The sequence below is a fragment of the Mixophyes fleayi genome, chromosome 11 (assembly GCF_038048845.1).
Source record: "Mixophyes fleayi isolate aMixFle1 chromosome 11, aMixFle1.hap1, whole genome shotgun sequence".
Taxonomy (NCBI): Eukaryota; Metazoa; Chordata; class Amphibia; order Anura; family Limnodynastidae; genus Mixophyes; species Mixophyes fleayi.
The window spans coordinates 72,141,599-72,208,353 of record NC_134412.1 but is presented as its reverse complement, the minus strand read 5'-3'; the positions used below and the strand labels follow the sequence as shown (position 1 = coordinate 72,208,353).

The following is a 66,755-nucleotide window of genomic DNA, read 5'->3' as shown; positions in this document are numbered from 1 at the left end:
CTCGCCCGGCTGCCCAGTGTTGCCGGGACTCTGCGCTTCTTAGAAAGCGGCGGCTGTTGCTATGCCAGCCGGGACTCGGCTGGAGGAAGCGAGCCGCGGCTCGTAACAGTACCCCCCCTTGAGGAGCGGTTAAGGAACCCCGACACCCTGGTTTCCTAGGGAATTGTTTGAGGAACTCCTTGATAAGCCTATCAGCATGTAGACACTTACGCAGAACCCAGGAACGTTCCTCCAGGCTACGGCCCCTCCATTGGACCAAGAAGTGAATCTGCCCCTGGACTCTCTTGGAATCAAGTATCTTTTCTATCAAAAATTCCTGATGTCCTTCCACATTAACCAAGTGAGGCCTCTGAGATTGCAGACGTTTAAACTTGCTTGAATGAATGACAGGTTTGAGCAACAGGCAAAACATCGGAGTCCAGTATTCAAGCAGAGGTCAGGGCCACAAGCAAAACAGCAGAGTCCAGTATTTAAGCAAAGGTCAGGGCAACAGGCAAGGTCCAAGGTACAGGCAAGGATCACAACAGGAGGTCAGGAGACAAACAGCAGGTCAGCAAACAGCACAGACTGTGGACGCTATAACTGTCAGGGAGGTTAAGCCCTCCCTGCCTTTAATATAGAAAGCAGCGAATCAGACCCCTGTTCTGTTTGCATCTCCAGAGGCTGCCTAATTAATAAACTTATTTATTAGCCCGCAGGCTGTTTAACAATATGCACACGTGCCTGGCTGCGCAGTGTTGCCATGACGCGGTTCTACTTAGAAAGCGCCCCGACCATTGCCATGGTGACGGTCGGGATGGCAGAAACCAGAAGTGAAGTCCCGGCTGTTGCTATGACAGCCGAGATGCAGCTGGAGGAAATGAGCCACGGATCGCCGTGGCTCGCAACAGAAATACTGAAGAAACCTTAGGAACCAGTAGGATCTTTTAAGGGGCCATGGAAGATGTGCATCTATTGCCAACAATGGTGATGACTCCTAAACAGGTGCCTGCAATGTATGTTTATATATATTATTTTTTTTAAGCTACTTAGCTCCTGAGATCTCTCCCAGGAGGTAAGTAGCTAAATATATCAGGATATATTGGTCAAAACCTACAATTAAAACATCTTGGATACACAAATATTGAAATTACCAGTGTTCAATATTACCTTGTGTTTGCAGCAGACATGTCTAACTTATTTTTGTATTATTCAATTACTTTCTGGGTATTTGAGGTAACTTCCCATATGACAACTTGGATATTGCAGTAGCTGTTAGTTAATTAATGCAAAAATGGAGAGGTAAGAGGTGATAAAGGCCCAGTACATGTTTACTATGCCATTATTTATTTGCAGAGCCTGTTGCATAATGCTGTCCTCTTCTAATCACACTGACATATGTAATTTGAAGATAATGGTCTGCTCTAAAGCAGGTAAACAAGTGCAAAGGATGTGTATAGGTGTCACAGACTAGAGGCTTATTGATGACATACTAGAGCCTCTAATGAATGTCTGGGAGTCTAACATCATCAAACAAAACACCCCTGGGGTGGGAAGTGTAACCTGGGTGTAAAGTCCATGAGTTAATCTGCATTTCCTTATTTATGTAAGCAAGACCTGTGATTTTGTCAAGTGGATTCTGGTGTGTCTACACTATGATAACACGTACAAGGATTTCTCATAGTGGCAGACAATATTTATCACATGGGCAGCCAATTAAAAGGCAACATTGTTAATAAAAAAATGCAAACTTTTTCTTTGGCAGGGGTGTAACTAGGTATTACTGTGCCCCATAGCAAAATGTCAGCTATTCCCTAACCCATTATTCATTGTCACACCCAACCAACACATTCTGTCCCATTCCAAAGAAACACCCAAAAATGACACTTATGGCCAGGTGCTGCCTTATAGGTGACATCATCACAGTGACCACTGGCCCTGGTCATACTACATTTTCTGTTGTATTTAAAATCATTTCAGACAATTTAAAACTCAGTGCTGCATTGGCAATTGGATGTTCCCATTCTCAAATGATTGTAGGATGCCAACAGTGAAGTAGCGGTATGGTGCATTTAGTGTTTGTGATAGCAATACATTTTGCACTTTATCATCATCTATTTATTTTTATAGTGCCACCAGGGCCGGACTGGGACTAAAAATCAGCCCTGGCATTTAAAGCACACAGACCCACCTCTGTTGATAAGCTGGAGAAAAAAAATGTGTGCCGCAGTGCAGTGGCGGTGCCGCCAAAGGCGTAGCTACATTATGTTGGGGGCGTGGTCAAAATGGTGCGTTGATACATACATTATAATAAAACATTACATTTATCAGACCCTCCACATCCACATTACGCCACCCCCCCAGATACATTATGACACCCCCAGCCCACTGTACTTATCTATGCTTCTGATGCTGCTGACATTCCTGTAGAGTGAGCAGGGAAGCTCTTAGTCTCATGAGATTAATAAATCTCGTGAGACTTAGAGCTCCACGGCTTGCTCTGCAGGCTGTGCCCTGTCCGGGACGGAGCACAGATCCTCCTGCTGACCAACTGGATTAAGGCTCGGGCACTCAAGTCAGGGGGGCTCCTATGATGCAATTTGGCTATTAGACAAATTTTTGACAAATACAAAGGCAATACAGTGTGCACTACTGTTAGGTGCACGCAGTTCTGCCTTAACAAGCAGTACAGTGTGAAGCAAGACATATCTCCCAACTGTCCTTGTAGTCAGACCAAATCCTGACTAAGTGGGACAGTCACCCATCAAATTCAGAACAGTTGGCAGACTGTCCTGGTCTCTCCTACCTGTCTTGTCATGGTCACCACTTGTGGCTGCTGGTGTCTTTAGATCAGTTGCTGCTTGTCTGGATCCTGGAATGTTGGATGCCCTATTTGGAGAAAAAAATGAGCAGATGAAATTTAGCCCTTGTGTTAAATCAATATAGCATCCATGTTTTAAAATTAGGCCTCACTGCAGCCACAACATTAAAGTACTAGTATTCACATTTGATAAATAAAACTATTTCCCCCTCTCCAAACAACCCCAGCATTAAATTAAAAATCCAATCACTCCATCTGAAATTGATAGGCCCCACTATTAAATTGCCCCCATCTTCACCCCACAAATAGAATAGCACCCAATAATTAGCCCCTACCTGCAATTCCCTATTAGATTAACAGCCTACCTCCCACATTATATTAAGAGCTACCTATACACACATTATGGTCATACACCGGCCCACACACACATACTATAGTTATACTGTTACACACATACACACTATAATCATAACCTGTCACACACACACACACATACTATAGTTATACTGTTACACACATACACACTATAATCATAAAGGTCATTCTTTGGATATTTTTTTGGGGGGTTATTTTTGTGGTAATTTGTATTCATTGTCATTCAGAGCTTGATTTATATATTTTTTAACTTTGTCGATCCCATTTTTATTGGCGCCTGTCAGTAAATTCTGTGTTATTTTTTGTTACACTATAATCATACCCTGTCACACAAATAGATAGATACCCTGTCACACAAATAAATAGATACCCTGTCACACAAATAAATAGATACCCTGTCACACATATAGATCCCCAGTCACACATATAGCTCCCCTGTCCACTTATAGCTCCCCTGTCACACATATAGCTCCCCTGTCACACATATAGCTTCCCTGTCCACTTATAGCTCCCCTGTCACACATATAGCTCCCCTGTCCACATATAGATCCCCTGTCACACATATAGCTCCCCTGTCCACATATAGCTCCCCTGTCACACATATAGCTCCCCTGTCACACATATAGCTCACACAAACTACCGCCTCCCTCTTACCTTGTGCGCTCCGCAGCGCGCTGTACAGTCTCTCCTAACACATGGGACGGCACCTATCACATGGTGCTTGTCCCATGTGACATCTCCAGAGCCATTCATAGAAGATAGCTTCCCTGTCACACATATAGCTCCCCTGTCACACATATAGCTTCCCTGTTCACATATAGCTCCCCTGTCACACATATAGCTCCCCTGTCCACATATAGCTTCCCTGTCCACATATAGCTCCCCTGTCCACATATAGCTTCCCTGTCACACATATAGATCCCCTGTCCACATATAGCTCCCCAGTCACACATATAGATCCCCTGTCACACATATAGCTCCCCTGTCACACATATAGCTTCCCTGTCCACATATAGCTCCCCTGTCCACATATAGCTTCCCTGTCACACATATAGATCCCCTGTCACACATATAGCTCCCCTGTCCACATATAGCTCCCCTGTCACACATGTAGATCCCCTGTCACACATGTAGATCCCCTGTCACACATATAGCTCCCCTGTCACACATATAGCTTCCCTGTCACACATATAGCTCCCCTGTCCACATATAGCTCCCCTGTCACACATATAGCTCCCCTGTCACACATATAGCTCACACAAACTACCGCCTCCCTCTTACCTTGTGCGCTCCGCAGCGCGCTGTACAGTCTCTCCTAACACATGGGACGGCACCTATCACATGGTGCTTGTCCCATGTGACATCTCCAGAGCCATTCATAGAAGAGAGGGGAGGAGTGACCACACCAGGAAGTAAGTGTAGTGCCAACCCCACTGCTCAGCACACAGACTGTCATGCTGAATTCTGGCATGACAGTCTGTGTGCTGAGCGATGGGGCCGGCCAGCTAGCAACCGGCCCATCTGGCCATCGGCCCTTCTGGCATTTGCCAGAAGTGCCAGATGGCCAGTCCGGCCCTGAGTGCCACTAACTCCGCAGTGCTGTACAGAGAACTCATTCACATCAGTCCCTGCCCCATTGGAGCTTACAGTCTAAATCCCCTAACATGCACACAGACAGAACGAGAGAGACTAAGGGTAATTTAATAGCAGCCAATTAACCTACCAGTGTTTCTTTTTTTTTTGGGAGTGTGGGAGGCAAACGGAGTACCCAAAGGAAACTCACACAAACATGGGGAGAACATACAAACTCCACACAGATATGGCCATGGTCGGGAATTGAACTCACAACCCCAGTGCTGTGAGGCAGAAGTCCTAACCACTAAGCCACCTTGCTGCCCACCATGGCATTTAGCTCTTTCACCTCTCTACCTAACAGCTGTTCCTGCCAGTTTATAGGACTGTACAGAACCACCCTGTGTTAATTACTGGCAGCTATCAAACAGTAACATATTTTATATGTCAATTTGTACTCCCCATTTTTATTCAACAAGCATTGTGAGTTGTCAAATTAAATCCCATTTACTAACGTTCTATCTTTGTTTGGTTTACAGTGATTTAATTTAGGTGGTGATTACATTTTGGGATAAGTCAGGGAGTAATTGAATGCTCCCTAAGATTGTCAGCTCTTGAAGTAAATCATAGTGGTGGCAGGATTGTAATAGTTTGATGAGGGAGTTTAGTTTAATATTGAGTGTGAAATAGAGGTGGTTTAGTCAGTTATAGACATACCAGGTGGTTTTGTGTTGATTAACTCTTTCACACTTTACTGATGCTCAGGTGGTGTCATGGCACTGGATGATCCCAGGACAGAACCACTTGGCTGGGGCAGCTATCAGAGATACACCATGACCAGCCAAGCTGCTTAGTCCCGAGAGCACAAGTTGTGAGTTACAAAGCTAAAGTAGATGGTTGGAGAATGGATAATTGTGAGGGACAGAGCTGATGTTAATAAACTGCCAAATACAACAAGAATCTAGAATCTTATTTCCCCCACAGACCCACCCTCTAATCCATTAACCCCCACCTGCCCTCTAATACATCACCCCCCCACCTACCCTCTAATCCATTAACCCCCCCACCTACCCTCTAATCCATCAACCCCCCACACTACTCTCTAATCCATCAACCCCACCTACCCTCTAATCCATCAACCCCCACCTACCCTCTAATCCATCAACCCCCCACCAACCCTCCGATCCATCAACCCCACCTACCCTCTAATCCATCAACCCCCACCAACCCTCTAATCCATCAACCCCCTCACCAACCCTCTAATCCATCAACCCCACCTACTCTCTAATCCATCAACCCCCCACCTACTCTCTAATCCATCAACCCCCATCTACCCTCTAATCCATCAACCCCCACCAACCCTCTAATCCATTAACCCCCCCACCAACCCTCTAATCCATCAACCCCCCCCACCTACCCTCTAATCCATCAACCCCCCCCACCTACCCTCTAATCCATCAACCCCACCTACCCTCTAATCCATCAACCCGAACCTACCCTCTAATCCATCAACCCCCCACCAACCCTCCGATCCATCAACCCCACCTACCCTCTAATCCATCAACCCCCACCAACCCTCTAATCCATCAACCCCCTCACCAACCCTCTAATCCATCAACCCCACCTACCCTCTAATCCATCAACCCCCCCACCAACCCTCTAATCCATCAACCCCCTCACCAACCCTCTAATCCATCAACCCCACCTACCCTCTAATCCATCAACCCCCCACCTACTCTCTAATCCATCAACCCCCCCACCAACCCTCTAATCCATCAACCCCCCACCTACCCACTAATCCATAAACCCCCCAACAAACCCTCTAATCCATCAACCCCCCCACCAACCCTCTAATCCATCAACCCCCCCACCTACCCTCTAATCCATCAACCCCACCTACCCTCTAATCCATCAACCCGAACCTACCCTCTAATCCATCAACCCCCCACCAACCCTCCGATCCATCAACCCCACCTACCCTCTAATCCATCAACCCCCACCAACCCTCTAATCCATCAACCCCCTCACCAACCCTCTAATCCATCAACCCCACCTACCCTCTAATCCATCAACCCCCCCACCTACTCTCTAATCCATCAACCCCCATCTACCCTCTAATCCATCAACCCCCACCAACCCTCTAATCCATCAACCCCCCCACCAACCCTCTAATCCATCAACCCCCCACCTACCCACTAATCCATAAACCAACACCTACCCTCTAATCCATTAACCCCCCACCTACTCTCTAATCCATCAACCCCCACCTAGCCTCTAATCCATCAACCCCCCCCCCACCTTCCCTCTAATCCATCAACCCCCCATCTACCCTCTAATCCATCAACCCCCACCTTCCCTCTAATCCATCAACCCCCATCTACCCTCTAATTCATCAGTCCCTACCTTCCCTCTAATCCATCAACCCCAACCTACCCTCTTATCCATCAGCCACCACCTTCCCTTTAATCCATCAACCCCCCACCCTACCCTCTAATACATCAGCCCCCCACTTCCCTGTAATCCATCAACCCCAACCTATCCTATTATCCATCAACCCCCCACCTACCCTCTAATCCATCAGCACCACCTTCCCTTTAATCCATCAACCCCCCCACCATACATCATTCCCAATCCCTGTTATTCACATCACCACCCTTCATTATCTGCCTTCATCACCCTACACCTGTAATTAATCACTCCTTCTTTATTCCCTGCTATTGTTATTCATCCTGCCCTTCCTTCTGTCTCTTCATTGCCACCACACCTGTTACTTATTACCCCCTACATTATCTCCCTTCCTCATCCCCATAACCCTGTTATTCACCCCCCTCCATCATCATCCCTGCCACTGTTATTCAACACCATCAACCCCCACCCTACTCTCTAATCCATCAACCCCACCTAACCTTTAATCCATCAACCCCACCTACCCTGTAATCCATCAACCCCCACCTACCCTCTAATCCATCAACCCCCACCTACCCTCTAATCCATCAACCCCCACCTACCCTCTAATACATCAAATTGCAAAAGAAAATACTACTGCACTAGGTATCGCTATTCCAGTGTCATATTCACACACTCGTGCTGTTATATAACCCATACAAGGTTTGGTTATCTGAGAATGCTGAATAGAGACAAATAATGAGGAGTGATTGAGCACAGTAGAAACTCCATATAAATCAAAAACTCCTCATTATTTGTCTCTATTCAGCATTCTCAGATAACCAAACCTTGTATGGGTTATATAACAGCACGAGTGTGTGTGTGTGTGTGTGTGTGTGTATATGACTAAAAAACGGCAGGCTTCTAATTTAGAAGGAGCTCCAATAGATACATCAGATGTCTGTGTGATACCAGAATGACTAATCAATTCAACACACATGTGTAATTACTAGAGCAATATAGTGCTAGGGTATATAACTAAGCCAAACAACCGTCAGGCAGAGACCCTATTTTAAGCACTAGTAATCCCATTATTAATATAACAATAGCTTAAGCCCTTATTGGGCTCTATATGCAAGCAATTATATGGATCATGGTTATTACACTGAGAGTGTGTTTTTGATTCATATGGAGTTTCTATTATAACAGGATATCCCATTATCGATAATGTAGTTACTATAAAGGATTACTGGGATATTGGATTAAAGTAATAACTGCCAAATTAGTCTTTTTTATACCACACATACTTCAATTATTTTGATTTGGAATAGTATCCAATTGTGAGACTGGTCTAATATAGGAGTGATTATTATATTATATACTGAATACTTATATAGATATATATAAAGTAGCGGGGCATAGCAATTTATTTTGCTATTTTAATTCACTTTAATCACTTTGGTTTTAATATTTCGCTATCCAATTAAGAGGGATTTTCTTAAAGCATACCAATAAAGATATAGTTATTTTAATTTATTATTGATATCGCAGAGTGCCTTCGAATACACAATTTCTTCCTATCTTCTTTTCTTACCCTCTAATACATCAACCCCCACCTACCCTCTAATCCATCAACCCCACCTACCCTCTAATCCATCAACCCCCCCACCTGCCCTCTAATCCATCATCCCCACTTAACCTTTAATCCATCAACCCCACCTAACCTTTAATTCATCAACCCCACCTACCCTGTAATACATCAACCCCCACCTACCCTCTAATCCATCAACCTCCACCTACCCTCTAATCCATCAACCCCACCACCTACCCTCTAATCCATCAACCCCCCACCTACCCTCTAATCCATCAACCCCCCACCTACCCTCTAATCCATCAACCCCCCACCTATCCTCTAATCCATCAACCCCACCTACCCTCTAATCCATCAACCCCCACCTACCCTCTAATCCATCAACCCCCCACCTACCCTCTAATCCATCAACCCTACCTACCCTCTAATCCATCAACCCCCACCTACCCTCTAATCCATCAACCCCCCCACCAACCCTCCGATCCATCAACCCCACCTACCCTCTAATCCATCAACCCCCACCAACCCTCTAATCCATCAACCCCCTCACCAACCCTCTAATCCATCAACCCCACCTACCCTCTAATCCATCAACCCCCCACCTACTCTCTAATCCATCAACCCCCCATCTACCCTCTAATCCATCAACCCCCACCAACCCTCTAATCCATCAACCCCCCCACCAACCCTCTAATCCATCAACCCCACCTACCCTCTAATCTATCAATTCCCCACCTACCCACTAATCCATAAACCAACACCTACCCTCTAATCCATCAACCCCCCACCTACCCTCTAATCCATTAACCCCCCCAACCTTCCCTCTAATCCATCAACCCCCCATCTACCCTCTAATCCATCAACCCCCACCTTCCCTCTAATCCATCAACCCCCATCTACCCTCTAATTCATCAGTCCCTACCTTCCCTCTAATCCATCAACCCCAACCTACCCTCTTATCCATCAGCCACCACCTTCCCTTTAATCCATCAACCCCCCGCCCTACCCTCTAATCCATCAACCCCCCCACCTACCCTCTAATCCATCAACCCCAACCTATCCTATTATCCAGCAACTCCCCACCTACCCTTTAATCCATCAGCACCACCTTCCCTTTAATCCATCAACCCCCCCACCATACATCATTCCCAATCCCTGTTATTCACATCACCACCCTTCATTATCTGCCTTCATCACCCTACACCTGTAATTAATCACTCCTTCTTTATTCCCTGCTATTGTTATTCATCCTGCCCTTCCTTCTGTCTCTTCATTGCCACCACACCTGTTACTTATTACCCCCTACATTATCTCCCTTCCTCATCCCCATAACCCTGTTATTCACCCCCCTCCATCATCATCCCTGCCACTGTTATTCAACACCCCAATCCCTGTTATTCATTAACCCCCTTTGTTATTTCAACACCCTCTAGGGTCGGGTTGGACTGGAGCGTCAGGGCGATACATGCCTCTGGGCCATTTCCATATTATAGTCCTTCATGTCACTGCCAGGCATTTCTGTAGGCTGCATGGACAAAGCAAAAGTGACGCCTTAATCCCTCAACCCTTGTCTCTTGTTTTCATGGTAAGGACCATGCAACCAATGCTATGATGCTACAGTGCACGGCCCCTACCTCCTCTCTGGTGGCCACCCCTTTAAAGGCCGCAGCAGGACCTCTCCTTCTACAACACTTTGGGCTGCACTGTGTGTCGGCAACTCAGAAGTACCTCAGTGAACTACTATAAAGAATTTCTTTCCATGAGACTGAAGGATGTAATGATTGAGTGGGTTAATGAATAGGAAAATAACTAATTGATGATGTAGTGGCTAATTAGTGAAGGGGATGAGGGAGTTAATGATTATAAAGGGGCTTATGATATTGAAAGAGTCATTTTGATGAGGCTCAGGAAGTAATTAATTTTGAGGGGTTAATTAATGATGAGGGAGTTAATGATTATAAGTGGTTAATTATATTATTGGGATACAGTAATTGATGATGGGGGGTTGATATTGATGAAGAGGTTATAATGATGAGGCTGAGAGATTTAATGGTTATGAGGAGGTTAATGACTGAGGAAGAGAGCAATAATGAATATTAAGAGGATGTTAAATATGATGGTTAATTATGAGGATTTGGAGGTTACTTACAATGAAGATAAGGGGAACAATGACAAGAGTGAAAGTGAGGCTGATAAACACGGGATAACTGTGTGGAAAGAGGGCGTGAAGTGCTTTGAAGAGTTAGATAGAGGTTGAAGAAGGGGATTGAGAGGGAAGAGTGAGATGAAGAAATCTAGAAGGGTTGGTGGAAGAAATATGAGGATTAAAAGGGGTATGATATGGGTTGAAGGGCCAAAGCACCAGTCTGCATCACTCTCTCCAGCCTCATAAGCCCCATCATTCTGTGCCTGAGCCGTGCCAGAACTGTTTTCTACTGAGTGAGTCTCTTGGAGCCACCAAGCACAGCTCGAGGAGAGAAGATGTCAACATTTCAACAATACTAAACACAGTCCAGGCCTAGCCAGCCCAAGTAAGGTAATGATTAATATGTTTCAACGCTTTGCAAAGTACATTGTCCATGGCCGCATACTTACATTACCACCTTAACAACACCGATAACAGGGTCGTGTTCGCCAGTGACGTCATCAACTCTCGCCGGCCTCTTCATTCGTCGCGATGCTTTGCAGTCGGTTGTCACATCAGTCGTTCTGGAGCCTGGTCGGGAAGGAGCCGCTCGTTGTGAAGACTTCGGGGTAAGTCTTGTCGGAATAATCATCACCATTATTCCGTACCCCATCCCTGTATTGTGTGACAGTGACAAAGTTGCCCTCTGTATTGTGTGGTGGTGACAAGGTTGCCCTCTATATTTTGTGACAGTGAAAAGGGTGCAATGTGTTGTGTGGTGGACACAAGGGTGCTCTGTATTGTGTGCCAGTCACAAGAGTGCTGTGTGTTGTGTGGCGATCACAAGGGTGCTGTGTATTGTGTGACAGTCACAAGGGTGCTGTGTGTTGTGTGGCGATCACAAGGGTGTGCTCTGTATCATGTGGCAGTAAAAAGGGTGCATTGTGTTGTATGGTAGACACAAGGGTACTGTGTATTGTGTGTGGCGGTCACAAGGGTGCTGTGTATTGTGTGGCGGCCACAAGAGTGCTGTGTATTGTGTGACAGTCACAAGGGTGCTGTGTGTTGTGTGGCGATCACAAGGGTGTGCTCTGTATCATGTGGCAGTAAAAAGGGTGCATTGTGTTGTATGGTAGACACAAGGGTGCTGTGTATTGTGTGTGGCGGTCACACGGGTGCTGTGTATTGTGTGTGGCGGTCACAAGGGTGCTGTGTATTGTGTGGCGGCCACAAGAGTGCTGTGTATTGTGTGACAGTCACAAGGGTGCTGTGTGTTGTGTGGCGACCACAAGGGTGCCCTCTGTATCATGTGGTGGTCACAAGGGCACATGGGTGCTGTGTGGTCTTCTGCTGCTGTAGCACATCCACTTCAAGGTTGGATGTGCTGTGCATTCAGAGTGCTCTTCGGAATACCACCCACGGTTAACTGAACGTATATATACATATATATATATATATATATATATATATATATAAAAATATATATATACACACATTAGAGATGCTCGGGCTCGGTTCCCCGAGAGAACCAAACACACCCGAACTCAGCAGATCTGAGTACTCGGAACTTTCGCGTGCCCTCGGAATTAAAAACGAGGCAAAACGTCATTGTGACGTCGTCGGATCTCGCGAGTTTTGAATTCCATAAGTACCGCTCTCCACAGAATTCCAGCGCCATTTCACAGAGGGACACAGAGGAGGTAGCACAGTTCTTGACAATCTCTAGTGCAGTTGGGCAGCGTCATAGGTAGAAAAGTCTCCAGTGACATTCAGGAGACCTCCATTGCTCCATTGCTAATTGTCATTGCTGAAATAGAAATAGGGCTGGCAGGCTTGTTCTTTTAAATCTGCAATGACATTGTACTGTGTTATATAGGTAACACACAAAGAGGAGAGCTCCATTGCTCAATTGCTAATTGTCATTGCTGAAATACAAATGAAAGGGCTGGCAGTCTTGGTGTGAATCTGCAGTCACAATATACTGTGTTATATAGGTAACAGACACAGGGCCATCTTAACTACTTTATGGTCCCCCCGGGCAATGCAGTACACCGGGCCCCTAAAAAAAATTAATTATATATATATATATATATATTATTGTGTGTGTGTAAAAAAAATATATATGTATGTAAAAAAAAAAAAGTGATTTTATTTATATATATATATATATATATATACATATATACATACATATATATATATATATATATATATATATATAGGGGCCCCCTTAAGTCCGATCCCCTTCTCCTTTTTTCCGTGCCGCTGAGTCTCTTCTGCGCTCTTCCGTGCTGTGCTCCTAGTAAATGATGTCACGCCCAGCATTCACTGCGAGCACAGCACGGAAGAGGGGAGGCGGATCGCCGCTGACGTGACCGCAAGGTAAGTATTTTCATTTTTATTTTTTTTTCAGGATTTTTTTTTACAGAGCTACCTCAGACGGGCCCCCTTACCCGCAGGGCCCCCGGGCACCTGCCCATTGTGCCCAATGGAAGAGACGGCCCTGAACAGACAAAGAGGAGAGCTCCATTGTTCCATTGCTAATTGTCATTACTGAAATTGAAATACTAGGGCTGGCAGGCTTGGTCTTCTGAATTTGCAGTCAAATTGTATGGTGTTATATAGCTAACAGACAAAGGGCCTGATTCATTAAGGAAAGTTAAGTAAGTGTAAATTAGTTTTCCATTTTGCACATAAGTTAAATACTGACTGTTGAGTTTTCCAGCGGGTTTGAAAAGTGGAGATATTGCTTATAGCAACCAATCAGATTCTAGCTGTCATTTTCTAGAATGTACTAAATAAATGATAGCTAGAATCTGATTGTTTTTTTAAACCCGCCGGAAATCTCTCAGCTTGATACATTTACCCCGTGGTCTCCGTAGCTTCAAGACTATCTTTGCTGAACACGTCAGTGATGAATGCCAGAGGCGCTTCTATAGCAATTGGTATAAGTCTAAAGAGAAGGGATTCACAATGTACTGCAAGAAGTGACAAGATGAAGAGGGCAAGAAGCAGCTGGAGAAAGACTTCGCTAGTATTTAGAATTTATTGTATATACACACTATGGGGTAAATGTATGAAAGTCTGATTTTTTCAACTCGCCGTAAGAAATCGGACTTTCATACATTTACTACTATATGTGTGTGTATGTACGTACACACACACACACACACACACACACACACACACACACATACATATATATATATTATGATCCATATAGATACATACAATATATATCTAAATATTTACATATTTATATGTTTATTTATACATAGATTCATGTTTTATTTATTTTTATTTTTTTCTTAAGCTTTCAGCACCCTGTAGTTTGATTTTTCATGTATGTTTCTGTTAAAGCACTTTATAAATAAAAATAATCAACCATTTGCAGTCTTTACCTCTCAACTGTCCCAATTCCATGAGGAGACTCCTCATTTTAGGAGACTATCCTGATCAGCCAGGAGCTTGTCCCAGTAAGAGGGACAGCTGGGACGTATTTCCACTCTTTACTTTACATACATGCTGTGTGACCAGTTAGTGGTGCACTCTTTATATAAGGGAAGATGGAAGGGAGATGTAGGTGGTTGGAGGGAAGTGCAAGCTATGCCTTCCATGATGCTGGCCACACCCACACACAACTGGCCACACCTCTGGTGGGACGGCACTTCTCACAATAGGGCCTTTAGAATTTTTATTTCCAGACCCAAGTGGTCCTTAATCTGGCCCTGGGGCCCCTATAGTGTAATAAACTGTTAGGTGCACACAGCTATGCCTTCACGAGCAGTACACTGTGAAACTGTCATGATCTTACCTGTTCCCCGCTCCGCTGCGCTGTCAGCATTGTCTGGCAGCTGTGTCCGCTCCGGCAGTTCAGCGCTGTCCTCCGATGGCGCCTCCGCACTTCCTGGTTCTCCCAGCGTCTAGTCATGTGACTCCTGGGCGGGGAATTCAAATCTCTATATCTACTCTGCTCTGACACACTACCTGTGTCAGAGCAATGTGTTTCCTGTTCCTGGCTACCTTTTCCTGTGTACCTGACTCCTGTGATCCTGCTCCCTGTGTACTCCTATGTTTCCTTAGATTCTTGTGTACCAACCTGGCTGTGACCTGACTACTCTTTGGCTTTATCCCTGGCACCGCGAATTGGACTGACCATCCTGTGTACCGACTCGGCTGTAGCCTTGACAAACTCTCTGGATTTCCTTCTGGCACCGTATACCTGATGACCTCCTGTGTACCGACCCAGCTGTGTTTCTACTCCTCTGGATTCATCTCCTGCTATGCACACAACTGACTCCGTGTATCACCGGTTTCCGCTCCAGACCTTCAGACCCTGGAATTCACGGTTAGTGCCTGTATTTGCATCACCTTGTCATATTGCCTGTTTGACTACCCATCACTTAGAGCCTTCTCCCTTACGTCAGTAGGCTAACCTGGGGGCCGCGACCTGCGGTTCTTCGGCAGCAAAGTCCACCCTACCTTGCGGTGGTTCTTGGTGAAGACCGGAAGGCCGTTAGACTCCGTGCCCTAGGTAAGCCTGTGTAAATACTGACTAAGGCATCAGAACCGTAACAGAAACAGGACATATCTCCCAACTGTCCTTGCAGCTGAACCAAATCCTAACTAAGCAAGACAGTCACCCAAATTCGAGACTGCCTCACCAGATTCAGTCCTGCTCTCTTCTACCTGTTTTTGTCGCTTTCATTACCTGTGATTGCGTGTCTGGCTCCTGGAATGTTGGAGGCCCTATTTAGAGAAAAAAAATGGCTACATGTAATTTAGAAAACTCTAACCACCGGAGTTAAATCAATAGGACCCACTTTAATAATGAGGCGGGAGGCCTAGACTAGACTCCTGAGACTGGGAGTGTTGCGCATGGCTGTGACATTATAGCCAAGCGCCACTCCCCCAGCGTAACACTGACATAGAGGAACAGCAGCCAGCAGATTCATATAAGCTGCTGCCTGCTACAGTTTTGTAACTGCCCCACTATAAGTACACCTTACTCTTCTGGTCTCTGTTCTTCATCCAATTCGAGACTGTTACAAGAGCACTTTGGATGGACGCAGTACACAAGAACAACCACATGGGGGCTCACACACATATTCACATATTACAATGACAAACATGGAATTTGTGCAAAATTACCACTGTTTTGCCTATAAAGTTTCCGGATGTGATGTTGAGTACAGACAGTGTTTGTATTTGTGACAATTTAAAGCTCTTGTTTTATTGAGTTTGAATGTACTGCTATGGGTGTGAAATGCCATTTTGTTGGTTCTGCCACAATAGAATGAAATATGACCAATAGGCTGCAGGGATACCCAGTGCCTGAACAATAATAGTATACTTTCCCAGCACCGATTTTATGTCTTTTAAACATTGAGTCAAAGATTTACAGTTTTTGGACTATTAATTGATTACAGTAATAAGATGATCTGGAATACAGATCATTATGTATCTGTACCAATGCATCCAGGTAAATGTTCTGCAGATCTCTAAAGAAATTAGTAAACTAATAATCTGCAGATTATTATTACAGAAAATAAAGGTACGTGAGGAATTAGGATTTTATAGATGGAATGATATTATCCCTTTCCTGTAAATTGCAAGGCTTTTAGAAGTTCCATGCCCATATAAAGGCATACGTGGTTTTATATAGATCTAAGGAATCTGAGATTTTTCTAATAAACTGTTTTCCTAATGACAGCAGAACTCAAAAGGTATAAACAATGACATCAGAAGTCATCGTTTATACAGGTATTATTTATACATAAAATAGGGACATACAAGGTAGACAAAATAAATTCAGACATGAAAATAAAGGAAGGACCCTGCTCATGAGACAGATTAAACTCTAATTTGAAGAGGCTACAGCTGAAACAGGAGGAGCGAGGGTGCATTAGTGTGGTTGATATAAGTAGGAAAACGTTCAGAGATTTGAAGGCTGGGAGAGTCTGATTGGTCGTGGTAGTCAATTCCATACGTGGGTAACAGCACGGGAGAAGTCTTGTAGTTGAGAGTGAGAGATGGTCCCCAGAGACAAGACGCAGGTCAGAGGCAGGTCTAAGAGGGCGAGAGGGAGAGTATTTTAAGGTGACACTTGAGATGTAGGAAGGGTGAGTCATTTGAATATCACTTGTGTTATAACCATACTTGACAACTTTTTACTTCTCTCTCCGGGAGATCCCGAAGGGAGGGGAAATGTAAGTATTGAGGGAGGCGGGATCCGGCAAATCGCGTCATTTTTGCCCCGCAATGTGATGATGCGATCACGTCACTTTGACATGGGGGTGGGGTCTAAATGATGTGATTCGCAGCGGATAAAAGCCCAATGGTATGAAAGCTTTTAATGGAAATAAGATCAACAGGTGAGAGAGAAAGCAGCTTTACCAAGAAAGTACACGATATGATCATATAAACAGATGGAAAGCTTATTTTTAAGCTATTATTTTACGCTAATAGTAATAAAGAAATAAAACATTATATTAAATATGAACTATTCCTGGCACTCATTAAGGTGCAATTATACCTGAGTCTTAGTCTAATAGTGGCTGTCAGCAGTGCTGATACTCTATGGGAAAACTTGGCTTACTGTGACATGAGAAGGAGGGTAATGGGAAGGATAATGACATTGGTGGTTGGTACGGATAATACTAGGGGGATGGGAAGAATCAGGACAAACACTCACACATACACACACTGTCAGACATCCGAGCCGTAATTCCTCAGAGACACCTGTCTGACTTTTTCACAGAGCTGCCAAATGTCAGACTTGCTCTGCGAAAGGAAAATGCTCAGGCGGTGAGAGCTGGTGTAGAGTGTCACCCACATGTTATTCCCAGGAAGACATGCTTTTGTACACAGGTCATGTGGGATGTAACAGTGGTGTGTGAAGGTCACTGCCTGAGAAAAGGTAGACTCAGGAAATTAATTCTCATGACTTGTCCAGGTCCCTCAAGTCAGTTTAACAAACAGATGTTAACCTTTAAATATGAGGACTGCATATTCTATATGTAAACATGCAAAGTCCACAGGCTATTAGTATAAACAGGCAAATGTTTATTCTATATTTTTAATTTTATTTTGCTGTTATTTTGATGTCAAGAAAAGTCAAATACAAACATTAAACATCAGGTTCACAAAACATATTGTGTTTTTCCTAAAGCATAAAATGACAATAGGAAAAGATCACTACATCTTTAGGATTTAGGAAAGTATGTGAAGAGGGTATCTATGTATTTGATTATGGATCCACAATTTAAAAGGAAGGCATGGTAGTTTGATGTTACAATGTTATCTATGTTCAATGACATTGTAACATCAATGTGACACATCTGCCTGTGCTACATGTAGCCATAAAATTTAAGTGATAGATTTATCAAAACTTCTTAAAAGCAAAAGTGGCAGTGTTGCCCATAGCAACCAATCAACTTCTACCTATCATTTTGTAAAATGTGCTAGATAAATTATCTATCTAGCATCTGAATGGTTGCTATGGGCAACACCTCCAATTTTCCTTTTTAAAAGTTTTTTCCATCTTTGTGGAGTTTTTTTTTATAACTGTTAATATACAAACCAGGCCATAAGTCTATGTAGTGTGTATACAGGGTCGGACTGGGCCACCGGGGGACGGGGCTATCCCCCGATAGGCCCGACCCTGATCGCTCCCCTCTTCATGGTGGGGGAAGAGGAAAAGTTAAGGGAAAAAAAAAATGAATACTCACGTGACTCCTCTCTGCTTCTTTTTCGCTGAATGTCGGGCGTGCCGTCATCACGTCTGAAGTTCAGTGAGGAGCGCCGCAGAGAGGAGTCGGGAAGAAGACAAGACAGAAGAGAAGAAGAGAAGTAAGAAGCCGATAGAAAAGGGTAAGTGAAGGAACAGAAGCAAGGGGGGAGCATGGCAGAGAGAAGGGGGAGCACGGCAGAGAGTGAAAAGGGGTAACACGGCAGAGAGTGAAAAGGGGGAGCACAGACAGCATGGCAGAGTGTGAAAAGGGGGAGCACAGACAGCATGGCAGAGTGTGAAAAGGGGGAGCACAGACATCATGGCAGAGTGTGAAAGGGGGGCCAAACGAGCATGGCAGAGTGTGAAAGGGGGGCCAAACGAGCATGGCAGAGTGTGAAAGGGGGGCCAAACGAGCATGGCAGAGTGTGAAAGGGGGGCCAAACGAGCATGGTAGAGTGTGAAAGGGGGGCCAAACGAGCATGGCAGAGTGTGAAGGGGGGCCAAAGCAGCTTGGCAGAGTGTGAAGGGGGGCCAAAGCAGCATGGCACAGGGTGAAGGGGGGGCCAAAGCAGCATGGCACAGGGTGATAGGGGGCCAAAACAGCATGGCACAAGGTGATGAAGGGGGGCCAGGAGAAGGAGGGGTAAAAGCAGCATGGCGGGCGCAGTGTGATCATAAGGAGGCACAGCATGATGATGAAGGGGCACAGTAATGTGTATGTGATGGCACAGCGGGCTTGTGGCAATGTAATGTGTGTGTGGTAGGTGGTGGCTAAATACTTGGTGCTATTATGTCTGTAGGATGAAGGTAGGACAATTTAATTTTATAGTGAGGACTATTAATTTAAGATGGGGTGGTTTGGGGGCTATTAATTAAATGTGGGGCTGAGTTTGAGGAGCATGAGGTATATTTATTAAATGTAAATATGAATTATTTAATGGCAGGCGGGAAATAGGTATATTTATTATGCGTAAATGTGATTAATTTATTGCAGGGGCTGTCTGGAGGGAGGAAAATAGGTTTATTAAATGGGAATACTATTATACCGCTTTCATACTGCCGCCCCGGCAATATCCCGGGTTTTTTTAAGCCGGGTTTTTGCCGGGGCTCGGAGCGTCCCAGCTCAGAAACACCATTCATACTGCACCTCGGACCCAGGAATTTCCCGGGTTGACCCCATTCATACTGCACAGGTCTGTGCCCTGGCAATTTGTCATCACCAGAGCAGTTTTCATTGGCTGAAAAATGGTGATGTCATTGAAAGGTGACTGTTTTTTTTTTCTTCCACGGGCTCCCACTGATGACATCATCCTCCAGAGACAGGCAGACAGCCAATCAGCTTGTTTTCTGTGCAACCCGGGTTGAAAAACCCGGGTTGCACCATTCATAGTGCATTCAACCCGGATCCGACCGGGGAATTACCCCTCGATAAATCCCGGGTTGAAGACCCGGGTTTTTACACCCGGGATTTTTGACTTGTACCATTCATACTGCACCAATACCCGGGTCGTTTGAGCTCGCCCCGGCAAAAACCCGGGATTTTGGTGCAGTATGAATGGGGTATAACTTTAATGTTGGGGCTGGAGGAAGGCCTAAGTATTAATTGTGGGTCCTATTGATTTAATGCCGGGGCTGGTTGGAATTTTCTAAATGTATTATTTTTTCCAAATAGGGCCCTCAACATTCCAGGATCCAGACAAGCTTCAACTATAGAAACCAGCAGCCACAGGTGGTAAAAGTGACAAGATCAGGTAGGACAGTCTGTCAAATGTTCTGAGTCTAGTGCAGGCTTGGCTAACCTGTGGCACTTCAGGTGTTGTGAAACTACAAGTCCCAGCATACCCTTCCAGCAATAAGCTGCTTTATATTGACAAAACATGCTGGGGCTTGTAGTTTCACAATACCTGGAGTGCCACAGGTTAGCCAAGCCTAGTCTAGGACACATTCTGCCCAATCTAAGGGGCAGGTCAAGACTGTGTACTCTTTATATACACACTGCATTCTTTATATACTACACTATGGTGCTAGCTGTCCTTCGTGGACTGTCCACTCCCCCTCTAGTGTCTGGTCTCGCCTCAATGATGGCTGGTTACGCTATCTATGTGTATATTCCAATGTATCTAGTGTACAACTAAGCAGACATAATGGTTTATTGTGTTTGACTCTTTTACCCTGTGTTCTACGAGATTTTTTTTACCTGTCCCTGCCACGTAGCCACTGACTGAGCTTGTTTTCATTCTGCTGTTAGTAAACAGGCCACGGTTTATTCTAACCTGGCCTCACACACAGCAATATCTCCAGCTTTGTTTGATATCATTGGGCCCAAAACAAACAATTTAACAAAATTTAATGAAAATTGATCAGATTGTTCACAGGCATTTATGGAAAGTCAGAAGGCCGATGATTGCAATCCGCCTGCGTGTGTGTGTGTGTGTCATTGTCCAACTTGATCAACGGGCCATGGGTGATGTTATTGTTCAGTTTGAGACCCGAAAAAATGCATCCAGATGCGGATTGGGAACTTAAAGTGGCCCGGAAAATATTCTGACAGTGGCCTCATGTAGGCAGGATGAAGACAACTGTAGGCTTTTCATTCCTTTAATAAATACGCCCCCTAGTTCATGTAAAATCTCCAATGAGGAATCCCTGACCAGCAGGGTCTCAAAACCCCATTAGCACATGCACTATTATTAATATCAGATTTTTAATGATTAAAATCTGAAAAATGTGCTTACCTGCATCATCATCATCATCAACATTTATTTATATAGCGCCATCAAATTTCGTAGCGCTTTTCAATTGGGATCAAACATTAATAAGACAATACTGGGTAATACATACAGACAGAGAGGTAAGAGACCCCTGCTCGCAAGCTTACAATCTTACCATTGTCTGGTTCAATTATGTGGCGCTGGACACGGTTGTGCTTCTGTTTGCCCACGCCACTTCCGAAAGGCAGCCACCAGCACTGGTTCTACTCCAGCAGAAAAGGAGGAAATAAAGACGTGAAGAGCGAAGAATTCGAAGATGAGGGGGAAAAGTTGTGGCGCAAGTGGGGCAGATAAGGGAATAATAGGGGTGGGGGTAACAGATGGGATGGGGGACAAAGAGAGACATATACACAAAGTAATAAAGGGACAGACCAATAATTTGGAGACAGAGATTACAATTAGAGAGAGAGAGAAACACACATGTGGAGGGAGTGACAGATGGTGAGAAATTATTACACATACAAAGGTGAGGACAGAGGTAAACACACAGGTTGGGACAGAGGAACACGCACAAAGGGGGGGGTAGAGGATCACACATAAGGGGGGGACAGAGGAACACACACAAAGATGAGGACAGAGGAGCACACACACAAGGGGGGCAAAAGAACACACACAAGGGGGGACAGAGGCACACACAAAGGGGGACAGAGGCACACACACAAGGGGGGACAGAGGCACACACACAAGGGGGGACAGAGGCACACACACAAGGGGGAGACAGAGGCACACACACAAGAGGGAGACAGAGGCACACACACAAGAGGGAGATAGAGGCACACACACATAGGGGAGACAGAGGCACACACACAAAGGGGGGGACAAAGGTGCACACACACACAAGGGGGGGACAAAGGTGCACACACACACAAGGTGGGGCTGGCATCCACACAAGGGGGGCAGAGGCACACACAAAGGAGGGAGACAGAGGCACACACACAAGGGGGAGACAGAGGCACACACACAAGGGGGAGACAGAGGCACACACACAAGGGGGGGACACAGAGGCACACACACAAGGGGGGGACACAGAGGCACACACACACAAGGGGGGGGCAGAAACAAACAGACAGAGGGGGGAGCCGAGTGCCGCAGACACAAAGAGTTGGTGAGATAGACATGGGTGGTAAATGAGTCAGGGGAGGAGAAGAAAAGCTACTTACATAGAATTCTGTATTCTGCCTTCTTGCTTGTGCTGGGAAAGTCCTGGCCAATGGAAGAGGAAGAGACGCACAAGCATACACCAATAGGCAGCGCTGCCTCTGTAGAGCACATGGTCCAGCCTACAAAGATGCTGGACCATGTAATTGAATTTGGGATGGGAATGGATTAGCGAGCCCTGCCCCAAGCGACCCCATAACGTTATGAGGGGGCCATCAGCTGTCTACCTTGAGTACAGATCCTGTCATTTAGGGCTTAGGCTGAAAAACAGGAGAGCTGTTAAGACAAGATTGTAAAATAAGAAAATAAAATGTTAATATCCAAATGGAATGGACTTTAACTTCTGTACAGGAGAAGGAGACACAAGCCAAGGTCATAACCGGCCCATCGTCTGCTAGATCCCATGTAATTGTCAGACATGCTGCTGTGGGGTCCTGCTTCCCTCAGCTGTATCCGCAGGTAACAGGGGGCTTATTGAGCTCCCTGCAGTTTGACTGCGGCTACTCCAAGGGACTTGAAGCCTCTGAGTGTCATGCGTGCAAGCTGACACTGTGGAGCTCCAAATTAAATATCTATAAAGAATTTCCTCACCTGTAAGCAGCAAGTGATATTTGATATCTGACTAGAACAGAGACTGTATAGAACTGACTTTATTCATTTCCTACATGTGCACTATGGGTTGAATTTTTTACCAAACAATATTGGTCCTATCAGGTTCTCTGAATTATTATTGGTTTGAGTAATCTATGTTTGTACTATGTGTTTTTTAATATTTTTTTTCCTTTTAAATAAACGTTATATATCTTTTATTCTACTAGTGTATTACAGTGGTATTTTGTTTGTCTTGGAAAGGGGTGACTGCGCTTCTTATGATATGGAAGTGTTATAACTAAGTGAGGAAGCAACAGGGCCAGGAACTGGCACCGTTTTTTTACACTTGATCTCGTGGATCTACCAACATTTCTCAACATTCTACATTTTGAATTTTGTATAGGTAACGTCTCCCATGGTTCATCTCTTCAGATGAATCCAGCTACTGAGGCATATACCTATAGCTGACATGCTGAGCATCTTGGGAACTGTAGTTCCGTACCATATGGAGAGCCTGGGTTTCTTCCTCATTGAGCCAACTACTGGGAACAAACTTTGTTTAGAAGTCAGCAGGGAGCTTTACTATCCAATTTCCCTCCATGTCTGTGGAGTTTCTTAAGGCCACTCTCTCTAGAACTGTATAGATCAGATGCTGTAAGAACATTGTAAAGAAGAATTTTGCTTTGTAATACATTTGCTGCATCTGCTTCCTCACCACAGGACAGTGATTTAATGTGCCTGATTTACGACTCCTGGTAGCTCAGGAGAATAGAGAATTATGGGATCTAAGCAGACACAATAATATAATGTCGAGTCAGGTACCAAGGGGAGTAAACTAGACACAATTTATTAGGTATCACAGCAACACCGGTGGCATAACAATCACAAGACATAACTCACTTCTATTTCCACTGATCGCCCATTGTGACTTCCAGGTGTCTCTATGCAAGCAAGAGGTTACTCATAGCAGCCATGGGGTCTGAGAACCTCTTACCTGAGTCTATAAAATCTTTAAGGCGATAACAATACCAAGTTGACAAACAGGTCCAGACTCACCACCTCATCAGTCTATGATTCAACTTACTATTTCCAGCAAATGCACTACACAAAATGTCATGACCTTCAGAATGTATCCAGCACTAACCAAGTGATGGACCTTCTGATGCACATATTGTTCCTTCAACATCTTGTCTCAGTTGCTGTGAAATTAAATATGCTGAGCATTGATATATTCAATACTAAGGCAACAATGATGCCTTGCAGATTGAATATTGGCTTCAGCCACCAGGGAATGAATGGACAAGAGCTACAGACATATCAACATGCAAACTGGAGGCCGTTGCATCCAAACGGCTGTCTTGCTCCAGTGCGATCCTGTCAACGTTCTGACTTTTTATCGGTTAGTCCACACACGACTTCTCGGTGGTTGAGGAAATCTAGGTCTCTTCTCCAAGCTCCGGTAAAGGTTCACGCCAGACTCTTCTACTGCGCCTTCGCAAATATCGAATGGCAGAAACCGCACCAATGTTAGCCAGCAGGGCTAGAAAACAAATACATTTGAGAGACTATAGGAAGAGTGTAGACTGTTAGGTATAAAAGAGTATTTTGCAACAGTTACAAACGTAATCTACATCTTGTGTGTGAAGTATATTCCATAACTCAGAGTGCGCCAGCAAATGTGTTTCAAAGGGGAGAATTCAATCCCCCCCAGAATACCGCCACGGTAAACCTATTTCTGCTCATGGCTCAGGGAGCCGTGAGCAAAAAACCGGCGTTGAAATTGCCATATTAATTGTAATTATGCGCACTATTACCAATATTACGGTAATTGTGCGCAGGCTGCGCTACTTTTTACAGTACCGCGGCCAATTAAATTCCCCCCAAAGTTTGACACATCCATGTTTGATCCCATTAAAATGATAGGAGGAGACCCAATCTCCCCCAGTCTTTGGCGGAGAAGCGTATTTCTAGGAGCACTTCGAGCAATGTAATTAAAAGCTTCCCTCAGCAAGTGACACATGTATGTAATAGGAGCAAAACTGATGTCAATCCGCTCTCATGATCAATTTAAGACTTAAATGGAACTAAACAGAGCAGTATTTTAAAAGTAAATCCGCAAAAGTCTATTTAAATTAAAGAGATGGCGCTAAAGCGGTAGGAGGTTGGATGTAACTGTTACACTTTTGCATAGTTCACCTCCTAAACAGTTTTCATCATCATCATCAGCAGCTATTCATATAGCGCCACTTATTCCGCAGCGCTGTACAAAGAACACACTCACATCAGTCCCGATGAAGAATACCAGATATTAGAATATCAAACAATAATTACTTGCAGGAACATAAATATACAATCACAGGTCAAAATATGATAAAGTACTATTTCAATTTGTTCTACACACCTGCTCTGGACTTAGTATATGACCCTTTAACAATGGTCCTTCAGATTGTAAATACTAAGAAACAGGGTCCTTTCACCTGTTTCGTTGTCTGTTTTATACTATTAGTTCTGCAGATTATGCTACTAAACGCATTTGCACAGCCAAAGCAGCAGATTAATCTGAGACAGGATTGATATACAGTATATCTTCACCCAATAACCAATCACAGTCTTACTAGCTTATTGGGCTGGGTGAACGTGTCCCATAACTTCTGGGAATTTTACATACAATGAGGATTTTCACAAAACCACTGTTCTGTGCAAATGTCCCTCTTGAGGAACTGGTATAAATTACTTTACCAAAATGATGTTCTTGTCCCTGGCTGTAGCCAGGAGTATTGGACACACCTGTTTTCCATCCATCTGAAGATTGCATATCTGAAGTTTTCATAGCCCAAGATGCAAAGGCAAGGAACACCAAGCATGCATCACTCTTGCTGGGGGATAAGTACGGCACAAGAGAGCCTGCAAACAAACATTAAATTATATAAGCATAGCATTATAGTATGTCCATAGTATTATTACATATATGTTAGTAGTGTGTTAATATCTTGAATGGACGATACTAAGATTAAGTTCTTTCAGTTTGGGTGTCATATTGTTCCTGTTACCTGGTGATGCTACACTTGTCTCTTCATATATCCCATGACTATCCTGAGGAATGAATATCGCTCCTGTGGATCTCGTATCATGTGCCCTTCTCACTGTGGATCCTTGTAGTCCTGGAGCAACAAAGGACTTTAAAAGATCAGCAGCAATTTGTGCCTGGGAAGGTGATACGGTGACCAAGGCGCCCTGTCTATCTTCATCTTGAGGTCCATCAGAAAAAAAAAACTCATACGCCTCAGGCCAAGAGGCAGCTTCTGGAGGGGCTGAAGCCAAAGGCAAATTGGTGCTTGATACCTGTTGTGTTTTGTTGTCTTTATTTTCATTGGTTCTGTTTTCCTCTTTGTCTTCAGCAAAAAAATATTCATACATATCTGGCGTGTACATGATTCCGTCTCTACTTGCCATGTGGATTTCGGTCTCAATCATTCCTGTGTCTGAAAAATCATCAAAGAAAAATTCATACATTTCAGGGACGGTGGGGGCTATGTTCTTACTGGAGGCTGGAGGGAGAGGTTTTGGAGGGCTTCTGTTTTGCAAACATTGTCCTGTAGCACTATCAGGTACTAGATTATATGTGGGCATTGTGTGGTCAGCCGCAGAATCTCTATCAAAGTTGGCACTGGCTTCATGCCTATTCGCTGTGATGTTAGTTGCAGTTTCAATATATGATTTGGAACTGTGTAAATCCAACTTTTCAGCTATGGAAGATGGGATATTTTGCTCCACGGCTGAGGAAATTCCCATGACTTTGTTTGCCACCTGAAATCTACCGTTCTGGATAACATTCTCCAAGGTTTCATGTATAACACCGTTGGGCTTGGAGCAAACAGGCTCCCCAAGTTCTTGCCTTGTCTGATCATTCCTTGGAGGCTGATAGATTTCATTGTCTACATCTAACTGATCGTTTTGTCCCAGGCTTCCTGGCAAAGTAGTTACATGGTGCGACTGACACATTTTCGTAACGCTCATTGTCATTGTCTCATTAGAAGTTTTATTTATGTTAGGAAGTTTCCCAAGCTGTCCTAAGCAGATCTGATTATTATACACACAATCTGGTGATTTGTTAGGATAAGGTAACCCCACACTGGTACTTGAAGGAGCACCTGGCTCTACAGAAACTCTAGGTCCATTACTGGAGTGTCCTGTTTCCTCCTCTCCATTAAAGGTCACAGATTGATTACTTCTCTCTATTGTGGTTTTAGTTGTCTGATGCTCTGTGTCTACTCCATAATGGTGATTCCTGTCTCTGTTGACAACACTCAGGTATTCAACTAAACGTTCACTCATTGGACTGACTATTGCTTCTTCTACGTATGGGATGGCTGTGCAAGGGTCTTCTCCTGGCTTTGGAAATGGAATGTCTATCCTACTCTTAGTGTCCTTCTTCTTGCACAAAAGATTTTCCTTCTGACAAAGAAACCTGGTAACAGATCCGATCTCTTCATCTTCACTCCCCGACAATACGTCTTCACACGGACCTATCCAGGTGTAGCTAGTTTGGGTTAGTAGAGGTACCACTTTCTGTGCGTTCTGCGCTGCAGGACGCTCCTCTTCTGCTGGGCACAAGCTGACTCGGATGAACCTAGATTTCCCGGACGTGGTCTTGTGTGTGGCATCTTCCCGTTCGGTATCACTCAGCAGCAGATCCTCCTCTGTTGCCAGAGCCACTTGCATTAAGCCACATTCCTCAGCCGTGGAGTAAAATTCCTCCCAGTCGCGGTCATTGATCTGAATACTATATTCAAAGTTATCCATAGCTGTAAATGTGAAAATACACAATGTAAATGTTAGCTGACTACTGCACTAGGTGGTATATCAGTCTAGTGTGGCTGTGTAGATTGAGCGAAACTGGAAAATATTATATTTGTTAGGAACCGCGGCTTCTCTTACCCGCGTCCCGGCCGTTTAGTAGGCAACAGTCGGGACGCTGCAGTGTGATTGCGCCGTGTCCCGGCATTAGGGGCAGCCGGGCGCGCTCGCTAAGCAACAGTTGGACTTTATTATGACAGCCTCTAGGGCTGATTTCATTACTACCCCCATTGGTCAATGCCTGTTTATAAGGCAGGGAGGGCTTAGCCTACCTTCCATTTATAGTTCTGAGTTTCTGTACTTTAGCTTGCTCCTGTACTTCTGTTGGTGAGAACCTTGGATTTGACTACCTGTGTATGACTGTTTGCCTGTCCCTGGATTCTGAGTCTTTGCCTGTGACCTGAGCCGGATTAACAATAGGGCTAAAGGGGCTACAGCCCAGGGGCCTCATGGGGAGGGTTCTCACAGTGCCCTTAGCCCGGGGGCCTCCCTTCACTTAATCCAGCCCTGCCTGTGACCTTGACCTATTGCCTGTTTCCTGATTCTGAACCTTTGCCTGTGACCTTGACATATTGCCTGTATCCGGACTCTGAACCATTGCTTGTGATCCTGATCCATTGCCTGCCCCTGGATTCCGAACCACTGCCTGTGACCCTGACTATGCCGATACCTGACACCCCCTCCGGTGCTCCGTCCAGTCTACAGATCGCTGGGCCACCGCTGTTCCGTGTGTCATCTCCTGTACCTGTATGCAAAGTAGTATAAACTTATACTACTTTGAGTTTAAGACCTGGGGGCATCCAAGTACCTGTGAGCATAACCAGTCTCTACGGGAAAGGCGGCTGCAAAAGGTGAAGACCTCTTCTACCTGTTCTGTAAGTTTATGCCACATTGGTTGTCGTAACATTATAACTGGCCAGGGAAACTATTCCCATGGAAGAAAGCGGAACAAATCTTTTTCCAGCTCAGGTTTTGGCAGGCCAAATTCAAACGCTTTCTCAGATGGTCCAAGGTCTGTCACAGAGGTTGTCTGCGCAAGAGGAAGCTACCAGAACCTCACAAGCCCAGCAAGCTCTTGTGTCCGAACCGTTAAACCTAAAATGAACCTGCCGGATCGGTTCTCCAGAGATAGAACCTTATTTCGCAACTTTAAAGAAAGTTGTAAGCTATACTTCCGCCTTAGGCCTCGGTCAGCAGGATCGGAACTTCAAAGAGTTGGCATAATTATATCTCTCTTGCAGGGTGATCCTCAATCCTGGGCATTCATCCTTGCTCCCACAAGTCCTCCACTCCAATCTGTGGATGCGTTCTTTGATGCCCTAGGACTCCTTTATGATGATCCTGACAGAGTCGCCTCGGCTGAATCACATCTCAGGGCTCTGAAACAGAGTCGCCGCACGGCTGAGGAATACTGTGTGGAGTTCAGGCACTGGTCCACAGACAGCGAGTGGAATGACCCGGCATTCCGTAGCCAATTCCGTTTGGGTCTTTCCGAACAAATAAAAGATTCTCTGGTGCAATATCCAGTACCAACTACACTGGAGAATCTCATGCAACTGGTCATCAAGATTGAGCGCAGGTTTAAAGAAAGGAAGGCTGAGAGGGACACCTTTATTCCCTCATGTTCTTTTCTTGTTCCTCCTGCTGTACATTATGAAGCAGCTGAGCCCATGCAGCTGGGTGCGTATCGTCTCACTCCTGAAGAAAAAACCTGGAGACGTACCTTAGGCCTCTGTCTGTATTGTGGCAACAGGGGCCACCTTCTTCGAGCTTGTCCAAACAAGTCAGACAAATCAGATAAATCGGGAAAAGAGCAAGGCTAGAGAACGTGGAAGAGGTTCGTCTAGGCTTACAAATAATATCCTTCAAAAATGCACTACTGGTTCCTGCGGTTGTATCCTTTGGTGCACAATCTGCTCCTGTCTCTGCCTTCCTGGACAGTGGCGCCACCGGAAACTTTTTGGATCTGGACTTTGCCCACTCCTTGGGAATGCCTGTCATTAAGCTTGAATTGCCCATCACTGTCTGCGGTCTGGAAGGAGGTCCCCTACCAGGTGGAAAAGTGTGTTCACAGACACCACTATTACAACTCACCGTGGGGGCGCTACATTCCGAAGCCCTGTCCTTCTTACTTATTAGGTGCTCTTCCGTTCCGATGCTCTTGGGACATCCTTGGCTACAACTCCACAATCCGGTCATTGATTGGAACAAGGGAGACATCATTCACTGGAGTCCGTCCTGTTCTTCATCTTGTTTATCTGTACCGGTTTGTCTGCTCCAGGTCTCTTTGGATAGGCTTCCTCTTTCCTACCATGAGTTTCAAGATGTATTCTCTAAACAGGCAGCTGACACGTTACCTCCCCATCGTGACTACGATTGTGCAATTGACCTAGTCCCTGACTCTAAACTCCCTAAGGGGAGATTGTATTCTCTCTCGATTCCCGAAATGCAGGCAATGGAGGAGTACATCAAGGAGAATCTCAAGAAAGGCTTCATTAGGCCTTCTAAATCTCCAATAGGAGACGTTTTTTTCTTTGTCTCCAAAAAGGATGGGACTCTTCGACCCTGCATAGACTTCCGCGGGTTGAATAAAATCACCATAAAAAATACGTACCCGCTTCCATTAATATCAGTTCTCTTCGATCAACTAAGATCGACTTACGAGGTGCATATAACCTTATTTGTGTCAGAGATGGGGACGAATGGAAGACCGCATTTAACACTCATTCAGGTCACTATGAGTGTTTGGTTATGCCTTTTGGTTTATGCAACGCACCCGCTGTCTTTCAGGACCTAATTAATTATGTCCTCAGGGAATTCCTAGGCCGCTTTATTATGGTATACCTGAATGACATCTTGATCTTTTCCTCGTCCTTGGACCAGTAAACAAATGGACAAATGCGCTCAATAACGAATTGCGTGATACACTTGCAGCAGCGGTAGGACCAAGGAATCCCTCCTTGTACAAGTAAACAAAAAATGAGTTCCAACTGCGCTCACAAGATAAGGGAATAAGACTCAGATTAGAAAAGATGATGCTGAATAAACAACAAATGTAAAAAGGAACAGGATATAAACAAAATCAGTAATAAACATAAGGTGACCTGGGTGGTGTATCAATGTAAAAATTAAACTAAACAATATTGAAAACAGAACACAAAAAGAACTGCTGGGCCAACTAAGCTGGTGGCTCACATGAATAATAAAAAGTCTCTAAAGTAGCTGTTGGAGCTGAGGTCCAATACCGATGGTGTGTGAACCGGATAAGGGACAGTCCAGGGTGTCTCAATATACCCACAATTCCAAAGGGTATAAACCTCAAAAAAAGAAGAAAGGGGAAAAGATGGCAGTCAACAAATGTACAATGTGTATAAATCATGAGCTAAAATAGTGACATTGGGTGGGGGATTATGAGTAAAACGTCCCACATGTAGTGTTAATAACTGGAGGTTAAAAGGATGTACAATAAATAAACCGGATTTGATGGATAATAAACAAACTGGCCATACAGACCAAAGGATACAAATATAAAAACCGCTCAAAACTGAGACGTGTAATAAATACAAATAGCGAAACATAGGACTCACGCTAAAGATGGAAATGGATGCGTGAGAGGGTATCCTGAACACAGGAGAAGAACCATCGTTCTTGGACCAGCACCGCCTTCATGTGAAACAGGTCTTGCTCAAACTTCGGCAGCATCAACTATTCGCTAAACTAGAGAAATGTGAATTTGAGGTCCGAAAGGTATCTTTTCTCGGGTACATTATCTCTCCAGATGGGTTCCTAATGGATCCTAGCAAAGTTCAAGCAATCCTAGAATGGGTACGTCCAACTAATCTCAAGGCCATCCAGAGGTTTCTGGGTTTCGCAAATTATAACCGGAGGTTCATTCATTCATTCTCTGACCTAGTTGCTCCTATTACCGCCTTAACCCGAAAAGGGGCTGATGCCACCAATTGGACCTTTGATGCCATATTCTCTTTTGAAGCCCTAAAATCAGCTTTTGCCTCTGCTCCAGTCTTGAGACACCCCAATCCTGAATTACCTTTCATCATTGAAGTAGATGCTTCCGATGTAGGTGTGGGGGCTGTTCTGTCCCAGAAGGATGCTCGAGACCACAAGTTACACCCTTGTGCCTATTTTTCACGAAAATTCTCTTCTGCTGAGACTAATTACGACGTGGGCAATCGTGAACTCTTAGCTATCAAATGGGCATTTGAGGAATGGAGACACTGGCTAGAAGGAGCTGTCCATATTATCTCTGTGCTTACGGATCACAAGAATCTCCTGTTTATTGAATCTGCTAAACGCTTAAATTCCAGGCAAGCACGCTGGGCTTTGTTTTTTACCCGCTTTAAGTTCAATATCTCTTACAGACCGGGCTCCAAGAATACAAAAGCGGACGCCCTCTCCCGAAGTTTTATTTATACTCGCGTCCCATCTACTATTCCGCTTCCTATTATTCCTCAGCCTCCATCCATGCAGGCTTGACTCAGGATCTAGGGGCATCTCTAAGCCGGTTCCAGAGAATTGCTCCTCCCGAGACTCCGTCTGGCAAATCGTTTGTACCAGTTCACCTCAGAAAGGCCATATTGTCCGAAGCCCATGAAAATAAAGGTGCTGGTCATCCAGGCATCTTTAAGACCACCGAAATTCTCTCACGTTCCGTTTGGTGGCCTACCGTATCTTCTGATGTCAGAGATTTCGTCCTATCCTGTAAGAATTGTGCCAGGAACAAGTCTACTAGAAATTTGTCCGTTGGGTCAACTCATGCCCTTGTCCGCTCCAACTAAACCATGGTCCCATATCTCTATGGATTTTATTGTGGATCTACCCAGCTCATCTGGTCACAGTACAATTTGGGTGATGGTTGACCGATTTAGCAAAATGGCCCACTTTATTCCATTGACAGGGCTACCCAATGCTCAGACCCTAGCATCATTGTTCATCCACCATGTCTTCAGTCTCCACGGCTTGCCAGAGGATTTTGTTTCGGACCGCGGGTTTCAATTCATCGCTCAATTTTGGAGATCATTCTGCACTCCCCTAGGCATCAATATCAGCCTATCATCCACAGTCTAACGGTCAGACAGAAAGAGTCAATCAGTCTTTGGAACAATTCCTTCGATTATACGTTTCCAAATTCCATTACAACTGGTCCTCATTGCCCCCATGGGCTGAATTTGCTTACAATAATGCCTGTCATTTTGCCACCTGTCTCTTTCCATTCTTTTGTAATTTTGGATTTCATCCCAGAGCCAATTCCCTTTCTACAATCAATTATTCTGGTTCCTCTGGTATATGTCCAACTGTCTCTCGTCTTAGAAGTATTTGGAAGAAGGTCCATTCAGGCCTCTGCTCGAGCGAAATTTTTTTCTGATCGCCACCGCAAGATCTGTTCTCTTAAAGTTGGAGACAAAGTATGGCTGCCTACCCGTAATATTAGAATCAAACAACCCTGCAAGAAATTGGGACCTAGGTTCATCGGACCCTTCGCTATTATTAAGAACGTTAACCCTGTTGCCCTCAGGCTCAAGCTTCCATCTTCCTTAAGAATCCCGAATACATTCCACTGTTCCCTCTTGAATACTGTTATCTCTTCATCCAAGTTTGGAACTCACGAACCATCGAAACCTCAACCAGTCAATGTGCCTGGGTCTCATGAGTTTGTTGTAGAGAGAATTCTCGACTCAAAAAAATGTTCAGGGGCAAACCCATTTCCTGGTGCACTGGAAGGTCTACGGCCCAGAAGAACGCTTTCGGGTTCCTCCGAAATGCCTGCACGTTGACAGTCTGCTCAAGAGATTCTTCAAACAATTCCCTTAAAAACCTGGATGTAGGGGTTCCTTGACCCCTCCTCAAGGGGGGTACTGTAATGAGCCGCGGCGGTGCCCAGCCGCCGCGAGTCTCTTACCTGTGTCCCGGCCGTCACTATGACGACTGGGACGTCACCTCCGGGTCCGACCGGGACGTCACTTCCGGGTTTCGTCCTATCCGTTGCCTAGGCAACGGTCGGGACGCTGCAGTGTGATTGCGCCGCGTCCCGGCATTAGGGGCAGCCGGGCGTGTGCGCTAAGCAACAGGTGGGCTTTATTATGACAGCCTCTAGGGCTGATTTCATTACTACCCCCATTGGTCAATGCCTGTTTATAAGGCAGGGAGGGCTTAGCCTCCATGCCGGTTATAGTTCTGAGTTTCTGTGCTTTAGCCTGCTCCTGTACTTCTGTTGGTGAGAACCTTGGACTTGACTACCTGTGTATGACCCTTTGCCTGTCCCTGGATTCTGAGCCTTTGCCTGTGACCTTGACTTATTGCCTGTACCCGGACTCTGAACCATTGCCTGTGATCCTGATCCATTGCCTGCCCCTGGATTCCGAACCACTGACTGTGACCCTGAACGTGCTGACACCTGACATCCCCTCCGGTGCTCCGTTCAGTCTACAGATCGCTGTTCCGTGTGTCATCTCTTGTACCTGTACGCAGCTGTGTGAGTATAAACTTATACTACTTTGAGTTTAAGACCTGGGGGCATCCGAGTACCTGTGAGCGTAACTAGTCTCTACGGGAAAGATGGCTGCTATAGGTGAAGACCTCTTCTACCTGTTCTGTAAGTTTATGCCGCATTATTTGTCGTAACAATATTATATTGTAATGTAATAGTATGAAAGACGTTAATAATGGAATATCCGTAAGAACACTGATGTGTTTTCATTGTATTTGATATTAATGAATCTATATCAGGACTCCGGTTTGCGTAAACACATTGTATAAAGATAAACTGCTGTATGCCTGAAATTACATGCTTTATTTTACCATTCCAGATAAGTGCAGTCCAATTCTTGTTTGTGAAAAAACCCCCAAAAAACAACTATTCACTAGTACAGTGGCACAATGGTCTCAGAGCGCTGAAGTCATTGGTTCTAACCAGGGCCCTATGTGTGAGGAGTTTGTGTGCTCTCCCGCGTGTTTGTACCGGCTTCCGCTCACATTCCAAAGACATACTGGCAGGTTAATTGGCTTCTGATAAAATGAACACTATAGTTTGTGTCTGTGAAGTAAGCAGTATAGATTGTAAGCTCCACTGGGTCAAGGATTGATATGAATTATGAAATGTTCTCTGTAAAGCGCTTCATTATATGTAGGTATATAAATAACTGTTAATAAATAAAAAACTTCACTCAAGAAGCACTAAGTCATTTCCATAGGTATTTTCCCATTGGAATGACATGAAACTGGGCTGATAAAGGCATGGGAATAAGCAAATATTGCAATGGAACAGCTGCAAATTGAGATGCATCTCATCTAGTAGGTTTTGAACCAAAGGAATAAAAGTCACCTTGCTTGAATATACCATCATATGCCAAAACACTTTCTCTTTCAATTTCTAAAGGGCTTAGAAGACATATTTTAGCAGGTGACATGAAAATGACAAATGACGCTATGTTGAGTTGTTTCTATGTTTACATGTAGTCCCAAAGCATTTGAATAGGAAAACTAAATCTCAGCTTGGGGGACTTTCAAGTTGTAGTAGGTGACTTTGTGCTGTATGCTCATCTCTGAATAACTGTTGAGTTGTGATATGTAAAACAGGCATACACAGTACGACCTGCTGCTAATCAGAGTTTACATATTAATTGAGTTCAATAAATTAGGCTGTGGGCTGATCTTTCCAAGAACTATGGTAGCATGCAGTGAGCAACTTCTGAATGATTTTTATGACTAATTTTGCGGTGCTGACATCGAAGGAAAAGCTAGACCATACAGTTCACAGATTTGCACAACGTATTAAAATACTAGTTGCAATTATAATAGTTAACATTGTAGAAAACAAGATGTGGGATACTAAACTGCAATGATGTAAGTGATTTATGAGACATGTGCCTGATATCATGTAGGCTAAAAAGTTAATATACCCTGACCAGAATCCTAAAGCCTCATACCTACTGGCGTTTTTATAAATGCGTTTTACAAATTTGTTTTTCATCTGTGTAAAACACGTGTAAACAGGTCTAACACTAAAACCAATGCTTTTAGGGCTCCCATATCCATCTACATTCCATCTACATATTTACTTGCTATGTGTTCCACAGCAGCAGCATTTATCGGAACACTACTCGTACCGTTGTTTGCGTGCATATGAACATGGCAGACAGTCTATAAACTGCCTGCAATAATCTCTAAAACACTAAGAAACATTTGTTTGCTTATGATATTTGTTTTTACCAATGGGTATGAGGCCTAAACCTAACCAAATAGAGGGAACTACATCTACAAAAATATATAATGCTGACACCATTTAGGGTTCTGATTACTTGGGATACATATGTAAAAATAGATAAGTAAAAAATCTTTACAGGCCTGATTCATTAAGGAGAGCAAAGCAAAAAAAAGGAGTAAATTTGCACCTGGGCAAAACCATGTTGCATTGGAGGGGGAGGTAAATTTAAAATGTGGGGACAGATGTATAGTTGGGGCAGGTCATGTCCTAGATCAGTGATGGGCAAACTACGGCCCGCGGGACAGATCCAGCCCACTTAGAGGTTCTAACCGGCCCGCCAATATTATAAAAAATTTCATTCAAATATGCATAAAATTATTAGGGCCGACCCTGTGTGTCAGAACCTTCATTTTTATGCCTTCCCAGCTATTTCCTCCATTACACTTCATCCTCCTTCCTAAAAGGACACTTCGTATGTCAATCACTCAAACACCTGCCCGCCCCCTAATGGCTGAAAGTCATGTGAGAAGAGATGGGCTGGGCCATATACTAAGGCTGATTTCGATTGGCTGCTGTGTTGTCAGTTAGTGGCTCACCAGAAAGATGGATCTACAACAACCTGCTGCAATAAGTGCTGTGTCTGTACGATCGCTGCACTTATAGAGGTAACACTGCTATATAACACCCTCCTGTCCCATTCCAAAAAAAATTATTATATATTTCGATATTTGAGTTTTTTAATAAATTATATTGGCATGCCTAAAGTTTTTCTTTTTTATTTGGCCTGCTCCTGAAAAAGTTTGCCCATCACTGTCCTAGATCAACTTTAAATTTCAGTGCAAAATAAAGCTATCAAGTATGTGTGCTACATGAAAGAGCGGCCAGTATTTTCTTTACATGCAAAATACTATTTTGCACCCCTTGCATTGTAACATGGTTTGTCCAGGAGCAAAGTTACTCTTTTTTTCTGCTGTGCTCTCCTTAATGACTCAGGCCCTATGTGTATAAGTAAACAACATGTATGAAAAAAGGTAAATCGATATACATTTTCGCACAAAACCTGAAGTCCAGTTATATACTTATGTACATATGTATCTATGCAAGAAAATATTCTGCTACTGCAAATATACACTTCAGATGTCAACAGCACATGTCAATGCTTCCCACACTGCACAAACACCTGTACAATGATCCAGTCTTCTCTTGTGTGTGTTTCTTTGTACATAAGTTATGTAGTGTCTCCTAAACGAACTTGAGAATAAGTTCAGGTCTAGACAAGTGCAAGGTCAGTCAGGGGTTACAGAAGAGAATAACAGCAGCCCACCAGAATGCAAAATACCTGGCCCGTTCTCTTGCAAGCAGTGGTATATATATATATATATGCTGCAGGCTATCTTGGTAAACATAATGGCAACGTGTGTAAACAGATACCCAAGTTCCTACCACACACTAAGAAAGTTTATATTGTAGCAAAAATGTATTGTGTAAATAATAATAGTTGTCTGTGAGGTGGGACTGGAAAACAAATACTCTAATCATAATGTGTATTGTGTGAAGCCTGAATGACCTTGGGAAAGTCGTCCTGGTAATGTGATAGCATGTTAAGGCTAAAGGTTCAAAATCACACCCAGAAGCATCGGGTTTGTCCAGAAAAGTCAATTTATAGCAACTATTGTATCATGACTATCACAATTACTGTTACTATTAAAAAGCAAAAATGTAGTTTGTTGTATTGGACTTTTGTTCTCTTTAAAAAACATGATCCTGTTCCCTGTATGTGACAGCTCTGTTGAACATTATACTATGTACAGTACTAAAGTCTGAGATGACCTGGCTAAGATCAGAACTGCATACTAATTGCTAATAAGATTGTAAGCTCAGTGGTGCAGCTTCAAAGATGTCAAAGATAGGTACATAAATCATGTAAATGTTTGCTCTCTTAGTGAATCCTTCATGTTTACTTTAATCCTTTCCGTAGGAAATATGGAAGTTCTATTCTTTATTAATATAGGAACTTATACTTAATAATAGATATTAGAATGTATCTACTCCTAAATTCTGCTATCATTAACATGCATTGTAATATACTTCTAATGTCCCATCTGGAGCTATGTCCATGAGTTTATGGAAGTACAGGTTCTAATATTACATAAAGACTTGATCAAAAACACTTTCAAGCTGTTTCTTACCTTATACACATCCTCATAAAGGAAGATGATTTGTGAAAGCCTCGCTAGTACCCCAGGGTGCTACGTGCCAGTCTATACCCAGAGTTACCTGGCACGACAGTCATGTCCATTCAGGTGCTGAAAATAGGGCCTCAATTCTGCTGAGCCACACGGGACCCAGTCTATAAATAGTGGCCATAGCACTCACACTGGCAACAAATAGACTCTGTGACGAGGCTAACAAGGGGTGGGCTGCGATTTTAAAGATCCAGCCCCATACAAAGACAGAATACCAACTTTATAACAACGTTCCATTAGCTCAGTCTGTTAGACACTTTCTAATCACTAAATGACTTTGAAACACTGTCATTGTTAGTGTATAGCAAACACAAGAATCTGAATCTTCAATTGCTACAAATAAAGGTCAGGTGTAAGAACTCACAGTCCCATTGGTTCTACTCCAAGTTCAGGAAGATGGTTAAAATCACAGGTGTGATAAAATATCCTTAGGCTGAGTACACAATACAGAAAATGTCTCCCAATGCGATATCGTTAACAAGTTTATCAACAACTGAAAAAATCTAAAAGTCCCGATCAGCATGACGATTCATGTGTACACACTAAACACATTTTACACGATTTACCTTCAGATCTGTGCTCTTCATCTGTCATAACCATCGGCTGTAAAGATTGTGACTCTTTAAACTTTATGGAGAGCTATGGACACTGGCGGTCGTGAGTGCACACACACTGCAGGATTGGAACTACATCATTCCAACGTTGAACAAGATTTTTAGTTTGGTTTAAAAACCAAATGAAACGATACGATGTGCTTTGGAATGTTAATCGTTCCTCAGTGCAATGTACACACTAATGCGATATGGGGCTAAATGGTCGTTTAGCATGTGATTGGCCTGATAATTAGCTGACACCCCAGTAGTGTGTACCCAGCCTTAGTCTGAGTAATGATATTGTCTTGGGATCACACATTCCTCCAGGGTACAGCATAGAAACAGTGAATTTGACGCCAAAAAAGAACCTACGGGTCCACCAAGTCTGACATTTTTTGTGTGCTTGTTTTCTGTTCTTGTTTATTGGGGGGGTTCTTAATTTATTTTAAGTCTAACAATAGCAATACATTTGGCTGTCTGTGACCTTTACTCAAGGTGATGTCTTATTAGCAGGCCCTTTCAGAGGTTCATAGAGGCCCGGGAATCCCATATTAAGAGGCCCCCATCCCCTCTTTCTTAACAAAAACTCCCAAAACATTAAAAATGCATTTAAAAACTACAAACAAAATACTGCATACATATACTGCTGTACTGGATTATTGGCCAATTTAACCAATTAACATGTTTAAGTGCTAGGTTTTAAACTTTCATTACTTGGAAATTGCCAAATATAAAGATAAATATAAAACAAAGTTGGAACACAAAAGAATTTTGAGGATCACTTGCAGTCAGAGGCCCAGGGAAATTTCTCTCCTACCTCCCCTCCCAGGGGCAAACGCAGGATTTGTAGAGGGGCTTTTCCACACCATGTCGCCAGTGTGTTTGGCTAGCATGCATGGGGGTGTGGCTATAATTTTAGACAGTGTTTGGCTGCTGTCCAACTCTTCCTATCACCATAATATACATGGGCAATGCTGCGTGCACTACAGTTAGTTGCACGCAGCTCTCTCTTTTCAAGCAGAGCAATTACAGTCAATTATACAGTGCCCCAGGCTTGGAGGGGGGTTTCTAGGCACTAGGAACCCCCCCTCCTCGGTTTGCCTACTAATACCTCTTCCTATACAACCATTAGGTCTACTGCTTTTCCCACTGCTTGACTATGTAGAGAACATGAACATCATATCATCTGAAACAAACGCCAACATTTCCCCTTTTTCTGCTTTCAGATGTGTGTCCCACATGCCTTATTTTACATTTTAAATATATTATATTTCATATTCCACACTTTAGTCCATTCCACTATTTTCTTTATATCATTCCAGATTTGTTTTACCTCTTCTGGAGTATCATTATCAATCCTACTACATATCTTGCTATCATCTGGAAAAAAAAATCCTAACTTCCTTTCTAGATAACCAATAATAACATGTATTATACTTTAAACAAAATAGGACCCAGGACTGATCCGCGAGGTGTTCCACTGGTTATCAGCCCTTCGGCTGAGATTACTCCATTGACAACAGTACTCTGTCTCCTCTCTGTGTCCTTTATCTAAACTTGTCTCATTTCATTCCTTACATTTGAGTATTATCACTGTAGCATGGTTCAATACTTTAAATGCAGACTTAACTATCGCTTGACATGACTCCAACTAGTTTAGGGAGCTTATATCCTAAACTGCGAGCATTTCTACATGTAACAGTTAAACTGTACCAACTTTCCTTAACCTGCTGCTATTATCAATACACTCGTATCATCGTTAGTGGATAGAGGGATCTACCATTTGTTTGACCACATCCATAACTAATTTAAATAACCACTAATGAAATGTCTGAACGCCTCACTAAGAACCTCTGTTCCCCTAGAACCATGATGTAAGCAGTCTCTTTTGGACAAAATCTTCTCCTCCCAAACTCAGCTGTCACGTCTGACAAATCCAAATCCTTCCTCCTTACACTATTTCTTTAACCAAGTGTTAAATTGTCTAATATGAAGCATCTTATCTTCTTCAATCTTATGAACAGGTTCAGCTTCTGAAAACTCTTCCAACATCACTAATAAATAAATTATTAGTACCAACATGGACAACCACATCTACCTCTCCAACTTGACTCACCCATTCAACAATCTTTACCTTGTACCTTCTATTTCTCTGAGCAGTAGCTCCTGGCAGACACATAACTTTCTATTTCATTCATGACCAAGTCCCAGATCAATACCTCTCACAATAGAATCTGTTATCAGAAACTTCCTACATTCCATTGGTTCTTTTTTGGGGAACATAACTGTTTCCAGGACCATCAACCTGGTAGTTTTTACTACATGCTTCATCTGCTGGAACCATAACATCTTGTGGCTCACACTGCATGTCTCTTCTGCTGAAACCATAACATATGGAGGCTCTTACTACGTACATCTTCTGCTGAAACCATAACTTCTGGTGGTTCTTACTACATGTCTCTTCTGCTGAAACCATAACATATGGAGGCCCTTACTACGTACATCTTCTGCTGAAACCATAACTTCTGGTGGTTCTTACTACATGTCTCTTCTGCTGAAACCATAACATATGGAGGCCCTTACTACGTACATCTTCTGCTGAAACCATAACTTCTGGTGGTTCTTACTACATGTCTCTTCTGCTGAAACCATAACATATGGAGGCTCTTACATACATCTTCTGCTGAAACCATAACTTCTGGTGGTTCTTACTACATGCCTCTTCTGCTGAAACCATAACATCTGGTGGCTCGCACTGCATGCCTCTTCTGCTGAAACCATAACTTCTGGTGGCTCATACTGCGTGCCTCTTTTGATGGAACCATAACTTCTGGTGCCTTGTACTACATGCCTCTTTTGATGGAACCATAACTTCTGGTGGCTCATACTACATGTCTCTTCTGCTATAATCATAACATCTGGTGCCTTGTAATACATGCCTCTTCTGCTGGAACCATTACTTCTGGTGGCTCATACTACATGTCTCTCCTGCTATAATCATAATTTCTGGTTGCTCATACTACCTGCCTCTTCTGCTGGAACCATAATTTCTGGAGGCTTGTACTACAAGCCTCTTCTGATGGAACCAACACTTCTTGTGGTTCTTAATACAAAGGTAATCCACTCTGCTCACTCGAGTAAGCCTGTCTCTCAAGTTATTCATTTTCTATTTCAACACTTGAAATCAATTAACTGAAGATTCTCTGCCAAGTCGGGCTCAGAGAATCCTGGACCAAATACTACTCCTACTTATTTGCTGCAGTCTTAGTGAAAATGGGAATCAATGCACCCTGTACTCAGAATACTCCACCCCAGTGTCTGATAATAGCACTGTGCATACTAGCAAACCATTAGTAACACTTTGAGGATTTTGATTTCCCATTGTAAGGGGTAAAGGCATACTTGCCTACACTCCCGGAATTTCCAGGAGGCTCCCGAATTTTGGAGAGTCCTCCCGGACTCCTGAAAGAGTAGGCAACCCCCTGGACCCTTGTGGAGGCGGGCTTAATGACGCAATCGCATCAATTTCCAGGAGGCCCCTGAATTTCAGGGAGTCCTCCTGGAGTCCCGAAAGAGTAGGCAACCTTCTGGACCCTTGTGGAAGAGGGGCTTAATGATGCGATCGCGTCATTATACCTACCACGCCCCCGCTATTCAATGACATTCATTTCTACTTTTTTTATAGTAGGGGCGGGGCTATGATGTCACCACGCCCAGGGCCATCTTTTAAACTGGGCACGTGCCCTATCTTAACATTCCTATCTTCTAACATGTCGGTCTCTTCAGGTTGTTTGTTTGAATCCAAGGCTGTCTGTACCCTCCATCTTCTCTTAAGAAGGCCTCTCCCACAATCAGAGCAAAGTGTCTTTATAGACTCGTCCACACCTTGCCATTGACACAGTTACCCGTCCTCTCTGTGTTTCTGTTTCATTATCTGTTTGCACCATTCATTTTGACCAAAGTTTACCGTAACACAGTGACGGTAATTTATTAATGTTGGTCAAAGGTAGAACTATGCAGGGAAACCATGGCAGAATTTAGCATTTGTCTGCCTAGTGCAGGTTAGACAATTTAAGCAAAAGTCTAGTTGTTCTAGTTTTCAGTGCAGATTTGCACCTTTTGAGTAGAATTACCTACGTATACCTCTATACTCGGGAGCAGGGGTAGGGTGGGCCAAGGGGGAAGGGTTGTGGAAGCCCTCTGAGATAGTGCCCTGGGCTGGTGCCGGCATATTGTCTGTCTTACCTCTGGTTTGTGTCTGAGTCCCTCTCCTAGACCCCTTGTTCCTATCTACTGTGCATAGTAGAAGGTTCTAAGTAAATTTGGTAAGTTATGTAATTTAACAAGCAAACTCTTTGGGCTAGATTTACTAAACTGCGGGTTTGGAAAAGTTGAGATGTTGCCTATAGCAACCAATTAGATTCTAGCTTTTATTTATTTAGTAAATTCTACAAAATGACAGCTAGAATCTGATTGGTTGCTATAGGCAACATCTCCACTTTTTCAAACCCGCACTTTAGTAAATATACCCCTTTGTGTCTTTCAAATATGTCTTCTCATGAACAATACAGGGTTGTAAAATAGAGACCAGGAACTGTGAGATTGAATGGGCAGCACGGTGGTTCAGTGGTTAGCACATCTGCCTCACAGCGCTGGGGTTATGAGTTAAATTCCTGATCATGGCCTTATCTGTGTGGAGTTGGTATGTTCTCCCCGTGTTTGCATGGGTTTCCTCCCACACACCAAAAACATACTGCATGTGTGTATGTTAGGGGATTTAGACTGTAAGCTCTAATGGGTCAGGGACTGATATGAGTGAGTTTTATGTACAGCGCTGCGGAATTATTATTATTATTATTATTATTATTATTATTAATATTCGGACTGTAAGTGCTCATTTAGATTGTTTACTTGTGTGTTTGTCAATTGTCTTCTAATTTCTTGTCTTTTGTCTACTGTAATCTGGATGACTATCACCCTGACCTCATCTCTCTGCTATGCTTTCTTGCATAGTGAGATTGTATTAGATAGATGGAGAAGCTTGTTGGAATCCTGTTACTGAATCATCAAGTAGTCTCATAAATCTATGAGATGAGTTTGAGGATTGCGAGTCAAAGGTTGATTTGCATGTTTGATAAGAAAGCTACTCCACGGAGTCTCTACTGGAACCTTGGTGTTGTGTTGGTAAAGTTCTAGTAAATGGAGTTTATGGGAACATTTGTATAGATCCAGATGTCAGTCAAATTCCTGGTGTATATTTGTAGGGACAAATGACAACCCTTTATTTAAAACACTGATTTTGTGATTGGTGAAATTTCTGGTGGAGAGATTGAATATCACATTCTCTTTCTGTGTGGTGGCTTTATGGACATAGCTTGTTGGGACCAGTTGTGCCACATATAAAAATGCTACTTTTTGTCTTTTAAATGTGTTTGTTTTGCATCATTTTTGCAGTATGCATTTAAAATGTACATTAACCCCAATAAAACTTAGAAGATCACAGGAGACCAAAATCTTCTAATTTTTTTTTTATTTCTTAATGCACTTTCATGCAATGGGACCATCTTTTAACAAACACTATCTTAATGTGCAAGGCTTAGACGCAGAACTTCAATTCATGGGACTATGCAGGTGCAAGGCTTAGATGCAGTGCTTCAATGCATGGGACTATGCAGGTGCAAGGCTTAGATGCAGAGCTTCAATGCATGGGACTATAGAGGTTCAAGGCTTAGACACAGAGCTTCAATGCATGGGACTATGCAGGTGCAAGGGTTAGACACAGAGCTTCAATGCATGGGACTATGCAGGTGCAAGGCTTAGACACAGAGCTTCAATGCATGGGACTATGCAGGTGCAAAGCTTAGACGCAGAACTTCAATGCATGGGACCACGCAGGTGCAAGGCTTAGACACAGAGCTTCAATGCATGGGACTATGCAGGTGCAAGGCTTAGACACAGAACTTCAATGCATGGGACTATGCAGGTGCAAGGCTTAGACACAGAATTTCAATGCATGGGACTATGCAGGTGCAAGGTTTAGACACAGATCTTCAATGCATGGGACTATGCAGGTACAAGGCTTAGATGCAGAGCTTCAATGCATGGGACTATGCAGGTGCAAGGCTTAGAAACAGAGCTTCAATGCATGGGACTATGCAGGTGCAAGGCTTAGACACAGAGCTTCAATGCATGGGACTATGCAGGTGCAAGGCTTAGACACAGAACTTCAATGCATGGGACTATGCAGGTGCAAGGCTTAGACACAGAACTTCAATGCATGGGACTATGTAGGTGCAAGGCTTAGACACATAACTACAATGCATGGGACTATGCAGGTGCATGGAAATGCTAACACTAAACTTGCACGGTTTAGTCATATTCTTTTTTTTTTTTTTTTCTTTTCTTATTTTTTTCTCTTTTCTGATGCTCTTTAGGTTAGGTGAGGTCGCACTGGCAGTTTGGAGCAGGTCACCTTTTTGTTCAAGCCTGTCGTCTTTAAAACTTCAGACGCTTGCCTCTGTAACCTGCAACAATATAAAATATAAGCTTGTTAGGGTAAAGACTCACTTTTTCATGCTAGACAGAATTTGGTGAAGAAATCTAGCACAACACCGGCCTAGACTGTAATATAGACAGTAGCTGGAACATATATATTTACCTGTCCTTGTGCCTTTAGTGGTGGCCACGTGCTTCCTCTGCATTCTGTGACGTCTTGTCTTTCGGTGCCTCTGTGTGTACGGGCTACTGAGCCTTCCAAGGCAATTCATAAAATCTATTAAAATAAAAAATACACCTTTCTTGGGGCTCTCTACCAGACACTTACAACCCCACTGCATCTCACCATGTTTCTCCCATTTCCACAATGGGAGAATTACAAAGGGACAATAAAGGCATCAATTGAAAGAGAAATGCGGAAGTGCCCACTTGCAACTGCTCAGTCAACATTTTCCTGTGCATCGGTACATTATTCTTCCTCTCTCACCTCTTCAGATTGTCTTTGTAGACCTGCACTGACTGGAAGGTTGAGTGAAGGTATTACTGAGCTGTGATTAGTGGAAGGAAATGCAGCTTAGGAATCAGGTAGAGAAGATGCACTGACACACTTAGACAATCTGCTCACTTTAGAGCATTTGCAACTACAAAGATAAGAATAGTGTCAGATCCAGTCAAATATCTAAGTTTGTGTTTGTATTTGAAAATACATTATATGTTAATGTATGTTATGTCTTCTGTTTCACATACTGGCAAATTGGTATTAGTTGTCTTCTAATATTTTCTTATCAGGACAAGGGCGGATTTCATTTATTGTATGTTATCTTAAATGGCTTTTTAATTGAGTAATAAAGGGGGTGGGGATATGCACTTTATAGATAGCTGGTATTACACTTCAAATGGCGGCAAACAGCACTGATGTCTTCTTTAGGAAGTTTGGGTGTCTTCATTCATCTGTCCAAATGAATATGACTATTCCAGCACACAAAGCATACATACATATAAATATATATATATATTGTGGCAAGAGCCCGCTACTGCTGAAGCACACACAAACAACTTCTTCTTTTTATGCAGCTTTATTGTCAGGATGGTTAAAATGTATTTGACACCGTATGAGTTTCACAGCAATTCTGGAGACCCTAAACACTAGCTATATATAGACCAGCTCTCTCTCAGGACCAGCCAGCTTCCCCCGCGTTGGTCTCAGTGAACAAATGACACAAGCAAGCCTTTATACATGATACTCCTCCCCCAGCCTTAGCTTGATGGACAGGTGACACACCCACCTTCTCTTTCAGAGAAAACGCCCATCACTGGCTCTGTTTGAACTAACAGACACACCCTGTCTGTTTGCTGAGAGGAAGGAGCTTTCAAATCATGTAAGTTACCCAAACTTTAAACTACACATAAGTTTTTACCTGGTTTAACCTCATTCTAGGTGCATAACTGCGCCAATGTCTTACTCTGCTTGTATGCTTTCTCTGCATCTTGTCAGATAAATGGCTCCCTTTGTTACAATATATATATATATATATATATATATATATATATATATATATACTGTTATTCATACAGAGGTATGTTTCATACCGCATTCTACCTCACCTAAGTTAGCACCTATCACTAGTTGTGCTATTGTAAGACCCTTTCCCTTCCACTGTCCAACTCTGAGGGGGAATTCAATTGGCCGCAAGGTGCCGCAATGTGCCTCCGGAACAGTCCGCAGAGACACAACACTCATTTTCCTTCATATCCCACAGAGATGCAAGAAGAATATGAGCGTAGATTTGTTACTTTATTGGCCGGCAACATGTGCAGTCGGACATCGAGGCAATGTCCAGCGGCCCCTCGCAACCAATTGAATTCTTCCCTAAATCTGTGTCTTTTACTTCCTCTGTGTCCCTGTCACATGTAGTCCTGTACTCACTATTACAATATACACAAGTCAACAGGTTACTGGCTCCCATATTATCAGCCCCCTCATCTCCTGCTGCTATGGACATTCCAATAATGTGATTTTTACTAATAAGATCTGAGTCAATTAAAGGGCTTTTCTTGTACCATTGTCTTTTGTTTCTGCTGTGCCCTTTGACTGTTTTTGCCCTTACCCCTCCTTTTCGTCTTCATTCCAAGATGTGCAACTTAATATGTTCTGATCAACATAAAAAGACACCAATTATATGCCTCAGCATGCAGACAGAGAGGTAACCTCATAATCTAGTGATAGCCCAGATGTCCTAAAGTGATTTGGGGGTTGGAGGACCTACCGAAAATAGAGATGAGATATTGGTGGTACAGGATTACCCTACAGAAATACATTAATTGTATACAAATCCGTGGAGGCTTGAGAATCTCTATACATCTGTCTTTTACTCATCTCCTAACTTTGATTGATGAGTGAAATACAACTCTCGATATCTCGTCTTTCTCTTTGATAAAAATATTGATAAAATATAGACACTCTGAAGTCCATAAAACGAATGAAGAGACTGAATAGATTAAGACCTCATTAGAGCCCTTTAAATATTTTGCTCTCTATACAGAAAGAGATATCAATAAGTCTCAGCGTGAAACCTTATACCTGAAATGAGGACAAGATTGAGATTAGATTTACAACTAATTTGGATTTTTATATTTTACAATATAGTTTTTATAAGATGATTTTAGATTCATATGTCTAAAAGGTGCTAATATGACTAAACATTACATAAATCTGTGTAACAGAAAAATAACTTATTTTTGATTATTCCATCATTATTAAAGATACTGACAAAGGGGGCTGTTTTGTAATTCAGAACACAGAAGAGAAAATGAAGTGGAATGTCAGTTAAATTATGTAAGATTTTACAACAAATTTAAAAATGATCTTACCTTTGTCTGTCAGTCTAATCTTGTGGTAGTACTAAATAATGCACTCATTGGGGGGATGATAACCAAATCACAATTTCTCTTTTATTTTAACAATCAACTCCACTTATCACCTTCTGAAAAAACATAAGTCACTTATTAATCCACCACAGTGCCCAATCATTCCTGAGGGATTGCTAAACTGCAGGTTTGAAAAAGAGGACATGTTGCCTATAGCAACCAATCAGGTTCTAGTTAGCATTTATTTAGTAAATTCTACAAAATGGCAGCTATAATCTGATTGGTTGCTATAGGCAACATCCTCACTTTTTCAAACCTGCAGCTTAGTAAATATACCTCCTGGTGTTTAGTTAATCCCTTCCAACATTTCTTATTGCATTAATCACTTTTTGAAATTCTGCACTGTGTCCCTTGAGATTATTCCTGACATACACCACAGATGTACTTAATAAAGTCTCTCTGCTCAATTGGAAGCCTGGACATCACTGGGTCACTTGTGATGCCCTGACTCTGTATACCAATATTCCTCCTATCCGAAGTCCAACATTTTCTCATCTCGGCAGGTGTAGTCTCGGAGACACATTGCAATTTTATTTAGGATTTGATTACTTTATCACATAATTTTTTTTATTTTCCAAACTGTTTACTACTTTGGTACAACCATGGGTACCAAGTTTGTGCCAATCGATATCTTGACCTATATGAGAACCTACATATTTAGGATCATCCTTTTGGTGTTAACCTGGTATTTTATTACCGTTAAATAAATGATATATTATTTACATAGGATGGTGTTTTTTTCTATTAATCATTTTATGAATTAACTAAACACTAATTCATTTAATTTAAAGCTTCACATCCAATACACAGGAGGTTCATTATTTGGATATCACTCTCTCTGTACAAGATGATAATGTTGATACTGAATGCTTTAGTAAATCAGTACATGCAAACAAACTACTTTCATTATTGTAATTAGCATCATAGGTCATAGATTTCCGGCAAATTAAAGGGTCGGTTAAGAAGGATCAGAGGAAATTGTTCTAAGGATTCTGATTTTGTTAAGCGAGTCAGTGAGTTGCTACAAGTGTTCCATCAAAGAGGTTATCCCCCAAATTTACCTAACAAGGCTTTTGATGCCTACAATTAGTTAGACATTCTATGCTAAATAAGAAAGCCTTTTGATTTTAGGCCTACACCTCCAAGCTTAGAAAGTATTCTGGGTTGATTAAGGCAATTGAGAAACATTTTTTGCATAATGATACAGTTTTCCTGGTCTGAGTATTAGCATTAGTATTAGTATTAGCAGATGAACCAGGTGTGATATTTAAGTAATCTAGGAATTTTGAAAAATATTTTAGCCCCAAGTTTTTTTTTTTCACTATGTAAAAGCATTCTAAAGCTTTAAACATCAGCTTGGTTACCTGTTAGATCTGTAGTCTGTTATAAGTGTGGGGGTAGTACTCGTATCACATGTAAACACATTGCAGATTAGAATAAGCTATTTCAATATAATTTTACATTTTTTTTTTTTATAATATTAGGACCTATGTAATCTAATTACTGGATTGCACTTGTGGCCTGTGGTACCCAGGCTGTAATTTGCACTCTCTTAGACAGGTTCCTTGAACATAGGAGGAATATTTTGAAGAACTTGCACACTTATAGTATTTTCAAACATTTTTTGCCCTATCCCTCTGGTAATCCTAAATCCCTCAGACTAACTGGGATAGATTTTATTAGACAGACTAGCCCTGGGGGCGACGGATAAAACAGCCTGTGTCTTAGAGAGGCATACTGGATTTTTATTTTGGTACCACTTTATTCAGATGGATAAGACAGATTTAAATAATATTATTTAATGCAGGTCTGACTCCGAGACAGCTTGTTGTATGCTAATCTGTATTTTAATTATATATCTATTCTCCTCTAATGTTTCTCAATTGTCTTAATCAACCCAGATTGACTTAATTTTATACTTGCTTTTTATAGTGATTTGTATGTACATTGTTTTTAGATGAATGTTATCCTTTATTGATAAAACGATGACACCTTTCGCAGTGCTGTACATTATAATATACAACAAATTACATACAATGACATAAAATGGAACATAAAGATGAGCTTACAATCCAAGGCTGGGTACACACTACAGTGTTTGCGGCTGATTATCTAGCCAATCAATCGATAAACGACGGTTCGGCCTGATTTCACAGTAGTGTGTACACTGCAACGATGAGCAATTATCATTTCAAAGCACATGGTATCGTCTCATTTGATTTTCAAACCAGACTAAAAATCTTGTGCAATGATGGAACAATGTCGTTCCAATACTGCAGTGTGTAAGCACGCACCACCGGCAGTCTCCATAGATCTCTATGGAGTGTGCAGCGTCACGATCTTATCAGTCGATGGTTATGACAGATAAAGAGCACAGATCTGAAGGTAAATGATGTAATGTTTAGTGTGTACACATGAATCAGCATGATGATCAGGGCCATCTTTTCCATTGGGCACGATGGGCAGCTGCCCGGGGGCCCCACGGGCAAGGGGGCCCCATAGGCACAGCTCTTAATGAGAATAAATAATCCTGCAAAAGAAAAAAAACCTGCAAAAAAAACCTACAAGGGTAACTGAGCAAGTACATCTATCTATCTCTATCTCTATATATCTATATCTCTATCTGTATACAACTATATATCTATATCTAGGGGCCCCGGTGCACTGCTTTGCCCGGGGGCCCATAATGTTGTTAAGATGGCCCAGATGATGATCAGGACATCTTTAAGGATATCGCATTGAGAAAACATTTTGTATATTGTGTACCCAGTCTTTGAGGTGTGGGGACCACTTGATACATAAAATAGCGGACTAACAAACGTAAATGTAATTTGCACCTTTTTTTGTTTTGCCATTAACTCTAAATGACGCCCTGTATGTGCCATTCGAATAAATATGTTATTGTGTAAAGGTGGGCTGATCTACTTTTAGAATTTATACAAGTTTAGAATTTATTTCCATCATATTGAATCATATATAAATGATTTGTATTGTTTTTCTTAGAGTTTGCATTATAATCTACCAATGGTCAGTCGATATTAATTCTATGATTCACATTTTATGTTTTATTTAGCTGTAAATATTATGAGCGCTGCCGACATTTTTTAGGTTTTGTTAATAGACAGGACACACAGACAATCGGGATATGAATATATCCAGCAAGCACACCTTAAAGATGGCCTGGCAAATATCTAGCTCCCCTCTGATATTCAAGATTTTGAAATTTGCCGTCAGTCAGCATTCCCAGTACATAGTATGATCGATATCTATATGCAGTATATATATACACATATATATATATATATATATATATATATATATATTCCCAGTATACAGTGTGATTGATATCTATATCTATCTTCCTCATCAGTTATTTATATAGCGCCACTAATTCCGCAGCGCTGTACAGAGAACTCACTCACATCAGTCTCTGCTCCATTGGAGCTTACAGTCTAAATTCCCTAACACACATACAGTTAACTTACCACAAACCCCACACAGATATGTTTTTAAATAGCTAAGCTAGAATTGTTCTGTAGCAGATGCATTGTTTTATCATTTTTTTTTTGCTTCTTATAGTTTATTAATAATTATGGTTCCCTGAAATATCATTGACAATACATGGTTTATTTCTTATTACTGTATTTTGCATCTACTGCAGGGCAGTACTATCAATGATCATAGAAGTATGCATTATATGGCTAAGTGCTGCCACCAGCTGTCAAAAATGGTAAAATACAAGACTTTAGAATGCTGTTATTCATCAGCGCAATACAGTATTAACGAAGACCAATAATATAATGCATCATAAAGGTCTCATTTAAAGTTAGGGGTAAACCAAGCTAGAAAGTGCAATTTTACACCTTGCCAAATAAATGTGCTGGCGGGGGGCCTTGGGGGGATTTAACATGAGTGGAGAGATATAAATGTTGGAAGGGAGCATATTCTAGCGCAACTGTAACCTGCAGTATAAGTATAGATTTGCCTAGTATTTGGGTTCTACATGAAGCAGCAGGTTGTGTTTTCACTGCATGTAAAAAAATATGTATTTACACCCCTTGATGGGGGCTCAACATGGTGGGCCTGCTTCATGCTTGGACCCTTTGCGTAGCATTTCTTGCGTGAAAAAGCTCTACGCATGCTCAGAAACAGACTTTATGAGAATGTGCGCAATTGCATGAAATTCATGTCCAAACGCAAATTACACTTACGACTGTCTACATCTTGAATGGCGAAACGGGGTTGAAAAGGGGCGGATGAATGTAAGCAATGTACACTAAGGGTGTGCAAACGCAGATGCTGCCGATTCAAGTTCTGGGTTTTTTCTAACATTCATATATTTTAGCCAAGTTTATTTGCACCCGCTACAGTGCAGGTAGTGATGGCTGTCACGGCATAGTCTTTGTATTAGAAAATATACGTATGTGTGCCACTAGATAGCACAGAACATGTACGTGCAAGGAATATAGACTATAAATATTCATTGTATGTACAGTATGCCTTAAACTTTATGTTTCCGATGGCGGTCTGCAAAATGCTTATACAGGGGCGCACGCAGGATTTTTAGGGGGGGTTTTCACTCCACCCCCCAAAAAACAAACAAAAACGAGAGAGCTGCTGTCAAAGAAGCATCCGCGGCGGTGCGCCGCGGACGCTTCTTTGACGGCGCCGCGGCTGCTATATAGTACAGTGCCGCTATGTGGGGCACTTCGTTAGCAGAGGGGAGGGGTTTCTGGAGACCCAGAAGCCCCCCCTGCGTGCGCCCCTGTTATAGTGAGTCAAGGATTGTTGTAACTTAGCTTGAACTTGGGTCCATATCTGGGAAAAATCATTGGCAAGTAAAGGTGACTATGTGTACAAACGTGGCGAGGAGCTGTGGTGTCAGCAGAGATAGAAATAATTTTCAGAAGGAAAAGTGGGAACCAAAAGAAGGAATAGGGTGCAGCAAGGTTGGGTGGTGTAAGGTGGGAAAGAATGATAATAGAAGAGTAGTAGGATGGGTAAGTTAAGGAGGTGCTAGGACAGAACTAGGTCCATGTGAGGGTGGGATGTGCAGGAGGGGAGGGCTAAGGAGGACAGAAGTGAGGTAGAAGACGCAAGAGTAGAAAGTGTTTATATGACTTGTTTTCCTCTTGATTCACACAATCCCTTGTGGTGGTCAGGGCTTGTAAGATGTGGGAAAATGTTTATTGCTCAATGCTCTATTTACAGCAGTCTGTATGTCTATACGTCTGGTGCTCTTAAAAGAGCAAAGTGTTATGAATAGCTGAATTGCTTTTAAAAAAAAGCAGTCATTTCAGTGTCTGACGTGCAGCCTGTAGTGATGAGACTTTGCTTCTGTCCTGAGTCCATGATGGCTACCTTAGAACTTGTGTGCAGTGGAATGTTCTTGCCGAGTCTTGCTGTCCAGTGCCAGTTTCTTTCCTGGTTATGCCTGGGGGATCCTGTGAGTGTGCAGATGCAATGAGGGGGGTTTGTAACCAACGCGTTTCATCCATTCTGTGCACGGACTTTTTCAGGGATGACCGATTATGTGCCGCGTGCTCTCAGGGTCACCTTGCTCATCAAATACAACAATTGTAAAAGACGCCAGGAGTTTCTGTATCAGGAACTGCTGTTAATAAGAGAAGGCAACATACTTTTTACTATGAAGGAGCAGTCAGGGGGTGATTTCAGCAACTCTATCCCCCCTCCTTTAACAATTGTCCATGGGCAAAATGGGACATGACCTTTGGAAAGAAAGGGCTGTGAAAGGAGGGCTGGGTAAGTGGTTGGGCAGATCGGGAGTATGGTGAATAAAGATTAAAAACATAACCATGTATGTCACAGGGCCACAACCAACTGCTCACCAGGTCTAAGATCCGCACTGCACAATATTGTCTTCCAGAACCTCCACAGATTCACAATATAACAACTTACTATGTCTGCTAAACAGGACACATATGAGAGGCATATGACCTTTATGACATACCATCTGAAGTGAAAAGCCATGAAACATGACAATATCAATAGACAAGTCCATGCTGTATATAACAAAGTGACCAATATTGTGAATAATCCACCGACCCAAAAAAAACCAAAAAAGAAACACGAGAGAGCAGCAGCTCAGTTTTGTCAGCTCTGTCCTATACAGCAGCCGCGGCGCTGTCTAAGAAGCGTCCGCGGCGGTGCTGTATACACTACAGCACCGCCGCGGACGCTTCTTTGACAGCGCCGCGGCTGCTGTATAGGACAGTGGCCACTTAGTTAGCGCAGGGGGGGCCACTTAGTTACCCCCCTGCGTGCGCCACTGGAGAGAGAGAGAGAGAGACAGACAGACAGAGAGAGAGAGAGAATGTACGTAGATTGTTCTGTTACCAATACTGCCTGCCCAACAGTAAAGTGCCCATAGAAATTGTTTTCACATGTATGTTCTTCCTGTGCTGTTTGCATATAGCTTGTTATAATCAGTGCCATCCCTAGCCATGGCATAGTATAATGGGGAGGCACACATGCATGTGTTCTGTCTAATGTTAATGTATGCAGGGTGTTGAATGATGGTTTTTGTGTGGTCTGTCCAGATACATCTGGGAATCATTAACCTCCTCACATGAAAGGAGAGAACCCTTCAGGCTCAGGTCACCCTCTCTGAAGGTGCTAATAGGGCCGGACAAGGCACACTTACATTCCATTGTGCAAAATGGAGCACTTATCCCAACTAAGACACATATATAAAAAAGATCACAGTAATTGTCAGCTCTTATCCATTGCTGCGTAAATCTGGATAAATCTAGCACAAGAAAAATATAATCTATTGCTTAATGCTTTGATCAACGTATTGAAGCTTGTAAAACAATATTAAAGGTCCTGATTGTGACTTCTTGTGAGTACCTGCACTCCCATCTATCTGCTAGCGGCAGTATGTTGGGGGCCATCCAGCTCTCAAAACTTTAGGGAATTTTATTGGTTTAAGCCCTAATTTTAGATGCTTTTACAATACAAAGACATACACTACATGGGCAGAAGTATGTGGACACCCGAACATCACATCCATATGTGCTTGCTGAACAATTCATTCCAAAACCATGGATATTAATATGGAATTGGACCCCCTTTGCTGCTTTAACAGCCTCCACTCTTCTGGGAAGGCTTCCTACTAAATTTTGTAACATGGTTTTATGCTGCTTCTCAAAAGCATTGCCACAAAGTAGGAAGCACACAATTCTCTAGAATGTCATTGTTTGCTGTAGCATTAACGTTTCTCTTCACTGGAAATAAGGTCCCGGGCCAAACCATGAGAAAGAGCCCAGACCATTATCCAACTTCCACCAAACTTTACAGTTGGCATTACGCATGCAGGTAGGAAGCGTTCTCCTGGCATCTGCCAAACCCAGAATCATCCATCAGACTACCAACTGGTCAAGCATGATTCATCACTCCAGATAACTTATTTCCACTGCTCCAGAGTGGCGTTGGCGTTGTGCTTTATACCACTCAAGTTGACATTTGGCATTGTGCCTGGTCACCTAAGGCTTGCGTGCGGCTACTCAGTCACGGAAACCCAATCTGTGAAGCTCCAGACGAATACTCCTCATGCTGAGCCCGCTTCCCATTGCACCCTATCTGGCTCAGTCACTAAAGTACTGAAATGTTTGCTGTATGACCAAACTTGCCTGTGTCATGAGATGGATGCTAAGAATGGCACTGAGTAACAATGAAGCAATAAACAGGAAACTCCTGTTTGTTCACTCTGCTGAGAAGTTCCTAAGACCTTTTCCCAGTTTCAGTTGATTTAATTTTTATCTCACAGTGTGTCTCTAATACTGACTGAGATATACAGAAGTGGGTGGCAGCCATTTTTGTGGAGACCACTGAGGGATATGCAAACAGTTCACACACTGTGGCATCTGCATTGCAGATAAATTAGTGAGTACTGATAACCAAGGTGTTGAATTAGAGGAGATGTGGGGAGAAGCGCTGGTATCACATACTAGCCTGTATATAGATTGGATCTTTCAAACAAGGAAAATTAAACATAAAATGACACATTTCGTGATAATGTATATATGTTACAAATACCTCCCAACTGTCTCGCATAAGGTGGTACAGTCCCGATTTCAGGACTCTGTCAGCTTTCTCCAAATCGGACCGTAAAGTTTGGGTTCCAGGAGCCTGGTCTGCTCTACCGGAAGTCTGGGAGGACTCCCCAAAATGAGTGAGTCTTTTGGACATTCTTAGATTAGGCAAGTATGTTATACATGAATGGGCTGGTGTACTTTTTATGTCCAGCTGTTCTTCAGTCTCAGTCTGGCCATATTCATTTTCCTGTACAGCACTGTAGGATGTTTGCTCTATATCAGGCCGTGCCAATCGTTGGCTCTCCAGGTGTTGTGAAACTACAAATCCCAGCATGCCCGGCCAGTTACCTGCTGGCAAAGCATGCTGGGGCTTGTAGTGTCACAACACCTGGAGAGCCGCAGGTTGTCCAGGCCTGCTCAACATGACTCCCTTTATCATGATCATCTGCATCTCTTAAGGAAACATATCTCTGCAAATAATTTTATTTAGAGTCTCAGCTCATGACCTTTTTTTAAAAAAAACATTTTAGACGTTATCTGTACTATAGGGAAATGCAGCGTTGACAGTTTAAGTTTTTTTTGGGACTTATTTTATGCAGTTTTTCATGATGCTTTAGTTAAAACTTAATATGCAAAATATGGTGCTGCAGAATTCTTAGGGAGTTTATGAAAACTAGTGACCAGGTAATTGAGCAAAATGGTGATGTAACCCATAGCAACCAATCAGATGCCATCATTGAACAGGTTAGAAAATGAAAGCAAGCATCTAATTGGTTACTCTGCGTTACAGCACTGGGTGACCATTGCATCAATTTTCATAAAGGTACCCTTAAGTTATGTGTTTTACAGCCTCTGAACGCAAGTTTATATATATTGTCTGGGGATGTAATACCCGAATATACTGTCAATAAATGCACCCTGGGTGAACTAAGATGCACAATTCTATGAGGAAAGTTCCTAAGAAAATAGAGACGTGATTCCGGCTGACAAAGTTTGCATCAAGATTTATAAGAACAGATGGCTGTGTGGTTTTCATAACAGAGTCTGCAGATACTGCCTGTGAAACCACTGCTAAGTGCTGTCATTACATCACACAGTCTGTGCGAGACACACTCAATCCCTAGGTCAAAGATTGTGTAATTCTCAAAAATATAATTACAGTTCTAGATAGAGAGAGCAAACAACATTATCAGATAAAATTCAACTATTACCAAAATATATTCATTATAATTGTGTATTTGATTTTATTAGAACAAAATTAATAATTATGAAAATTGCTCCTTAATAAAAGTATAAATTAATATTGCCCCTTAATAAAATAATTAATATTGCCTCCTTATTAGTTATTCTTCCCATTGAGTTATTAATATTATATTATCAATGTTCTGAGCGCCCACAGAAATTTCCTTCTAAATGTGTTGTTTTAAATGGAGTTTCCTTTAAATTATTGAGCAGGAAACCCTATAATCAACTACTGCTGCCAGCTAAAATGATTTGCCTATATATACAGAGCTGTATTAAAAAAAAAAATTCTACTATTGAAAACCAAGCTTTACTTGTTAATCTGAATGTAAGCTGAACATATTAAAAAAAATGCTATTGTATTGACATTTAACATTTAACTTCTGTTGGAACACTAGGGGGAGCCATTTCCTATGTAATGTGAACAAAAAAAATCATTACTACTGTACTGTTTCTGTGAGGAATCAGTTAGGCTGTGTACACACTGGTATTAAAATCATGTGTTTAAGATGCAGTTCTAATGCAAGTTAAGGATGTGTAAACAAACGGATGTGAAAAGAAAATCATTGTACCAAATGAGACCTTCTTTATTTACCGTTTATGTGCATTTAACTTACAGAGCAGTGTATTATTTTAACCGTTCTTGATCCATTTGTACTTGTCTGATGTCAATGCAGTTAAAAACTTACAATCATCTGAATAATATGTGATAAAAAATGCATTGCAAATGCCAGCGTAACACATGGTTCCCAGACCGCAGAGTTACCATTTGATGATCTTATAAAAAACATGCACTGGGGCTCCATTGCAATCGGTACACTTGTCAACTAAACAGTTCTGAGTGTCGCAGTCTTGTCCATGGGTCAGGTGACATGAAACCTTAGAAATGTACTCTAGGCTGTGTGTAACAAGACAAGCATTTAAGTTGATGCTCTTAGAATGAAGACATTTATGGGGATTTCATTTGGAATTCGGTGAATCTATAACAACTCTTTTAGGTTCAACAACTGTAACAAAAGTTTGTGAATTGAATATTTATTAACATTTATTATTATTAATATTATTATTATCATTTATTTGTTAGGCGCCACAAGGTTTCCGCAGCGCCGTACATAATACAAACAGGAGACCATACAGGGTGACATAGTACAGAGCAATAAACACAAAGTACCAAGACTTCTGAACTCCGGGCAGACATATGGGCGACGATGGAGCAGAAGAACAGGTATGGAGACAGGAGGGGAGAGGGGCCCTGCTCATACGAGCTCACATCCTAAGGGAGGGTGGACAAACAGGCACAAGAGGGAGCCATTAAAGTAAGGGAGAGAAAGGCGGGGCTGGTGGAGAGAGGGGAGAACGAGAGAAGGAGGTTAGCGAAGGAGCAACAAGGTAAGCGTTAAGTGGATGGTTGGTAGGCTTTGAGGAACAGGTGAGTTTTAAGTGCCCGTTTGAAGGAGCACAGACTGGGTGAGAGACGGATGGAGCGAGGGAGGTCGTTCCAGTGGAGGGGAGCAGCTCGGGAGAAGTCTTGGATTCTGGAGTGGGAAGAGGTGATCAGAGTAGAGGAGAGGCGACTGTCATTGGCCGAGCGCAGGGAGCGGGCAGGGGTGTGAATGGTGAGGAGGTTAGAGATATAGGGGGCAGTAGACTGGGAGAGAGCTTTGTAAGTGGTGGTGAGGAGTTTGAAAAGGATCCTGTAGGGGAAGGGGAGCCAGTGTAAGGCAAGACAGATAGGGGATGCGGAGGATTTATATACATTGTGCCAGTAGATTCCGTAGTGCTTTACAATTGGGAACAAAGTAATAGGAACGAGACTGGGAATTAACGGCAAATAAGATTGGCAGCACAGTGGCCTAGTGGTTCGCACTTCTGCCTCAGAGCGCTGGGGTCACGAGTTTGATTCCCAACCATTGCCTTATCTGTGTGGAGTTTGTATGTTCTCCCCATGTTTGCATGGGTTTCCTCCGGGTGCTCCGGTTTCCTCCCACACAAAAACATACTGGTACGTTAATTGGCTGCTATCAAAAATTGACCCTAGTCTCTCCCTGTCTGTGTGTGAGTGTGTGTCTATATTAGGGAATTTAGACTGTAAGCTCCAATGGGGCAGGGACTGATGTGAGTGAGTTCTCTGTACAGCGCTGCGGAATTAGTGGCGCTATATAAATAAATGATGATGATGATGATGATAGCTGTGCTTGCAAGCTGACAATCTATAGAATACTCTTCAAGGAAAACCAACAAAAATATTAGTTGTTGTGGTTTCTGTCACCATAATTACTATGTCAATTAGGCAGGTTATAGGGGTCAGTCTGGGCCTGTCTAAGAAGAATAAACTGTTCTGGCCCTTAAAAGTGACATTGAGGGATTAGGGTCAAAGAATGGAATGGTGGTGAAGAAAGTGTAAAGATAATTATAGTGTCCGGGCTCACAGTCAGGACACTGATGGGATTGATTTGAGCTACTGTTAATTTCTGGATCCTAAGGAAAAATGTCTATGGGGCCTATTTATCAATCTGCTTTTTCATTAAAATCTCCTGAAGACAGCTGTTTTCGGGGTATAGTCAAATATTTAAAGATCATTTCAATGTATTACTATGGCATAGCAAAGGGGAGGGCTGTCAAATTTTCACCAGGGGGGCAAGACTCGACTCAGCAGCCTATAAGGAACATTTTAAAGGAAAAAAAATTGCAGGTGGCCCAGTCACTCAGCCCAAGGTAGTCCACAATGGGACCGGCTCGGGGGGGCAGATGCCCCTTGCCCCCCAGCCCAGACTGCTCCTGGCATAGCAGCAAATATTGGAGATATCTGCCGCTGTCCCTGTGTTTTTGAACACAAAAGGTTTCTGTGGGGACTGCTATTTTAAGCAATTTAACAAATTCTGAAAATCAAAAATTTTCGGAAATTGTGCCCGATGGCTAATGCCATCTGAAGCTAGCGCTAGCCATTGTAGCCTATGGGGAGAGCATAGCGGTAGAGGGATCTTCGAATCCCTCACCGCATCTTACTTCTCTCCCCTCTAGTGACTATCGCAAAGGTGGCCACACTCAGGGGCAAACGCAGGATTTGTAGAGGGGGGTTTCCACACCACGCCGCCAGTGGGCGTGGCCAGTATGCATGGGGGCATGGTTATAATATTAGACAGTGCTTGGCTGCTCTCCAACTCTTCCTATCCCCATAATATACATGGGCAATGCTGCGTGCACTACTGTTAGGTGCACGCAGTTCTCCCTTTTCAAGCAGAGCAGTGTGAAGCGGGGTCAGGGACCAGCCACCTCAATTATACAGTGCCCCAGGCTTGAAGGGGGTTTCCAGGCACTAGGAACCCCCCCTCGGTTTGCCTATGACACTGCGATAGTGACCATAGAGGACACAGGAGATAGGGGTTTGCAGGAACAGCAGTTTTTCGTGACTGCTGCTTCTAAAAAGGAGTTTTCATAAACAGTCACGATCTATCATTGCGATAAGGAATGAAAATGATCGTGTTTAAAACGCAGTGCTTTTAACTATGCCCCTCTGAGTGAATCGTTCACCATGTTTAAACACTACAGCGTGGTCCAGTCATTCCTTTGTGACTGCTATCCCAGCCTTTCCCTTCATCTCAGTCTAAAGACAGCAGAAAGTTCTCACATCCCCAGGCCTGTGACAGCTCCCTCGCACATGTTCTCCTTGTGCTGGCTAAATGCTGCCCCAGCCCTGCACTGTGACCACCCAGTCTCGCTCTCTCCCTCCCAGCCTCCCAGGGGGCTGCTGTTAGGGAGGGATGCCGGGATTGGGTCAGGTTCCAGGGATTACACAGGCAGCAGCCTGGAACTCTCCACTTCCTCACAGGCCCCCACCTGCATCAGTGGGAAAAAAATAATGCCAGACACTTCTGGGAAACAAGAGAAATACAAGACAGCCAGGGTCAGTGGTAGTCAATGGAGACGGATTACCTTAATCTCAGGGTTCAAAGACCCCCGAAAGCCCTCGGTAAAACCGTCAGGGGCTGCTTGCCCGCCAGGTGGAGGCGAGGGGGGATTCAGACACATTAGATCTATTTAGGAGGGAGCTAGGTTTTTCCTTTAAATACCACTTACATTCCACATCTGTTCCACTTCAGAACAGAAACCATTTATTATGTATCCATTTTATTTCATGTAGCTGTAACGAACAAAATGGAACACGAGTGTATCGTTTGCCCAAAGAGCTTGCAATCTAGGCATAAAACATTGCTTACTCTAAAATGATTTCCAATAATATCAGTAAACAAAATGGAACCATCCAAATTAAGCTACAGCAGGGGGTAAATGTATCAAGCTGAGAGTTTTCTGCCGGGTTTGAAAAGTGGAGATGTTGCCTATAGCAACCAATCAGATTCTAGCTATCATTTTGTAGAATGTACTAAATAAATGATAGCTAGAATCTGATTGGTTTTTCAAACCCGCCGGAAAACTCTCAGCTTGATACATTTACCCCCGGGCGTTAAATACATTTAACTTGAGATGCTTCTGGCTGATGTGTTAACCTTTTCTTTCAACTTGTGTGAATGTAACAAAGATTTATTTTATTTTTAAAAGAAAAATATTTTTTACACTCCAGCTATTAATTAACTGCTTCGGTCACACACATTCGTATACTTGTCCAATATGAACATTTACAAAAAGAATAAATCAAAATTTTGACACACAAATTGTGGAGAAAATGGATCAGACAACTTGGAAATATTCTGTCAATTCCGGAATTGTCTGTCAGATCATCTGGACATTCCACCGTTTCCTTTCACTGAAATATGTATTTTCTCTGTAGATAGATATCCTATAAGATCTGCATACAGTATATATAGCACATATTATATTTATTATCTGCACTGTAAAAAGAGAGTACAAGTGTGTGTGCAGAACTGGTGCTACTGATTTTTTTAAAATATATTTTTAAAACTTATTCCTGGCACCCACTTAAGCAGCTGGCATAACAACATTTTTTTAAGTGGAAATAGCTCAGTGTGGGGTGGGTGGTCATTTTGGTCATTTATGGTTGTGTGAAGACCCCCTAGTGGCTGCTCTAGGGACTGTATATGGTCCTACTCCCAATCTAGCTGGAGGGGTCCCCATTGTGGGGATGAGCAAATCGAGACCAGAGGGTCCCTCCATGAATACTCGGGTGTTTAACAGATACATTTCCCTGGTGTTGGGGTTGACAAAGTGCAATATCATCATCATCATCATCATTTATTTATATAGCGCCACTAATTCCGCAGCGCTGTACAGAGAACTCACTCACATCAGTCCCTGCCCTATTGGGGCTTACAGTCTAAATTCCCTAACATACACAGACACACACAAACAGACTAGGGTCAATTTGTTAGCAGCCAATTACCCTACCAGTATGTTTTTGGAGTGTGGGAGGAAACCGGAGCACCCGGAGGAAACCCACGCAAACACAGGGGAATTGAACTCATGATCCCAGTGCTGTAAGGCAGAAGTGCTAACCACTTAGCCACCATCAAATAAGATAGGGCACCAGACCATCTCATGATGAATCAAAATCTAAAAACTTTATTCAAATGCCTTCTCCTCCAGCAGATAAGCATAACAGTTGCATTAGCATTTAGACAGTCTCCTTTACCACTCCAACAATAATCAGGGACTCTGTCCTGCAAATGACTGTCCCAATATCACAGGACTCTCTCTCCTGCTCACTCCTTCAGCTTCCCCTGATAGCCATATAGCCACGCTGCCTCTGCAGGGGCCCCCTCTCTATGAGGGCACTTCACAGGGTGCTCCATATGGGGCTTACTTGCTTCCAGTTGTCCTGCTGCTACACACTCACCCCTCCTAAAAAAAACTATGACAGTCGGGCAACTTCTTCAGCTATTCAAGCAATTAAAAATCAGGTGCTGTAAAAAGGTGACTTGTTGACTTTCTGAATATACATTTTTGCTTAGTTAAAAAAATCTCTATCATTTATGAAACTTCCTTTTAATGCTCTTTTTATGGTTTGTTGAACAAAGGAGAAAAAGTTCTTTAAAAAATAAGACAGTATCATAAGAAAAAATATTACAGCTGACTAAAACAACTTCTAGCATGATAGACTGTTATTACCCTGTGAAGATCTTTATGTTTCATTAACTTGACTGTTTCAATAGGTTTATTCCAGGAAGAGAAGGATGCATGCCTATGCTTTATAGTATAATTAGGGTGGTGTATAGTACTTTACACAAGCTGGGAAGATAGGGTTACATGATAGTAAGAAGGAAGCAATGCAACCAGAGCTCTAACAATCTTGCATTTCTTCAGACGGATGTCTCCTGTCTGTGTTGGGATTGCTTTTAATGATTTATGTTATTGCTTGTCTGAGATGTGTGACTCTTGCTGGATAATAGACCATTTCCCCTTATCCCCTTAACCCCAGTATTCACCAGCAAAGCAAAACTGTATCCTCCATATCAGACAAACCCTTATCTCCTCTTACCAGACAAACCCTTATCTCCTCTTACCAGACAACCGTTATCTCCTCTTACCAGACAACACAGATACCTGGAGAGATGAGCACTGCGGCCACAATTCATTTCAGTCATCTGCCCATTATTCTAGCTATATAAGGGAGCATTTAGAAAAACTGGTGCATGGGAGAAAAAGGTGCAGGAACCCATAGAGTTTTTTTTTAGCATGGTGGCTCAGTGGTTCACATAGCTGCCTCACATCGCTGGGGTCATGAGTTCAACTCCTCACCAGGGCCCTATCCCGCCTATGAGTGGGTTTCCTTGCATACAAGGTAGGATAATTGGCTGCTGATTTGTGTTAGGGAATTAAGATTGTAAGCTCCTACGGGGCAGGGACAAATGTGAATGACATACTCTATATTCTCTGTGTATCGCTGCGTAATATGGTGGCACACTATAAACAATGACAATAATAATAAGAATAGTAGTGTTGAGTAAATGAAAGGAAACATCTGGTTGTTGTAGGTTACAAAACTTATTTCCTGTATTACAAAATTCATAACTGGATCCATTTTTTTTTTTCTTTAAAAAACACCAAAGCAAACTGGTAGACTTAGTAGATCTGCAGATGTAATTTCCTCTTCTGATGCATAATTTCCTGCTCTATGGTATTCGGTAACCATGTGGTTTCACAGCATTTAAATCAAAGCAAAGCATTGGCTAAATAGAAAGGATTATTCAGTCCCTGCAAAGCAGGAATATTTGTTCAAACTCAGAGCATATCCATATAAGTTCAATGAGCATCGGTTTCCAGGTACATTTAAAGATGTCACTTTACTGAGATGATGATTTGAATCCACTTCCATTCCCATCGTAACTTCTAAAGTACAGCGAATAAGAACAGATAGTGGGAATAGTATCCCACCGTATAGTTATTCAGCATCAACAACTGATATTTTCAAACACAAAATGTCCTAGAAACTAAATGGACTGTCCATGCAAATTAGGGATTGTTGACAACACATATACCTTTAAGATCAATGCTGCAACAGTGATTTTCGTAACATATCCAACATCACCCTATTTCTCCCTTCCATCTATTTACTTCTGCTAGGGTGAACGTAATAATATAGATTTAGGAGCCAGTCAGTTTTAGGAACTAGTCTGAGGTTTCTGTTTGACAGATAAGATATCAGGGGCAAACGTAGAATTTGTAGAGGGGGGTTTCCACACCATGCCGCCAGTGGGCGTGACCAGCATGCATTGGGGCGTGGCTATGATTTTAGACAGTGCTTGGCTGCTCTCCAACTCTTCCTATCCCCATAATATACATGGGCAATGCTGCGTGCACTACTGTTAGGTAGGTTGAAGCAGAGCCGTGTGAAGCGGGGGCAGCCACCTCAAATATACAGTACCCCAGGCTTGGAGGGGGGTTCTCAGGCACTAGGAAATCCCCCCTCGGTTTGCCTATGGATGTATACCCATAAAGGACTCACTTGGGGTTGTGGGTTCTCTTAAGACATAGATGGACACATAGGAGGCCCAGGACAATATTATGTTGCCATACTAGCAGAAGTTTAATATTTGGCGGATGAGTTGCTTATTTTGCTCTAACTTTTCAAATGAAAGTTGTTACACTAAACATCCTGGCCACTAACACCTCACTGTACAAGTATCAACATTCACTCGGCCTACAACTGCTGGGGGCGAACATGTGGGATAAGTAATAGGCCATGAGGGTCTCACAGAAGCCTCCAGTCCTATTAGGTCACTGATGATGTTTTCCAGTTGCAGAAATCACACATGGCGAGTCTGCATCGCCAACATAAAGCAGGAACTGCCAGAGTTATTAAGGTCTTCTTCTGCTAGGAGAGTGTACAGAGCCTTACAGCATCCACAAGAGCTGCCTCTTGTTTTACACAATGGGGCTGAACTTAAACCTAGGCCTGGAATGATTTATTTTTGCAAACCAAATTTTTTTTTTCCCAAGAAGATCTCCCAGATAGGACCATGGAGAATACCTGGGCCATTTATAGGACACCCCAGGGCCATAAGTAGGGCTGTTGAGAGGGGTGACTGCTCATGGTGCAATGCTGAAGAGGGGTGCAGTTTATGAATATTTTAGGTTAATTTGGTTAAAATTGAGAGCAAGGGGGGGACGCCAGTATTCCTTTTCACCCCAGGCGCTAAAATTTTACCTTTCAGCTCTGGGACACCCTTTATAAGTGATTATTAAGGTCATTCATGGACCCTTTTAGTTAAATTGCATTTTCAATGCTGTGTGGACATGATATAGTAGTTGCATATGGTAGACATACACAGTAATGTTATACAGGTAGCTATATCCAGAGCTGCACTTCCCCCTACACTGGAATGTTGGTATCCCCCCACCAAGTAAAGAGTGTGCAGTCCTGTGTCTCCCTTGGGAAAGATCAACATAGCAACATAGCCAAGCTACTCCTTCTCTTCTACAGAACCCATCTCTAGGGGAACAGTCACTGTGCAAATCGCATGCAAAAACAAAGCAAGTCTGGAGAAAATAGACATAAAAGAGTCGCTCTTTTCCTTACACATGTGGGAAACATAAACAGGAA

At 42.8% G+C, this 66,755-nt stretch overlaps 1 protein-coding gene and 1 long non-coding RNA gene across 2 annotated transcripts; both read right to left on the bottom strand.

Annotated features, from left to right (window-relative positions):
- Positions 1-16,692: 16,692 nt before the first annotated feature.
- Positions 16,693-18,632, bottom strand: LOC142106781 (uncharacterized). The gene is made up of 2 exons (XR_012679787.1): positions 18,579-18,632; positions 16,693-16,917 (listed from the first exon to the last, which is right to left on the bottom strand). It is a non-coding gene; the product is annotated as an uncharacterized LOC142106781 (long non-coding RNA).
- A 5,904-nt stretch (positions 18,633-24,536) lies between these two features.
- On the bottom strand, positions 24,537-38,520 carry PERM1 (PPARGC1 and ESRR induced regulator, muscle 1). The gene is made up of 4 exons (XM_075189628.1): positions 38,368-38,520; positions 26,151-27,905; positions 25,840-26,004; positions 24,537-24,640 (listed from the first exon to the last, which is right to left on the bottom strand). The coding sequence occupies exons 2-4, from the start codon at positions 27,901-27,903 to the stop codon at positions 24,537-24,539; spliced, it is 2,022 nt and encodes a 673-aa protein (XP_075045729.1). The 5' UTR covers positions 27,904-27,905; positions 38,368-38,520.
- Between the last annotated feature and the right edge of the window lie 28,235 nt (positions 38,521-66,755).

Bases quoted from the DNA above. Each gene is read 5' to 3' on its own strand.
- PERM1 (XM_075189628.1), bottom strand. From the start codon at position 27,903: ATGGATAACTTTGAATATAGTATTCAGATCAATGACCGCGACTGGGAG. The intron at 26,005-26,150 runs GTAACAGGAACA...GTTTGTTTGCAG, and splicing joins GACAAGTGTAGCATCACCAG to GCTCTCTTGTGCCGTACTTA. The intron at 24,641-25,839 runs GTAAAGTAATTT...TTTGTTTTCTAG, and splicing joins GGGACAAGAACATCATTTTG to CCCTGCTGGCTAACATTGGT.